Below are 72,089 nucleotides of genomic sequence, written 5' to 3' on the forward strand. Positions count from 1 at the left end.
TAGACTCACACAGAGACCCATAGACTCACAGATATCCATAGACTCACGCAAAGACCGATAGACTCATACAGAGACCCATAGACTCATACAGAGACCCATAGACTCACACAGAGACCCATAGACTCATACAGAGACCCATAGACTCACACAGAGACCCATAGACTCACACAGAGACCCATAGACTCACACAGAGATCCATAGACTCACACAGAGACCCATAGACTCACAGAGAGACCCATAGACTCACACAGAGACCCATAGACTCACACAGAGACCCATAGACTCATACAGAGACCCATAGACTCACACAGAGACTCATAGCCTCATACTGAGACCCATAGACTCATACAACGACCCATAGACTCATACAGAGACCCATAGACTCATACAGAGACCCATAGACTCACACAGAGACCCATAGACTCACATAGAGACCTATAGACTCATACAGAGACCCACAGACTCATACAGAGACCCATAGACTCATACAGAGACCCATAGACTCACACAGAGACCCTTAGACTCACACAGAGACCCATAGACTCACACAGAGGTCCATAGACTCACACAGAGACCCATAGGCTCACACAGAGACCCATAGACTCATACAGATACCCATAGACTCACACAGAGACCCTTAGACTCATACAGAGACCCATAGACTCATACAGAGACCCATGGACTCACACAGAGACCCATAGACTCATACAGAGACCCATAGTCTCACACAGAGACCCATAGACTCACACAGAGACCCATAGACTCACACAGATACTCATAGACTCATATAGAGACCCATAGACTCACACAGAGACCCATAGTCTCATACAGAGACCCTTAGACTCTTACAGAGACCCATAGACTCATACAGAGACCCATAGACTCATACAGAGACCCATAGACTCACACAGAGACCCATAGACTCATACAGAGACCCATAGACTCATACAGAGACCCATAGACTCATACAGAGACCCATAGACTCACACAGAGACCCATAGACTCACACAGAGACCCATAGACTCATACAGAGACCCATAGACTCACACAGAGACCCATAGACTCATACAGAGATCCATAGACTCACACAGAGACGCTTAGACTCATACAGAGACACATAAACTCATACAGAGACCCATAGACTCATACAGCGACCCATAGACTCATACAGAGACCCATAGACTCACACAGAGACGCATAGACTCACACAGAGACCCATAGACTCACACATAGACCCATAGACTCACACAAAGACCCATAGACTCACACAAAGACCCATAGACTCACACAGAGACCCATAGACTCACACAGAGACCCATAGACTGACACAGCGACCCATAGACTCATACAGAGACCCATAGACTCATACAGAGACCCATAAACTCATACAGAGACCTATAGACTCACACAAAGACCCATAGACTCATACACAAACCCATAGACTCATACAGAGACCCATAGACTCATACAAAGACCCATAGACTCACACAGAGACCCATAGACTCACACAGAGACCCCATAGACTCATACAGAGACCCATAGACTCACACAAAGACCCATAGACTCACAAATATCCATAGACTCATACAGAGACCCATAGACTCACAGATACCCATAGACTCGCACAAAGACCCATAGACTCATACAGAGACCCATAGACTCATACAGAGACCCATAGCCTCATACAGAGACCCATAGACTCATACAGAGACCCATAGACTCACACAAAGACCCATAGACTCACACAAAGACCCATAGACTCACAGATATCCATAGACTCACACAAAGACCCATAGACTCATACAGAGACCCATAAACACACAAAGACCCATAGACTCATACAGAGACCCATAGACTCATACAGAGACCCATAGACTCATACAGAGACCCATAGACTCATACAGAGACCCATAGACTCACACAAAGACCCATAGACTCACACAAAGACCCATAGACTCACACAGAGACCCATAGACTCACACAGAGACCCATAGACTCACAGATATCCATAGACGCAAAGTGACCCATGCACACAAATAGTGACCCATGGACTCACACAGATATCCATAGACTCACACAGATACCCATAGGTTCACACAGAGACCCATAGGTTAGCAGGGATATAGAGTTGCCTGCATTGCGGGGCAGAGGGAGTAAATGGAAATCCAAAGGTGCGATAGGATGATGTGCTGAAAATACATGCGAGGGCAGTGGATGCGACTGAGAGAAGAGGCACACGAAATATTTATATATGGAGAACGAAAATCCAAGCTGTCGAATCCACAAAATAACGGGACCTTTGGCTTCGAAGAAGAATACTTCTAAGAGGATGCCCTCATTACTTTAAACAGATAATTGCTTCAATTATTGCCTCTTTTCATGATTAACAAGATGGGCCAACAATGGCACTCAGATGGAAGATTTAGTATTCTATGAAGCTCGAGATGGGCATGTCCAGGAAGTGTGTCTGAGAGACACTCGGTGTCAACATGTTTATTCTAAGAATTGAATCAAAAATCCAGCAGCGTCATGTATTTATCCAGGAAAGCCTCATTAAGTATTACGTTTTTTTTAATAAGCTGCTTGTGATGTTTATTTGTTCATATCCAACAGCTGTATTAAAAACCTACTTGCTTTAGGTATCGTTACTGTATTCTTATCAGAGACATGCCGTACAATACTTAATTTTATTTAATTCAAATAAAGAAAACCCTTTTTCATATCAGCATTCACTTGCATTTAATTAGGGTGCTTTTATTTGTTTCTACAGTGCCTCGGCAAACGCAATCTGCAGCACCAATGCTGCTCATTTAAAGTACTGTACTATAAATAGTTACGGGTAATTATTCTCATTAATTAGAAGCTAGAGGGAAGTGTACCTTGGGTGTTGAAACTAAGGTTAAGCGTCTTACACATAATCAACAGTGACCTTCCAAAATTGCATGACAGTGAGGATAAGCTCTCGAAGGCGATGTTTTACTTTTGCCAGGAGGGGACACGCACTGGCAGCCAAGGCCACGCCTGATGTCACACCCAGCACCAACGGAGTCGTATGTTTACCAGCGTGTATGAAAATTGAACTTTCCGCGATGAAAACAGAAACTTTTTTTTTAATGGAAGTAAACTGCGAAGGAGCCGATCGTTCCGGAGAGGCCCAAATACACACAATACAAAAAACATTCTAATCAAACAAGCACATGAACCAAACTGTACAACTTTGTTTTTGCAGTATAATCTGATGATAAACGTGCCTTTATATAAGCACAGTTTTCAGGTATGCAACGTAAAACGCAGGTGGTGGTGGGGGGGGGGGAAGGGAGTGGGCGTTTTCTGATGAAAGCACACTTTGCATATAAGCACAGCTGACCTCGTTCCTCTGGGTTGTCCTTAAATCCAGCTTCCGCCATACCCAATATTATTTGTCTTGACTCCCCAGCTCCCGCAGGTAGCGATCATTAAAGTGGTCGACAAACATGGGTATTTTGTATGCATGTATGTTCAACTGTTTCCGCACCATACGTAACCAACCGTGCTAATCGGAGGTGCAGGATAAGGACAACAAACCTAAACACTAAAAGCAGTTTTAAAGAAACGAGCAATCAATGTAGACTTTTTTTTACACGCTTTCTTTTAACTCACTCTGTCTGTGGGTGTCTGTGGTTGTCGTTGTTGTATCCTCAAATCTTGTAACTCAATTTTAATCCACTTCCCAATGTGGTATCGACTGCAAACTTAGTATACTTATTTCATACTGTTGACAATACTATATTCTATCATAAAAATACAAATATATTTTTAAACATGATTTTTTTTATATGATATGTTTCGGCTTGGGTCTAATTGTCCACGGTCAACTGACGTTGGCTGTAAATCACCACGGTCCACTTACGTTGTGGCAAGCTTCGGGGTCACTTCCTGGAGTCGTGGAGTTCTGCCATTACTAGTACATTTCATAAAGACATGTTTAAAAAAAAGTTTAAAAAATATATTACTTATTTTTAAGTACACAAGCTCCGGTGGCTTCCTAATATGGGAAGGACGAGCGTTCCAGACGGCCGCAGAAGCGCATCTACATGTGTGTGTGTGTATACCGGCCTGGAGAGAGATTGAATTGCCCCAGCAATAAAGCATTTTCACGGACGCTTCGAAAGACAGTCTTTCAAACGCCCAATAATTCACGCCACTGTTTCTGATCTCTAAATCAGTCTGCACGTCCCTACAATGTATTTTGAGGGCCCTCGTGCACTTTTCCGTTCCCCCCCCCCCTCTGCCACTTCTCAGAGCCACTGAAACTCCCGGGTACCAATGAATCTGATGGCATCTGTCAGGGAATATGCCTTCTCTCAGAGGCCCAAAGTGCTATAAAAGGTGTGGGAGCAGTCCTGAAATGTCTTGCTCATGCACTGCTCACAGAAGCGTCTCCGCTCGAGGGGACTCTAGGTAGTCTCCACGCTAACAGAGCTCCAGAAAGCGCCTGCAGATGGTATTTGGCCTACGCTCCCACACTGGCCCGGTGTTCGAGAAAGAGACAGGAGTTACCCACGCCTTAACCTACCGCACGCAATCGACTAAAGTGTGGTGACCAGGCTCTAAAGAAAGCTGTCTCTGGTGTGGACCAATCAGTTTAAAAAGACAATGCACCACGAGTATCGTGGTGAGAATGCAAACATGGTTCCTTGTAAAAGGTTTCAGTTTGGTGTTTTAACATCTTAACACCTCGATTTAAAGCTTTCGTGACTGCAAGGATTCATCTTCTTTGGTTCTTTCGGTAAAGTCACGTAGAATGAGAATAAAATAATAAATTGATAAAATAAAATAACATAATAAAATTCTCACGACGTTTCCGCCACAACACAAGCGGCCTTCATCAGGTGAAGGGACGAGACAGCACTGTCCTCCAGACAGTCTCGTCCCTTCACCTGATGAAGGCCGCTTGTATTGTGGCCGACGAAACGTCGTGAGAATATTATTGTGTTATTTTATTTTATCAATTTATTATTTTACTGTCATTCTGCGTGACTTTACCGAAAGAACCAAAGAAGATCTTAACACCTGTTTTGTTGCCAGAAAAAGGGGAAAACCTATGATCATATTTTGGCACTGGCAAAGGAGGTCCCATGGTGATGTGGTGTACCCCTTCGACAGTACTGTATACTGATGGATATTGCAAAGGTGGGGGCATTTAACAAAAAAAAACGTGCTCATTGTTTGAACTGCCGTGATGGGAGCTCAAACCGGCGACCTTTGGATGAGGAAGGAGCGCTATTGATTGGCGCAAGTATAGCAATTTTAGTCTGTGTGGCATGAGGCTGGGAAAGGGAGGTGGGGCATGGTATCACACTGCAGATGCTACTTCTGGGACCTTTTAATATGAGACTGGACATCATTCCTTTGTACTGGGTAGTTTTTTTTATTTAGCAGAGGAGCAGTGGTGATTCTTTTTTTTTGTATGACCCAGCCCTGTATTTTTTTCCCACCGAAAATAACAGCCAACCTTGTACAAAAAAAACACAACAATGAGCTCTGTAAACAGGGACGTGCATGGCCTGTAAGGCCGAGCGGTGTATTTATTGTTGGAATGTACCATGCGTTGGAAATGTGAATACAATCTTAAACATGTTTTGTTGTGATGTAGACCTTCCCAGGCTCAAGTATACACCCAGCTGCCAGTGGTGTTTGTGTGTGTGTGCACATTTTAGTTTCTCACAATCTTTCCAGTTGCCACAACAATCCTGCGGTTGCCATCAACTTGCGCAGGAGCGTTGTCGGATTTGTCAACAGCGTCTGTAAAAAAGGGCGCCCCTGTGATAGGTCTTGTGCGTGTCCTCTCTCTCTCTCACTCTCTCACGCTGTCAAACCATTCACTCCTGATTTGATGACGACATTCTTGCATACACCTCTCCCACTGACCGCTCACTCATATGAGAGCAAGACGTGTTCTAGAGATGGGCAATTCAAAGCTGCTCGTTGTCATTGTCTTGTATACAAATCGCAAATCTGTGAGAGATGGCGTCCAGCAGTGACCTCGCCTGATATGAAGGAGGCCATGGGTTATATCCCGACCCTGACACTGGGATCACATATGGACGCTAAATGCTACTTCTACAACTAGAATAATGGAGTGAACGCTTTACAATCAAGACAAATTATATTTTTTATATATATACATAAACAATGCAAACACGACATGAAAATGAGGCGAAAAATATTTGACTCTTGAATTGAACGACGACCTTGACATATGATGATTGAATCGCTAGGATGGAGGTGAGCATTACATACCTACTGTATACAGTCAATTAATGGCACACACTAATTTAGTTTAACTTTACTTATGCACCAGGAGTTTTCCTTAAGGCATTTGTTGCAATGGCGTATTTCACTTTTCCATTAAATATTACAGGCTGAGCCAAGCATAGACATCCCACTGATGATCCTCTTACTTCTCTACAGCTGGTTGAAAGTTGTGAAAGCAATTACTGTATACCTTTGCAGAGCAGCAGAGGAGGGAGGTGGTGGCATTGGATGGAGATTCACCAACATGAGGCCCACACACCAGCAGCTGCATGTCACTAAGTTGCGGTGACGTCACCACAGCGCTTGTGCCAGGCACTTTGAGGCCACGTGAAGTACTAAAGGCTTGTTTACAGGAGGTCAAGGGACACATTCAGGTGTTATGGATTGACTGACTAAGTTGACTGGTAGATGCAGTATATATGCTCCTGACTGTATCAATTTGCTGCGTTTCATCCGCCCCAGGCTCCATTCGTTGTTGTGGGCATCGCTGCTCTGCCCTCCATTGTTTGGTGGGCGACTGCCTCTAACTGCCCAGAATTTTCCTTCATGAGCCTTCTCTATAAAGGCTGATCTTTACACCACTGGTACCAGTCTTCAGGACGTCCACTCACCTCTGCAACTTCCTGCACAACATCAGCCTATCTCTTTTCGAGCCCGTACCACACCCAATTAGCGCTCTCTATCTGCTTGGGCTGCGGTGGCATGGCATGTAGGCTACATGATGCCCACACGCACAGATATGTAAACTTCAGAATAAAAATGAAAAACGATTTGCAAATGTTAACGCAAAAAAATTCGCAGCTTTGATTAGAAATGGAAATAAGAACAGGTAATTTTTAGGAACCGATATATATTTTTTTATTGTGAGTACAGGATAACATGCTTAAGCAGCCCTCGCTCACAATTAATGCCATGTAATTGCTCGACGTTATTTTAACATCAAGGCTCATTTATTAGGCTGCATTGCGCAGTTTTCTGTGTCTCGGCACCGTTTTGTTTGGCCACTCATGGATTGCCAAAGCAAAGAGTTTGGATCCCACATGCCCAAACTCGGTCTTTTGCTTTTTTTCCTTAGTCCCAAAATAGCTGAACATTCCGTCTAAAATCTCGGGTATTGGCCTCTGTTATTTTCCACACAAAAGAAACTAAAATCTATAAGGAGTCGCATGTGCAGTTTCAATTTCGCGTCTGGGTCGGCTGAAAATTTGCGCTTTTATGTTGCATTGTGGACAAAATTTCGGGCACTTCTGGACACGTGAACGTATTATATGCTGCATTCAAAACCAAGCCGCATCATATGATGAGGAAATGATTCTGGTGTGGGTTAAACATATGTTCTTGTGATATCGTGTCGCAAGTGGTATATAGGCACGAATAAGAAGAACTCAAAACATTTGTCAATGATTTTGATGTTCTAAATGGAGAAAAATGAAAAGGTGACATTTCAAACAATGACCATTCTCAAATTAGTGCCGAAATAATGTTACATATTACGCGTTAAAACATCTAGTTAAAATATATATTTTTATTTATTCATTGTAAACAATTGTTCATCTAATATTTTATCTATACGGCACCTTACGATGATATTTGTAAATGCAAAATTCATATTGTTATTAAAGAGCTCACTCAAATCATGCATTTCTACTTGAACTGTGTATTTGTGTCATCATTGTGAGCTCATGATCATGCCATGGACATTATTTATAGCCCATATTTCAATCTGTGTATGCATCTTACACTTTATAACCAAAGCAGAATGCAAGCGCTCGTAACCGGCTATGCCATAGAAACTCTACCCCCCCCCCATTAATTTCACAAAGTCAACAGCTGCACGCATTTGTTAGATGCACAGTAGTAGTGGTAATAATAGTAATTTATTTATCCAGGAAAACCACACTGGGTCCAACTACTTTTTTTTACAGGAGGTTCCGCATTGTTTTAAACCAACTTATGAGTGTTTATATGTTTCAGAAGGAAACCCGGAGCAAACCCACACCTGTTAGGGGGCAACGGTAAGATTTCTAGACGAGTTCGCGGCCTGCTACGCGAGACGTCAGCAGCGAGCGTGAGAAAAGGTTGTGCCAAGAGAGAGCAGAGGGAAGCTATAAAGCGCCACCGTTATTGGTGGCACAATGCCAGCGGTACCGAGTGAGTTCCACCTATTTGGTGAGTGTGCCTTCTGCTGGTGATGCATTTATTGATTTTCGTGTCGGGGTGTTTATAACAAAACCCAAAAAAAACCGCAAGGGCCATTTGTATTGGCCATCTGTATGAGTCTGCGCGCAGTGCCGTCTCGCTCTGAAGACGAAGTTTGAAAGGGGCTCTTGCAAGATCATTTCGCTCACAAAAATGCGGCCGTGCCATCTCGGTGGCGCCGAACTCGCAGTGTCTCTGCATCGCGATGGCAGCGTCCATTTCAATGTAGCCAATAAAATGTTGTTAGACAATGAACATTTTCTACAACATGACTGCTCCTGGTACATTTTCAACCCTGTAGCTGCCACGGAGAGGACATCCGCAATGCTTGTGGCTTTACTGGTTGAAAAATACCATGGCCAAAAATACATCTGCACCGCGCTGCACATTGGCCAGATATCCCTATCGGCTACAGATAGCAATAATACAAGCACGTGCCTCTATGCAAGCGCGCGCTTTGTGATGTGAGTTTGGAATGCGGCTAGTTATGCTTATATCCATGCTGCTTGCAAGCGTGGTCACGGACACAAATTGCATATCTTTAGGGGGTTTTCTTTCTTCTTCTTCTTCTTTGTGCATACGGAAGCTTAAAAGCACTTTGCGTGTGTAACCCAACACGGGAAACGAGGATGAGCCAGACTGGATTTTGAGAGGAGGTAGTAGGTGAGACATTCCTGCTCTGATTGCCTGTCAACATATGGCAGCGCCATCCATTGTCACTCTCTTCCACCTGCCAAGCTATCCGACCGTGAGCCTATGTAATTGAAAAAAAAACATTTAAAAGCATTCTAAACCTTGGAAGAGTGCGGGCTCCATAGTTATAAACAGAAACACCTCAAGATAACCTCACACTTGGTGTGTGTGTGTGTGTACGTGTGTTTCTTTCTCTCCCTCTTTTCAATAAGTTAAGCATAGCTCTACCTTTTTTTATTGCAGGTAATTCGATATACTTTAACGCAACCGCACGGCGAATCCTGCTTTACCGATACGAGCGTGAGCAAGGATGAAATATCATATCGTTTTATTGTTCGCTTTGAATATGAAAATTGAAATGCCAAAAAAAAGAGGAAACTTTCAGAAATTGAACAAAAAAAAATACTGCAGCTAGGTGGATTACAGCGAAGCAATGGGGCATTTTTTTAAAAAAAAAAAGTTATCATCCCCAAGAAACTTGTCTGGTTTTTGCCCGGGAGGATTAATGTTAAACTAAACTTTGACAGCATGCAGATTACACTATATTAAATACCTTCTTCACACAGCAAAACTCGAGGCAGTATTTCACACGCTGAATGGTATCAAGTCTAAAAACGCAACTCGCGCGGGTAATGTACCGTACAGCAGTTCATTTGCACGTACGTAATTCATACCATGAAATACTTATTGAAGCATAATTTTTGACTTTAAAGCTTTCAAATATGGAATAATAAAAAAATACATTTATACTCACAATTTAAATATATTGCGCTCAGCTAGAGTAAAACATTTAATTGAAACGTGACTAGGAGATGATGATGATAATGATGAGTTTGATCATTTTAGATCATCAATATGAGATGAAAGCCTGTGATCAAATCAATTGGAGTGTGCTTATTTTTTTCAGATCTCAGAAGCTAAGCAGGTTGGATACTGGATAGCTCTTGGATGGGTGACCACTGTGCATAAAACAGAGAGTTGAAGACTGTCGCGCGACTACATCGTCAGCAAAGGGCAATGTAAGAAAATCCACTGTTGCGCTGCACTGAGCTCCAACATCTATGCTCCCCATCTTCTCCAAACTACGCGTAGGCCAGAGTGATGAAGTATAGTCAAATAACCCCACAAGGTCAAATAACCCCACAAGGTCAAATAATCCCACAAGGGATTATAACCCCACAAGGGATTACTTGCCCATGTTTGACCTCATTCAGCATGTATTTGACAAAACATTTTGAATATTAAAATATCAAATAGATCCTCTGTGATGTCATTTACAGGAGGTGCATAGCTCCACTAAGCGAAGGCTTTCTTCACAAATTGCGAGCTGCGAGCAACAGTGTGGCCTTCTATACAAATAACGTCATTAAGTGGCCTGTGGTGACTTTTGATACATATCCACTGGTGGGATATATATATGTGTATGTTGGTGTATAATCATTCAAGTCTTGTGGACCTTTCAATATTAGCACAGCCAATAGGAAAAATTACAGAGACATTGGCTTAAATGGTCATAGGAAAATTGTGAGTCAAAGCCTATGGATTTATTGGTTGAATGTGCAATTAAACTGTCAACCCTGTCAAGACTGCAACATCGGTCGGATGTTGGTCAATACTCTTTTTACAAATATTGTATCTATTTAGCACAACATGACTACACACATTTACACATGGGGCCGGAGTCACCTCTTGGCCAAAGGTGAAATTTCCATTAATTTCCAAAAATAACGACTTTTGCCTCACCTCATGCCGAATTTTGATGCCAACAGATGTAAAATTATGATTTTGAAAGATGCAGGCGCCTCGTGTTAAACGAGCAGTAATACAAGGAGCAGACACGTGATAGGCCCGGTGGCATTTGGGCAGAATACGTGATTCACAATTGGAAGGTCACGAGTTGAAATAAGAGAAAGAGCTTGACTCAGCCCATCGTCCATCCAGGGTTATTAACATTGCAGCAATTTGTCAGACATCAGCACAAGAATGTGGCTTTTCTACCACTGGCTCAGGATTTGCCAGCAGAGATGAATACCATCCAACCCTCATTTATGGGGACACTTTGAATTTATTCTCGTTGCGTCAGCAAAAAGGGTCTCAACATAAGCATTTTTCTAACAGTGTCACAGGAAATGTGTTATGATTTTGGAAAGTGAACGAGTCAGGGGGTATTGGATGAGGCACAGTTATACTCTTTGGGTCTTTCGGTAAAAGTCACGTAGGTAGAAAAATAATAATAAAAATCACGACGTTTCGATCGCAACACAATAGCAATCGTCTTCAGGTGAAAGAAATTACAGCAGGTGGACTGCTGAGGCAGGAAGAAATATAGCGAGAGAGCTACTGCAGCCAAAGGTTACGTAGGTTTGAGGCAGATTTAGTTCCACGCAAAGACGTGTGAGGCGCAGAGCTGTTTTCAAGCTGCATCGTGTTTTGTTCGGCGCGACGATGCACGTTTCAGTTCTTGAAGAGGCTCCCAGCATTCGCTACACAAGCCGAGAGCTTATTGGAGAGCAGTACAGCACAACCGGTTAAACCTACCGCAGTTTAACGCGGAGCGCAGATTCAAAAACATTCGGTATTTCTTCGAAGCGTAAGTTCACAGGAGTATTTTTTTGCCAATCAACTGCTCGTAATAATTTTCTAAAGCCTCGCAATGCCTCACGATGTATGCTGTGACGTTAAAAGTAGTTATTTGGTGACGCTGCATTGGCAGTGGTACACTGGCACAATTAACAAAAAAACACTCTATTCACGTCAACAAACACTGACTTAAAAATATATAAAATCGGTGACGTGTCAGGCAATGTTCCTTCTTCAGAGCACTTTGGTTTATTTGCTATAAAGAGCGGTGGTGGTGTTGTTGACGAGAATGTTGTTTTTTATTTTATATATATTAGCCGTATATGTAAAATAAATGTTAATTGTCAGCAGCCCAACAATGGCGATTCCACAACAAGACAAGGATAGCATTCGTGACAATAACAAAAATCAACAACAGTGGGAAATTATTACTCCCGAAAACGTTAGTGTTTTCATTTTATTTAAATGGATCACGATTATCGATAGCTGGAACCACGAAGAGGGAGAAAAACGACAATGTCAAGGATCGAGCAAGAGACAATTACTACCGTGCAGTGTAGTCCATGCAGAAGTTTAGGCGCAAATTCGCCCAGTGAAGGTCACGAGACGCGGATAGCCGGGGACATCATTATGACAAACGTGGATGAGAAAACAGTTTAAACAGAACACTGGTAGCCAGTGAGCCAGTGTAGACGTATGGTGCGAGTGTCTATTCATCCAAAATTACCTTTTTTTTATGCCACTAAAAGTAAGACCACGCAGCTCAGCAGATTTGAGCCTGGATAGTGCTTTGATCGGTGACCACCACCACCTTGCGTGCCAGGATGTAATTGCCAAATTTTGGGTTGTGCTATGTTGCGGGCAGCAGGAGGCAGTGCAGCAAAATGGGCTGTTGTACTGTACATCTATGCAGCCACGTCCACAACCACTGATGAGCATGGTGAAGTATGGTCAAAATAACCCCCCCCCCCCCATGAATGGCAAGGTGTGGGGGAGGTTCTCATCCAGCGATGGATTAAGAAAATGGCTGCGCAAGTGGTGAGCATGTAATGTATTACGTAAACATGTACCCGTGAAAATCGGGCCAGTGAAGGTCATGAGATGGATAATAGTTTTGCGAAATATCACACAGGTAGCCAGGGGCATCATCATGCCACACATTATGTGAGAAAACATTCTCAGCAAAGTAAACAAAAACAGAGTTCAAGATTTTCACTTTTAGCCAGAGGGACAGTAGAGAGATTTAGTGGCAATTGTCTATTTATCTTAAATAATGTATGAGTACCACTAACTATTGAAGTGTTTTCATTATAATAAAAAAAAAAACTAAGTGAATAATTAAACTATTTTGTCAACAGACAAAAGCATCTCACTCTCTGCATACAAATATATATATCATTATAATCATTAGTCATGGGCAGTCTACTTCTGGATGGGGGAGGGATAACTCTTCATTTTATAGTCCATCTGCCTATGTTATTTTGTACCAATGCTTCATAACTGCTAAACAAATGCTGTTATGTTGTTAAGAATCCATTCATTCAGTACGATGCAATTAGCACGGCTGGCTACGTATGGTGCGAAATAAGTTCAATATACATACATATAGGTACATTCTATGAAAATGAAAGGGCCATTTGGTAAATAAATGGCTCTTCCCAATCACATCTGTCGACAAAACATTCGTTGGTTTAACAAATATGGTTGTCGCCTGATGAAGCTAGTTGTAATTACTGGCAAAACGTGGTACACAGATTGTAAATGTTGAAGCTTGGCTCTCCAACACACCGGTGTGCTATACTAGTGACGAATTACCATGTTCTGCTTTGGTGACAACCCTTACTAGTTGGCTGTGTCGGGTGGTGGCGGGTTTAACGACACATTCATATATTTACGCGATCTAACCCAAAAAAAACCTCTTTTATGGATAGCATTCGTTGGTTTAACTGACTCTGCTGGTGAGATCTTGAAGGTCCAAACTAGAGCTGGGACAATTAATTGATCAGATCAATAAAGTGACTATGGATTGGAATTTATTTCTGTACTTTATTAATGTGTGGTCAATTACGGCAGCCTCCCCAACATCCCGCCTCCCGAAGGCAGGGAGCTCCCTATAAGCTACACCCAGCATGCCGTGGCTGACTATTCCAATGATGTTACTAAGGCCAGCTCACTCCCGTCCAAAATGCGCATGTTGGGACAGAGGTGATACGTGTTCTCCCAACCCTTTTCGTGTTATTTGATTCGCTAAGTAATCAAGCTGATCATTGTTAGAGCGCAGTTATCGATGTATTAAACAATCGAATATCCCCAGTGCAGAATTTCCTGCTTACGCAAATGCCGTTGTGAAACACTGGTCCGGAATGTCCATGGGCTAGTGGACTCAATACAATTATTATGTTTTATGTGTAGATGCAGACTTTCGTTTCTTGTTATCGAAGATGTCCTGCGACAGGACAGCGTGGGTTTTTGCGTCAGTCAAATGTACCATGAATAAAATAGACAAAAAATAAAATGTCACCACTTTAGTCATCATTGACAAAGTAGACTAACAAATTGAAAATTGCTTACATTTGATTTATGAAGAAATGGCATTCTGCAAAATAACCCTCTCCACCGACTGGTACATAATGTGTAAGTGCAGCCCAGCGCTTGCTTGTTCACGACCTTGCCGTTTGAAGTGCCTCTACTAGTGGGAGCTCTAGAGAGCCCCTCTGGAGGATACTTTGTTAACGGTAGCCACTTGTTGCAGAAGTTCACGGTTTTAATGCAGAGGTTGCGCTGGTTATTACTGCGGGTTTACCATAATAACCCCCCCCCCCCCCATATATTTTAACCGCCCTGCTGGAAGATGGAAGAGAACCAGCAACCCCATTATTGCAAGCCCAGTTTGTGCTAACCATTGCACCATGGCGGCTCCATACATACATATACACTGTATGTATTAAATGTGTAAGGAAGCATTTCATGGTATCATTCAAAATTACAGTTGCCTCGGCCTATTGGCTCATCTGCAGGCCCACACATCCATGCCTTGCATCTTGACTGGACGTGCCTGGTGTATAATACCCAATTTGCATTTCAATGCAGAATCACATTAGACGAGAGAAGATGGACTATGATGAGGCAAACGGGGTGACATTGGAGAGACTACACCCTACAGAACCTTATCCGCCGTTCAGTCTCATGAGCTAAAGCGTGTCATGCCTTTAAAAAAAAAAAACATGAATTATGACTGATTCTGTATTTTGAGCCCTAAGGCAGCCATGTGCATATTACACATATTTTTAACATTAGGTCTGGCTCACAGAATATATTTAAATGCATACTGCGCTACGATGAAGAATTATGTTGTGTCCCTCTTTCTGCCACGTCCTGGCTGTCGTGTTGGTGGTTTACGTGATTATTATCAGCTCATGCGCTGGTTATATTCCATAGCTTTCGATTAGTTAATTGGCAAATGAGCTCAATGCCACACCTGATACTTTAATACATATATCTCACGAGCTCCTTTGCTGGAGGCATTGCCGCAGGCCACCTACACATGTGCATTGGTTAAGTAGATATTTTTTTTGTTGGAACACGGGGAATAGCAAATGGCACGTTGCTTGCGTGTTTGGTGAATAGCCAAATTATCACACGTGACATCTGTTGACTCGGCTGAAAGCCACATGACCCGGTAGTGCAGACGGTAGTCCAGATGTCTTGTGACCGCCAATTAATTGACTCCTAACATTTATTTCTCCTTTCGCATATTAATTTCGGTTCGAAATTAACTTCACTTAAATATATATCGTTATTTTCGGAAATGTAATGGGGCTCACAAGACATCTGGACCATCACGTACATGTGCACAGCAAGCCCTCTTGGTTTTAATGAAACGAGGGGGGCTGCCAGAAGGTTTGCAGGGCCGATGACGGCTTGCAGAAAGAGCGACTGAGCGAGCCAGAGAGAGAGAGAGACGTGTGACACTTTGATGAAAGGTTGAGCCGGGCTTTGTTTTCCTCCAGTGAAGATGTAACCTTCGACAGTTTATGAACCCGCGTGAGGCTGTGTGCTGTGTAGCTGCCACCACGTAAAAAAAAATGGCCTTGACAGAGTTTCCCCCTAGTTTTATTGCTTTTTTCATGATTAAGTGTTAACATCCACCTGATGTAAAAGAATGAACTGTGCCCTTCCCGCTACTTGGTCTGCTGAATACCGGCTCGCAAGAAAAGAAAAATAGCGTGGCGTTACGAATTCTCACCGGTAAAGTAAAAAAAAAGTAAGTTTATTTAACATCACCTGTGGTGTGTCAGGCCTCGCTGTTTTCCAAAGGTCTCCAGAATTGCCAAAGTCAACCCTCGTTGCATAATGGTGATATCACTTAAATAATCAAAGTGTGCGCCTTCTTATGACCACTGAGTGGCAGTGCCTCAATTACCGTACGGACACATCTTATTATCAGTGACCTTGCAACCGGGCGGCACTGACAGAGAACTTGACGCTAATTGAGAAAGTGTTCGTGTTGAATGCCCCCCGTGTGCGAAACGAAGCAGCGGTTTTGTGCGAGGCGGTCCAGTCCCTGCCAATGCAATGCAAAATGTAACACCCCCTTGCGTAGCAACATCCATCAGTTGTAAATGCTTACCGGCTCAGTTCTTGGCTTCGCCTTTTCGGTGTGTGCGTCCCCTTGCCCCAAATGTTGTGCCGCGTGCACACCTCGTGTCACGCCAAGAGGCTGAAGTATCTCACAGAGCGGGGCAGCGGTTTGAAAGCCTGTGGCAATGTCCCGGGGGGGGAAGGGGGGCACTGTGAGGTGCTTTATAAACGTGTGCAATTAGATCGTACATGAGAGTCATCGGTGAATAATCACGTATTGACGAATATAAAATGACTAGGGTGACATTTAAACCCACATGGTGACATAGAATGATGTAAAAGACCTTCTATGAACTCACTGATCGTTAAAATGTGGGTTTCCAAGAGTGAACAGTGAGTGCGAACGAACTACGTCACGCACGCAGAGCATCCGCCGTTGATTTGTTTTAATCGCTTGCAGTTACTAGCCAGTTAGAATGCCTCGCGAAATGGACAAATGGTTAAAATATTGACGTTCATTGTTCGTACACTTTGTTTTCTCAGAACCATGTTGGGTCAGGCAAAGGGGGTTTACTCGGTGGAAACAAAATTCAAGAAGGGGTACAGTAGCCAACAAAACATGTTTTAGAACCACTCGGGTAGGGCATCTCTTTGTGTTAGAATTAGGTCCGCGAAAGTGGATGTCACAGAGCTACCTCCGAGATCTTTTCAAGTGACCTCTGGTCCACACAGTAGAGGGTCGCACTTTCACAGCCACTCTGCACGTGACAGTAATCTTCACCACACGATAGTCAAACCGATCTTTTTTTAAAAATTCTCCGATCTGGAATTTAACCGAATTAAAGTACAGATGTTGTTCTGTTTCTTTTCATCAATGTCCCTCTTTGTAAACCATATGTTATGGCAGGCAATATGATACTGGTTAACAAAAGGCACGTTGGTGCATTTATTTTCGCTATCAAGTTCAATTATCCAAAAGCACTCCAACCTGCTCTCGTGAATATCTTCATTCCGTAATTTTCAACCCCGATCTGTCTTGAATAACTGGCAGATAATCTCAATTGTTTTGATTTCTTGGTCTCTCGATGTTTTCAAGAAAGTGTTTTCATTGACATCCGTCATTTATTTTACATATGTGACGATACAATTAATTGCGTAATTGTAAAAAAAAGCATTCATATTTTTTTCAGAATTACCTTTTATCGCGTGATACGTCTGCCATACCGAAAACAAAACACATCTGGAGCAATGAAGATTGCACAGATGGATGCCTGCTGTTCTTCACCGGTCTTTTTTTAGTTTCGCCGAAGTTACACGAACATTGGTTGCAGACAAATTAAACGCCTCTTTGCTTTTTTGACGCAGGTTCGCATTAAAATAACAACGCATGTTTCTCCTTTATAGTAGTGAAACCTTTCCTAATGGTTTAGATTGCTCGCATTCCACTAATACGTGAACCTTGCCGCTATAGTTATAGACCTCCACCGCTTGTCAGCCTCTGCACCTTGCATTTTTGAATTGGGAAAGTGCAGTCAGATAATTGCTCGGTTTGCTCGCCTCTTAAAGCACAGCAGACACACCACCACTTAAACGCTCCTTCAAACCCCCATGTCTTGTCAGAACACTGATCCAGCATTGAAAGCAGCGGTGACCCAACAACAGAGGTTATTTTTTGCCCCACACTCTGCCGGTGACCTTGCCCTCTGTACACAGTAATGAAATGGGCCGAGGCTGGTTATTTTCTCCAAGTACCACCTTTCATACCTCTGAACACCGCCGCATGCATCGCAGGATTGACCTCTTGAAAATGCATTACGTACAAAAAATGAGGTCACCGCGGGCCGTATGCAACGTGTACGTTTGTGCAACCGTATCGCAACATTGTTATAAAACCCATGCTCAAAAAGCTACGTGGAATCTATATGCCCATTTTGTTTTTTTTTTGCCGTTTAGCAACGTCTGAAATGGATTTTGACACCAGAAACAAAGAGTCGGCTTGCATTTCAATTCTACATCATAGCACGGCTACCATTTGAACGACGGGTGACTTCGTGACAAAAACCCACGAATGTTATTCAAGTTGTAGAACTGGAAAACAAACATGAAAGTTGCGTATATATTTTTTGGACTCTTTCATGCCTCTGCAACTGTCCCTGTGTGGAGGAAAACAGCGGCGTGATTAAAAATAAGTAAAATCTAGTCACGTGCACTATCAATGTCTTCATGTCTGGCACCTCCCTCTTGTTCTATGCAGTTCTAGTTTGCATATGAGTGAGACATCAACGAGCATTGGTTGTGTAATTTGCCCGATATGGGTATGCATATACAGCATGGCAGTACACGTTTGATACTGGTAGGAACGAAGTTGGAAACTGAGTGTACCAGCCTGCAATAGATTAATGTGTCCGTCCGTCCGTCCGTTCGTTCGTCCCCTTTCAATACTTTAACGACGTGAAATCTCGTGCTGTTGGGGTGTAAAATCAGCAATAGACAGCGCAGAGACTTGATATGTCTTATTGCACCCAACATTTGGAAGTAACAATGTCATAAAATTGCGCAAAATTCCAATGTTCCTACCAGCCCACCCTGCAGGGACCTGTTATTCTTTGGGTCTTTCGGTAAAGTCACGTAGATAGGTTAAAAGAAAATAACAACACAACTACGACGTTTCGATCGCAACACAAGCGATGATGGCGAACGCTTTTTGTTGCCATCGAAACGTCGAAGTTTTGTTTTGTTATTAAAAAAATATATATTTTAAACTATTTACGTGACTTTACCAAAAGACCCCAAAAATATGAATTCCTGAAGTCTCGAAAGCTTTAAGTCAAGTACAGTGTGATTTATTATTATTCAGTATTTAAAAAAAGCTACTGTAGAAGCGGTTTACTTAAAGGAAACTTTTATTTTCTAGGTCAACCCCACTGAGCTATTGCTTAATTTTTAAGAAGTGACCTGGCCACAAATGATAGCTCAACGAAGTGGTTTATCACGTGGCCATTTAAAGCGGCCGAATACTCTAAACGCGTGATGTTTCTAAACGTGGAGTGAAAAACAAGATGACTCAGAGAAGGAGCCACGCGATCGTGGGGAGAACACGCAAACTCTAAATATACAGGCGTCAGCGTCAGGGTCAAACTCACAACCTCCTGCATAGCAGGCGAGGGAGATAACATCTCTCCACCTCGGCGCTGTGTAACTTAACTTAACAAGATTGAAATAGTAATCTCAGTGTGGCTGGCTAATTCCATAAGTAAAGCCTCCTATGTATGCGGCGAGATGTTAAATACATCACCTGGTAAGGATTCGTAAATTAGTCCTTTGTTTTTTTTTAAGGCCAATTCAATGTACAATATGAGAACTTAAATAAACTAGTTTCGATTTAAAGCTTTCGTGACTGCAAGGATTCATCTTCTTTGGTTCCTTCGGTAAAGTCACGTAGGATGACAATAAAATAATAAAATAAAACAATAAAATTATCACGACGTTTCGGCTACTTGTGTTGTGGCCGAAACGTCGTGAGAATTTTATTGTTTTATTTTATTATTTTATTCTCATTCTACGTGACTTCACCGAAAGAACCAAAGAAGTTAAATAAACTAGTTGCTGATGTACGTTCACTTCATGCTCTAGCATCATAATGCGAATTTCGCCATGGTAGTGGCATGCCATACGACATGCTATTTTCTGTCTGTATGCGAAGCATAATAAAGCTCCGGGAGAAGCAGCAGAGAAGTGAGCAGGGGGAAATCCCCCAAAGAAGCGCAGAGCAGCAGTTTTAACAATAATTTAAGCGATAGCTAACAGACAATCTGGTGCAAAGATCCCCACTGATACACGTTTTCCCGTGTTTCACCTTGCCTTCCTTCGCCACGTTGCTTCACAGCAAATGGATTTAGAAACGGCAAGGCCGCATTAATGTCTGCCAAGTTACAGCTACAGGTTGAAAAAAAAAACTTTCTTGCGTTATGGAAACATTCTTTACTCGGTTTTTTTAAATAAAAATTCCAATTAATCATTTTGTTTCGCTACTGCCTGTCAAACGGATGCAAACGTCGGAACACTCTCGAGGGTAAGGTTTTATATTTTTCAGACATCGCATCATTATTTCTCCAGCTGATAGAGCGTGGATCAATATGCCACTATAGAGCACCTACACGCTTTCAGAATTGATCTGTGTGTACGAATTCGGGCCTTTACAAAGCCTCGCCGCTGACCTCCCGTCTTCCTGTTGCCTAAGCAGTTTTGGGTTTAGCAACGCAATAAAATATAAACGGCATCGATCGCCGCACTGCAGATTGGTTTCATACTGCGTCGACAGCCACGGAGTTGATGTGCATTGTCAGACGTTTGCACGTTGGAAGGCGCCTTAACCCCCGCCGAGATGAGACATTGGTCGTGATTGATCGGCTCATTTCATAATTGTAAGGAACCTGTTTTTTTTTCCTTCAATTGTCACACGCAGCGTTTAACGATGTGCTGATGAAATATATACATGGGTGATAAATAGTGGATTGTTTTTAAAATGCTCTACACATCGCTATGAGAGTGGACAATATTGTTATATTAACTATATTAAATTGCCAGAACAACAACTGTGCAAATCTAATGCCGGCATGTATGTTTTTGACCTTTTGGGTCTCATCAGCAGTCAGGCTTGTTAAAGAAATACTGCTGAGTTGCCAGATGTTCTTGGCAAGAGCACTCCATCTAAGGTTGTTGGGTAATTTAGGTCTGGAAAGCCCACGGGCTGACTGATTGCATTATTATGATTTTTATGTGAATATATGAAAGGAGGTCACTTTATTTCATTGCCAATTATGCTCCAAAATAGGTTGAGTTTATTAATGTTCAATACATGAAAGTGTTTGGAGCCAACAGTGGAAAAGCTTAATCATGGATGAGAAGAGTATATGTAAGTGGAAGTTACCTGTGATAAATTACGACTAACTGGAGGCATTTATCATATAACTCATCTAATCCACAGTGGGGGGAAAAACAAATCAATGATTGGAAGACCTTTATGCCATCTGCTTCCTTCATTGAAATCCACAATCGGGAGGGATGCACAATGTTGCTATTGACCATGCTCTTGATCAGAATATATTTAAAAGTGTTGATGTTGACATTTTTTCAATTGTTTATTAAAATGAATGTACCGCATCCTGCTCCTCCTTGCTGTGTGAACGAGAGTGCAGTGAGTATTCTTTTTTAAACGCCACCCTCTAATATGTACACGCATAATGTGCTCTTATACATTGTTTAATCAGTGGCTTGATTTTTTTTTATTTTGCTTAACTTTTCTGACAGCACGTGGCATTTAAATACGGATGCACATTTTGAAATGCATTTGAAATGTAGTTCATGACAAAAAGATGAAAGCTGCTTTATTCAGTAGAAATAATGATTAATAAATAATAATAATAGGGAAAGCGATGAGCGGATTAAAGGCGAGCACAGCCTGAAAATTCATCAAATGTGTTAAACGGGCACTCAATCATTGAATAAAACTACCGATTTAACAAATTAATACTCGTGTTTAATTGAGGTTACTACCAAACTGGTACAATTAAATTGACAGATCTAGACAGTGGAATTATATAAGCTAGAACTTTGGAATGTTCACGTCATTCTCTTTTCGTAAAAAAAACAATAATACAATTTATTACGCGTACCTATTTTTGCGAATCGGACTCAATGTCCCATCGAAAACTCGGAGGTGCAAGATATACGCTGTGAATAAACTGACGAGTTGAACGCGGAGGAGCGGCTGTGCGTGGGTCATGAACCCAGCCACTTGGGTACTCTTTTCGATCACCAATATGCGGGTATGCATGTACGTATGTTGAACTTATTTTGCACGCCACGTAGCCAACCGTGCTAATCGGAGGTGCGACACACGTCATAGGACCTGGAGAAAAAAAATCCACGCGACCACGGGGAGAATATTCAATCTCCAAATATACAGGAGGCGTCAGGCTTGAGATCGAACCCACGACCTCCTTAAAGTATCGCAGTCTTTTAAGTGTTTTTGTTTTTTCAACCGCATTACCCTGCAGTGCGCTTAAATTGACGTGCATTAAAATAACTCATCAAATGTGCTTTATTGTCTTTCAGAAACAGCACCGTGCACATATTGACATGAGCTCTGTAAAAAAAATTGGAATGGCCTATTATACAGATGCAAAAGAAATGTGCATATATTTACAATAAGTAATTAATTAGCCGCATAAATGCATCATTTGTCTAATTGCAAAATGTATGTGTACATAACCATTCTATAATTTATGCAGAGAGAGACGTGCAAACTCAAAATATACAGGCGTCAGGGACAGGATAGAATCCACGACCTCCTGTATACTAGGCAAGGGAATTAACATCAACCGCTGCACCCTAACATTGGCAGACTGGGTGGGAGAGGTGAAGCAATAGACTTCAGGCTGCACTAAAATAATTTTCATCATCATAATAGTGTTGAAATTATATCTAGAGCACATTCAAAATGTACTGTGGTTCCAGTAAAAGTGTTGTTTGGTGGGTACGGCGCTATTGTCGTGGGGGGTGTAATTAATATAATTTGTGCGTTAAGCTAAGCTTATTCGTTTCCCATCCCCTTGGCTACAACACCTCCAAAGGGAAGGTCCTGCGTTTCTTCTAATAAATATCTGCGACATTGCAATATCCCTAGCCCCTGGACCCCACTCCTCGGCCCCTTCATGCCCCCACCCACAGCCATTCGCTCAGAGTCGGTGAGCTCTCCAAACTCGTAAACCGTGTCACTGTCCCATCCATGTGCATGCGCACAGAGCAGTAAGCGCGATTTTGTTAACGTACAGCTTGCCGTCCGTGGCCACAGGGAGGGACAGGGATGAAGGCATTTATGATTTCCTATGAGTATATTGAAACTCGGTGTGGAAGAGTAGGCCCAAAATGAACTCGAGAAGGGCTCACACGAGAGAGAGAGAGAGCTCTATCTCTTTGGAGTTATATCTAACTCTCTCTCTCTCGAGCTCTCCATCGTGCAAGCCCTTCTGTCAACAGCGGCATGACTAAGCACTTGCAGGGCTGCACCTTTACCTCTGCAAGGAAACTCCTATTGTCAGCATCGACGTAGGGGAGTGGCAGCACTTTTCGTGGATGATCAGAATCACGGATAAAAATATTCATTACGCTGTGTTTGTGTGCAGTGTGTGCAGCGTGTGTATGTTGAACCTCTTTTACACTGCACGTAGCCAACCGTGCTAATCGTCGGAGGTGCGGGAAATATTGACACTCTATAATTTACTCGAATTGCGAAATAGACCATTGCCTCCGCGAATTTTGCATATCATTGCCATTTTATGGTAAATGTAATAATAAAAGTAGTATAGTGTACCCCACAGAAATGTTGCTTTATCTATAGGCCTATTATTGCATAAACTGTGTACTCAGTTTATGTATTCCGCTGACAGTGAAAAATAGCATCTTATCATTCGCCTAGCCCGTGCTAAAAATGAATTACGCTTTGCGATGTTGCTAATGGAAATTATTATTCTCCTAAAAAAAATTTTGTTCATAGGCTCAGCGAATCAGATCTGGGAGGACGTAAAAAAATCAGCGTGTCTACATCAATTTGTCAATTTATTTAACATCCTTTGCTTAAAGTGCATTCGCTTTTGTTGAAATTAAAGATTAATCCCTGGGGCAGAGAAGTGAGGAGATACAGATGTAGGCACTGCTGCCACATGCTTCTTCATTTTCACAAGCCTACAACGAGCGACTGTCACATGGTGAAAAGTGGGCTAGGTTTTTTGGCCCAGTCCTGGCCAGCCACCTCAAAAGCTTAATATGCACGCTTCGGGCATGTGACAATTCACACCATTGATTTGTCAAGATTAGAATGAAGTTAAAGGTAAAGGTGCAGTCCCTTGCAATTGGGAGAATGCTGCGACTGGTCAAAATACCTTCACTTTGAAGAGGTGGGAGCACCCACGCTTGATCCCACCACCCTTGACCTGCCGATTTAACAAGGCACTAAGGTGTGCATTGCCCGAACACAAGATGTGCAAATGCTCTCCGCCTTATCCAGACCACCAGCTCAAAACTGAACGTGTGGTCATTTGTTTGTCAATTAGACCACAAGCTCAATGATTTGAGAATGAAACAAATTGTCGAAGGGTATTTTTGTTTTATGACCTGCACTAATTATTCTGTTGTGATGGGAGATTGTCATCATTTAGAGTTTCGACTAACTGAAATTTACCGCATTATTCGCTGCTCTGTGGACAGAAGTGGAAGGAATTGAGAAACCTGCACCATTGTTTCAATTGCCACGCCAGGGAATTGAACGTGTAAACCTGGATCACAGGTGCCATGTGCGAACCATGCTGTCACAGCAACATCCCCATTTTTTTGTTCAAGATACCGGGTCGCAAATTGACTCAAGCATTGATTTTGTGTTTTGTTTATTATTCTGTCTCATTTGTGCTGTTGCGATTTTTTTTTGTATGCGTGTCTGTGTCACGTCTAAAATGGCTTCGTCCACATGTCACATTTAATATGGCTCGTCCACTCCGCTGGCCAAAAATGTAACATACTGTAATGTCTCTCTCTCTATCTCTCTCATCGCGAATATTCAATACTGGCACAGGGAACCAGACAGCCTCCCCAATGCTGTAAGAGCACAACACCTTGTTGTGCTCTTAGTCGCCCCCCCCCCCCCTGTTTTGTTGTTGTTCTATGACTCTCTTGGTCATCCTTTTGTATCTTAGTGCATAAATGGCATGTATCATCGATTCTTAAATGTTCGGTGCTGCGGTGGTGTAATGGTTAGCGCACTGAACTTACAATGCAGAGGTTCGCCAGTTCGATTCGGTGTCCCGCAACAAGGGGCAGTCTTCTTAACCCCCCACTCACCCCGCCTCTGTCCACCCAACAATATCCGATGGGGACACCAAAGTCAATCGGCAGATCACGTCATTTTAGCACGCAAATATCGCCTGATGAAGCTGGACGCAATGACAAGCGAAGCGGCATTACTTGCGTTGTAAATGCCCACGCCGGTGGCCTGAAGTATGAACCAATTGTCACGTTTCTGTTCACGTGGCAAACCTTGCTAAATTACTGTGTCGGGTGGTGGTGGGTTGACGACGCATTTTCTTTTTTTATTACGCGACTCTAACCCAAAATGTGTTGTATTATTAATATTATTATGGGCAGATCGTGTGTGGTGGGGTAAAATGCGGGAACTCTCGCTTCTTCCAGAATATCTGGCCAGCTTGGAAGACGAACTCAAGATGGGCCCTCAATGTTTAGATCTCGTGGAGCCATTGCTGGCAGCAGCATAGCAATCAAACTGTTGCAGGTCTGCAACTGTACCTATTTTTCACATTTAAAAGTGTCATTGTCGTTTGTTCCCAAATGCGCATGTGTCAACTCAGGGACAAGTGGTGACAACCGCATAGAGAGGGTTCGAGAAGGGAAGGAGGCGGGTGGGGACGTGGTTCGATGCTGTTTTGGCAGGGGATTCGGGTCGTGGCTGGTTTCTGTCTCATCGTCGTCGTTGCTGTATCGTGACGCCGGGGTCCTAAGCCGCGTCAGAGGCTAAATAAAAGAACCCTCTACAGTCTGAGTCCGGAGTCATTACACATGGATGTATGTATGTATGTTGAACTTCTTTCACACCGTACGCGGCCAACCGAGCTAATAAGAGGTGCGAATGTGTTTAATGATAGGTTACGGGTTCATCCCTAGCCGAACCGATGTCCTAATAAATGTAACATTATTTTGTAGGGAATTATAACATTCACCGTCTTTGTCCAACAGATGTTACGCTGGACTTGATAAATGCACATGAGGTGCAGCCAGTCTTGGCTGATACACCACGAGGCATACTCAAATAAGGGAGAAAGGAAGACGATTACACAGTTCGTGAACAAGGTGAGTGACTTATCAAGACAGTTGCCCATTGTGTTGCCTGACAGGTAATTTGCTCCATCGTGTTTCATGAGAATAAGCCAGGTCTCAGCAAACCACACACACACACAAACGAAGCTAATCTGTAACAATACGATAGCGGGGGCAATGCAAAGAGAGAACCAAGCCGCTAATTAATACGAGACATCTGTAAAGTCAAACGAAGTACAATTACATTCTGTGCAATCTCAATTTGCGCAATTAAGAATTTGGCATGGGATTGATGTAGAGTTCTTTATTCCATTGTATTAAAACATTTTAAAGGAACACTTTTCATTAATTTTGTCAGTGTGCAAACTGAATCGTAAATCCGTGATTTTTTTTTTTTACAATTTAAGATCTTTTTTAATACATCAATTTGACAATTAAGAAAAGTAAGTGGGCCATGGGCAGGACATGTCACGAGATGAGATGATGGCGCATGGACAGAACCTGGCAATGGGATGGAGGAGTGTGGAAAGGAGGGGGTAGTGTCAGCACTTAGTCATCTTTTGAATGAGCAGGGAAATGTTGTTATGTTTTTTTTTTCTATCGCTAGTGGGGCCCAGCCCCAACAGCTCATAATGAGGAGCCACCGCTTCCATGGATTCACATCCATGACTTCCAGCAGTGCTGACTTGGTGTTCTTACATGGGCATCGCGTTATCCCCACGTGTTACCCAGTCACCTCCAATTGTCCCTTTTTGAAAGGATTATAATTTCCCGAATGCTTGGCATTCGAGCACAGGGGAAGCTATGTCTATTAATAAAACATGCAAGGGACCGTCGGTCCACAGACTAAAGTAGTACACAAAGATAAAGGTGCAGCCCTGCGATTTCTTTCTCATGCCACTACTTGCGGAATAGTTTTTGCTATGGGGGCTCTAGAGAACCCACCTCGAGGGTATTTGTGTCCTACCCTTCCACAACTTAGTTGGTTAGACGTAAGGAAAGAGTAGCAGTACCGAAACTTTACGCCACTTCGCTCGACCTGCCAATCAACCATCGGTGCTGTACCCTTTCATACTGCTGGGTCAACAGAGAAAGAAGACTATAACAAGATATTGTTTCGACTTAAATCTTTCGTGACTGCAAGAGTTCATATTCTTGGTTCTTTCGGTGAAGTCACGTAGATAGAAAATAAAAATAAAATAAATATACGAAATAAAAATTATAGAGTAAAATAACATTTTAAAAAAATATATTTAATTGAAAATAATAATTATAATTAAATGTATTAGTTTAATTTAACATTTTAATTTAACTTTACTTCATTCTATTTTTTTTCCATCTACATGACTTTACCGAAAGAACCAAGAATAAGATATTGTATCAACTGCCGTGCTAGGAGATCGAACTAGTCAGTGACCATTCGACTGGCAAGTTTGCATCCGATAATGCAGTATAAACTGAACAAAAAATAAGATATGTATCATGAAAACTGGAATCCCAAAGTTGGCCCAAACTGCAGCAAAGCTTTATGCGCACTGTGAATATGATGTATACACTTTGATACGGGTTTATTCCTGCAAGATGATGTAAAATTGTTATAATGGACTTTTTCAAATCTCACCGTTAAATTGAAAATTACCCCGCGAAATTCAATAATAAGAAACGCTTGATGTTTGGCAATTTCCTGTAACTGTGACCTTTAAAATTGCACAAACACATTTCGCTAAATTATAATCGCCTTAGCAAAAAAACACATCAGTAAAAAAAAAAAATCCCTAACCTTTTAATAATCATGCCTCTCTTACCTGCTTCTGTTTGCAATGCAATCATGAACACGACCAGTGGCCTTGGCTTCGTCCTTAACGCTACTCCGCGGCACTAACCGAAAAGTTAAGCCAACACCTCACTTGTCGACTTTCAGAGGACCTGATTTATTTCTCATTTTATGCGAACATCTCTTTTTTTTTCTTACCGGCGGCATTGTTTTGCACATATATATAAATGCCACGACCTGGGAAAGCACACGAGGCAATGTAAATCAAAGGCAAACATTTTGGTAACCGTTTATTGATATTTGGGTAAGGCCACTTAATGATCCGGCCAAATATTCTGTTGTGCAACGATTCACAACCCCAACACAGGCAACACAAATAAATGGCCAGGTGGTTGGGGTGCAAGCGTTTTGTCTCACAGGTAAATTTGTGGCAATTTTCTCTACCAAATTTAGCAATGATGGTATGCCTGGATTCTCCTTCACTACTTATGGGAGAGAGTGGGGAGGGTTCAGCCACTCGTCAAGATGAATGGTTGGTGTGAAGGGTCAAGGGAGAAAAGTCATGGCACAGTGGCGGTGGCCTTGATGTCTCTTCCGTGGCTCAGCGGCCAGGTGGAGTTGATTATCAACACCTAGGATCGCAAATCGGCCATTGGGAGTGAGTTTGTCTGCGGCTCGGTGACAAACTATAGCCGTTTAGAGGGAGGGATCAGGGTAACTTTCGATGCTCTCCGAACAAATAACGTCTTCAACGTGTATTTCCTATCGCTGCTTAACGACTCAATCGTTGAACCAATTACCGTCGCTAAGAGGGATTCTACTGCATTGTCTTAACATACACGTGGTTCTACTGCATTGTCTTAACATACACGTGGTTCTACTGCATTGTCTTAACATACACGTGGTTCTACTGCATTGTCTTAACCAACACGTGGTTCTACTGCATTATCTTCACCTACATGTGGTTCTACTGCATTGTCTTAAACTACACGTGGTTCTACTGCATTGTCTTAACATACACGTGGTTCTACTGAATTGTCTTCACCTACACGTGGTTCTACTGCATTGTCTTAACCATCGCGTGGTTCTACTGCATTGTTTTAGCCTACACGTGGTTCTACTGCATTGTTTTAGCCTACACGTGGTTCTACTGCATTGTCTTAAACTACGCGTGGTTCTACTGCATTGTCTTAACCTACACGTGGTTCTACTGCATTGTCTTAACATACACGTGGTTCTACTGCATTGTCTTAACATACACGTGGTTCTACTGCATTGTCTTAACATACACGTGGTTCTACTGCATTGTCTTAACCAACACGTGGTTCTACTGCATTATCTTCACCTACATGTGGTTCTACTGCATTGTCTTAACATACATGTGGTTCTACTGCATTGTCTTAACATACACGTGGTTCTACTGCATTGTCTTCACCTACACGTGGTTCTACTGCATTGTCTTAACCATCGCGTGGTTCTACTGCATTGTCTTAACCAACGCGTGGTTCTACTGCATTGTCTTAACCTACACGTGGTTCTACTGCATTGTCTTCACCTACACGTGGTTCTACTGCATTGTCTTAACCATCGCGTGGTTCTACTGCATTGTCTTAACCAACGCGTGGTTCTACTGCATTGTCTTCACCTACACGTGGTTCTACTGCATTGTCTTCACCTACACGTGGTTCTACTGCATTGTCGTAACCAACGCGTGGTTCTACTGCATTGTCTTAAACTACGCGTGGTTCTACTCCATTGTCTTAACCTACACGTGGTTCTACTGCATTGTCTTAATATACACGTGGTTCTACTGCATTGTCTTAACCTACACGTAGTTCTACTGCATTGTCTTAACATACACGTGGTTCTACTGCATTGTATTCACCTACACGTGGTTCTACTGCATTGTCTTAATGTACACGTGGTTCTACTGCATTGTCTTAACCTACACGTGGTTCTACTGCATTGTCTTAACATACACATGGTTCTACTGCATTGTTTTAGCCTACACGTGGTTCTACTGCATTGTTTTAGCCTACACGTGGTTCTACTGCATTGTCTTAAACTACGCGTGGTTCTACTGCATTGTCTTAACCTACACGTGGTTCTACTGCATTGTCTTAACATACACGTGGTTCTACTGCATTGTCTTAACATACACGTGGTTCTACTGCATTGTCTTAACATACACGTGGTTCTACTGCATTGTCTTAACCAACACGTGGTTCTACTGCATTATCTTCACCTACATGTGGTTCTACTGCATTGTCTTAAACTACACGTGGTTCTACTGCATTGTCTTAACATACACGTGGTTCTACTGCATTGTCTTCACCTACACGTGGTTCTACTGCATTGTCTTCACCTACATGTGGTTCTACTGCATTGTCTTCACCTACACGTGGTTCTACTGCATTGTCTTCACCTACACGTGGTTCTACTGCATTGTCTTAATCTACACGTGGTTCTACTGCATTGTCTTAAACTACGCGTGGTTCTACTGCATTGTCTTCACCTACACGTGGTTCTACTGCATTGTCTTAACCTACACGTGGTTCTACTGCATTGTCTTAACCTACACGTGGTTAATTCTAGATTTGAAGTGTTCGTGACTGCAATAATCCATACTCTTTGGTTCTTTCGGTAAAGTCACGTAGATAAAAATAAAAATAAAGTCAATCAAATCACGACGTTTCGGAGGCAACACAAGCTTCCGTCATCAGGTGTAACTATGCACAGCAAAATAACTGTAACAAGTTTTTTTTCCCCCCACTGCATTGTCTTAATCTACACGTGGTTTTCCAATGCACGTGCTCTTCTTTCAGTCCCTCAGTGTAATTGCAAGCGTGCACCTCTACGTGCTTCTTTGTTCACTCCTCGCGAACCATTCGATATGTTTCATTACACAACTATGTTTCTGAACGATATGTCGCAACAGGTAATACGCACTGATTAAAACGAATCTTCTTACGGCACACTGAGCACAATTTAAACATTGACGTATATAGCGCCACACACACGTAGCATTAGGCTCCCTCGTTCACTTGTAGCCATGGGGTGATCAATCTATGCAACACGCCTGCCAATGTGTACAAAGTTAAATCATTTCTAACGAGGTTTTATTTGTTTTTAATTAACTTATGTATTTGCTTTGAGTCAAAATGCTCGAAGCATGTGGTTTGAAACTTCATTAAAGCAATAATCGAGTAACACGAGTCACCTTAATAAGATTTTACAAAAATGGAACGAGGTGATTTTTAAAGCACTCACATACCCCTGCTCATGCATTATCACACGTGCCCACATAGCATAATGTTTTTGTTTTACACCGATAGCAAGGCATCATTCAGAGCAACACTTCATGGGAAGCACACTTTGGCCATTGCAATGCATTGCGCAGCTGTTGCATGAAAGAGAACGGCGGAGTTTAAATGGTTTTCTTTTCAAGGTGAGATTTCACAACAAGCACTGATAAGTCAAGGTGAGCGATGATCAAAAGGAACTGTGTTCTCGAGCGCTCCAGCCGGCGATTGCGCTGGAGCACCTTTGCGTTTGCATTATTGTAACGTCATCGGTGGATATATATACATACACGAGGCAACCAAATAACACCGAGCAAACCAGGCAAAAAAAATATCTACATTCTGAAAAGTCATGAATGCTATTTCATGCCTGGCAGTAAATATATATACTCTTTGGTTCTTTCAGTAAAGCAACCATCTTCAGGTGGCACCTGCGATCAAAAGTTCGTGATCTATTATTGGTATTTTATTTTAATTTTCCACCTACGTGACTTTACCAAAAGAACCAAAGAGTATGAATTCCTGCAGTCACGAAATCCTCAAAAATCAAGAGTGAATACACACACACACACATAGATTTACCTTTTGGCATTTGGCAACAGCTCCTCTGACATTCTAAATGACTTTACAGAAGTAAAACGTTTCAAGCGCCAATCAATGTGGAAGCACTTGGGCATCCTGCAAATAATGCTGATATTGGCGCAGCAGCCATCTCCTTAAGCTAAGGCAGACGCGACAGCTGTCCTCATTGTGACAGCGTCCCATCGACGCGAGGCGGTGATCCCTGCAGGAGATGAACATGGCTTCTGCCCAGTGTTGTGCATACAGATAAGCCCCACGGCAAGCGGTGTCTAGCCCAGTCAGTCTATCATTGTCAATAATAATTACGGACGCCGTATTAAATATATATATATTAAAAAAAAAACATTCGCGGCGCGACGATTCGAGCAACAGAATGTGGACCGTTATTCCGATGCGCGGCACCCAAGTGGGAAGTAAACTGTGCACTTGTGAATTATCCTCTCAATCTCAAGGTTGCAGAAGATTTCTGCTCTTCATTCAACTCCCCCCCCACCCCCCCCCCCCCCCACCGTTACGATATTGTTCATTGTCCCTTTAAGAGCATTCGTGTCCCTTAATAGAATATGCATTTTAATTATCTGTAAAGATTGCCACGTACAGTGCAATGCCACGCATTTTATCTGTTATATGTGCATTTTCTTAATCTTCAATTAGCGGTTAGTTAGGGCGGCATGGTAAGTATGGAAAGCATAAAGTGCACGGCTGTTCCATTACATTAAGTAACTAATGATGTATTTCCACGCAAAAAAAAGTCTCCGCGCCCATAACCCTTGAAGGTGACACGGGAAAAAGACCACGGGCTAGACTTTCTGCAGCGGAGGGTGAGTTTGTGTGGGTGGACAAATTACTCATATGGGTTATCGCTGAACATTCATTGTGGTCCCACACTCACCATTACACTCAATTACGAAGCTCAACTCATAGGGCTCATGGGTAGGGCCACTGAAAAAAAATCGGTATCCATAATATGAAGCTAAATATTGTTTTCGCAAGCATGCGTTATTGTCATTAAAGAACCCAGACTACGGTGGGAATTCCAACAGGAGGGAAAAAAAAGCAATGTAAGGCACCCTCGAAATGCGCGAATGAACGAGGGCGTCCCGGGCTCGCTGCCCTACCGCGGTCGGGAAACGATCTGGAGCGGTCTATATACGTATAGGGGGGGGGGGGGGGTTAATGTAACCAAATAGAACCCAAAAATACAATTACATGAACGCGATATCGAAGTTTGTGAATCTTGCTATCTCCCAAGAGCAATGGTTACTATGTGCTCAGGGTGGTGGTGTAAGTACCCAGTGTGCGTCCATTCATATAAATTCTTAAGCTCAGGGAATCATATCCGTATGCAACAATGCTACTGCATAGGTTTCGCGGCCGTGCTGTACCTATCTACGTGATATATTTTGAAGTTATTTTGCACCGTACGTAGTCAACCTTGCTAATCGGAGGTGCACGGAGGCAGGACAACAAAGTAAACCCGAAAAAAATGCAGTTTTAAAGACACAAGTTTTTCAAGTCTAGAAATGTGCGAGCTCACCGATGCGTCATCGGCTCTCGCTGCGTGCCGTTTCCAGCACGGTCTCCGACGGTTTGGCTCAGCACGGCATGCCGGGAGCTTCTCCACGAACTGAATTCAATTCACGACCAGAAAAAAAAAGGGCTTTGGAGAGCTCTACCAAACAATTCTGCTGCTTAATCGGTGCCTTGCGGCTCAAAGTACTCCTGCGGTCTGCTTGAGGCACCGACGCTGACATTCACCGCTGTCACAAAAAGTATTGACTCTTGAGTCTACTTATTACCATGTGTAGCGACAATTCATTGAATGGGTGGCTGATGGTTGCTGTAGGGGGCCTAAATAATTCTGGAGGGTCGAATCTTGTCCAATGTACCGGAGACACACACAGATGCAGAGGAGATACGGAGCAATCAACAGTTCATCTGAGTTGCAAATAAATTAACAGATGATGTGAAAGTTACGTAACTATATCGAGCTAAACGAGCAGGGCATTGGTCGATCTGGCATCGTCGTCCAAGTTTTGCCAAATACGAAAATAATGAATCGCAAATGACACAATTGACACAATTGCAAATTATGTGAAGTATAATACCGTCATTGTTTCCACTGCGCCAAATAATGGCGCAAATTCCAAATGTACTAATTTATTACGATTGTTAAGTATCACTACATATATTCTGTACATCCTCGTCTTGTTTCTTTCGGTAAAGTCACGTAGAATGGAGATAAAATAATAAAAATAATAATAACAGAATAACATTCTCATGACGTTTCGGCCACAACACAAGTAGCCTTGTTATTATTTTATCTCCATGCTACGTGACTTTACCGAAAGAACCCAGAAGATGAATCCCTGCAGTCACGAAAGCTTTGAATCGAAATTCTGTACATCCGTTGCAGTTACCGTTAGGATGAGGGCTTTTGGTGTGAGAATGTTCTCGCAAAGTTTTGGCACAAGTGTACAGACCTCTGGGAGGTCACGTGCATTCTGCGGCGTGTGCAATATCAGGAGCACACACAGCTATTTGACAGGGCACCCTAATGCAAGCTAAGCCTGCTTTGCAAAGCTTAGCTTGTTCGTTTGAGTTAAGTGGGCATCTAAGATTTGCAGCAATAGTGCTGCAAAACAAAACATAATCTTCCTTCTATCCATTTTTTTTCAGGGAGAAGATAAGTTTAGGTGGCAAATTAATTCGAAAAATCTACATTTGTTTCCATAGAAAAGGGTTCGAATTCGGGACAGGATCTCAAATATGTCATATTGGCTCCCTTAAATTTACACAGCCAGTACGTACACGGAGAGGCTGTGCGTGCAGTGACATGATTTCACACACACACACAACTGCACCTTCTGGAAACCTTGCTGTTAGATTGGTGTGAGAACAAGTCCAGTGCAACATTGTTCGATCCTGCACGATACGACATTTTGAATGCCCATAACTGCCGTTGCAGATTATCCATGGCGTACATGAAGACAAATGTCACCTAATATACGGGTGAATGTTAAGAGGAGGAATATTTGTGGCGATTCGGGTGGCAGCTCCACCTCTTCGGAAAACTCACATGGCGTTGCTTCACTTCACCACAGAGAATACGTCCCACTGCAGGTGATTGAACCATAACAATGTCACATAGTGGGGGAGGGGGGGGGGTCTACGCTTGAGAATAATCTCAGAGACTCTGAACGATTACAGAGCATTTGATAATATTTGCAACGCTGACCTGTTTTTTGCAACACACATTGCCGATTGCGGAGACTGTGTGAGAGCGATTGATAACCATCACATCGTCATGGTCAATAATTTGGGCATACAATTGTACACAGTACTCTAACTCTTCTGGGGGTTAAAGCATCAACACAATGCCACCGTGTATTGACAACACAATTCCACACCTGTTGTTCCACTGCTGAACACTTCAACATCAAATGATAAATATTGGGGTTGAGTGTAACGCTACATTTGATCTTTCCTGATAACAAATGAAGGGCAAAACAATTCTGGGTCTCGGGTCAACTTCATGAAAATAAATGGCAAGCACGGACACCGATGTATTGTTCATTATTGGCATCGTGCTCAACACTTTATCTCGCCAATGCAACATTTGTTCCGTAGACCTGAGACAATTATCAACGTGGGGGTGAACGAGCGAGAAGGTGGTGAGTGCAGCATCATATCGACTGGATTGACTCAATTATCGAGAGACCGCAGAACAAAATGGTTCAATTAATATTCAAACCACAAGGTTTCGCGCTTATTTTTTTTTTTAGCTCCGTTGCTACTTAAGAAACAGGAGACAACGTCTGAAGAAACCACATTAAGCCAATGTTGTGTTATTGCATTGGCGGTGGTGTGCCAAGCACGTGTTAGCAAAGACTCAACGCGCTCGTCAATCGGATGTATTTCTTTTTTACTTGAAACATTGGCCGTTCTATAATTTTGTCGTTTTGAGGACAGTTTTGTTTTGGTTTGATTGTTTTGTTATTTAAGTCAATGACTGTTGCAATGTGTACATTGTTCGTGAGAATGTACAAATATGTTAATACGCGTGGTATTGTGAAGAGGTGTACTATAATCATGTAACAAGTAAAATGGTCAAAACGTACATAATACAATTAGGATATTTATACTCTCTTGGTCGAGAAATGGACTTGGTGGGAAATGCATCCAAATAGTATGGTGTGTTTTTGCAGGACATTTTTGCAGGTCACTTTGGACACCACCAACGTTTCCACACATGAGCAAAGCATTGGCAAAAGGTGAACCTGCAAGACTTGCAACTTGGATGTTTGTCGCGCGCTACAATACACCGTGTGGCGGGGATGTGATTCTGTTTAACGCACGTTCGACATTAGCACCGCAGACAGATATCTCTTTCAGGAAAAAACAAACAAACATAAAGATGCCTTGTTGAGCTCCCACTTAATTTGGGTGCAAATTGTTGCATGCAAGCTCAATATATATGTATACAAATAAAAACAAATTCTACAAAATTTAAAGATGCCTTGTTTTCGTCCTATAAACGTCAACATTTCTTTAAGTTTCAAACTGAAATGGTGAGATCAATGCTGGTCAGATCAAAAAACAAAAATCCATACTGACGATGTTGTGTACGGCTCGCCAACTCAGTTGCCATGACCGGGGGATTCAGGTGTCCATTCCACCCAGCTTACTGTCGTGCTGATAGCGACGTATTAAAAAATGATGAGACCAAGTGGGTGGGTGGCAATACATTCACTAATTACAGACGGTAACGGGGAGGGACATCGGCCATCACTCTCCCTCCGGGGCGTGTCATCCTGCCCGACACTTTCATTTTTCTCGCTTAATTCAATAACACCCCAGTGTTATTAAGTATGGCAGAATGATATCCCACTGTGAAAGCGGAAATTAATGCGATTTGAGCATAATAAACAGTTTCCGTGAATTTTCCACCCGCCGAGCTATTTCCCAAAAAAATATAAAAGCCACGCTCTCCTCCGTTCGGTTTAAATGTTTTAAGTTGAAATGCACTCTGGGCTGTGACTGCAATTAACGAGGAAATAAATACGTAAATAAACAAACCTTATTTCTAAATAATGATGGCGCTGCCAGTGCGTTGCTACTGTAAATGCACGCGTTGAGCAATGGTTATTATCTCGATTTCCTTTCATTTGGCTTTATTTGCTGGTTTGAGGAAGAATGCAAATGTTAATAATTTATAAAATTGAATGACAATGGCAGTTTCAATGAAATGTAGATGCCCGGGCATTGCATTTTTTTTTAATACTGTGATGTGTATAGACAACTTACCTCTTTCCCCCCCCAGCGAATTTGATTGTGCAAAAATGCATGACATTCAAACATTTTCGGTAAATAGTGTAGATTTATTCATACACAACTTTTCTCGTGTATCTGCTATGCATACGAGCTGATGTCAATGCGAGTGTTTTAAGGAATTACGTCACCAAAAAACGTAATATACATACATCAAATCCACCAATTTAATATGGAAAATATTATTTAAATTTACGTGCGAAATATTATTGGGTGCCACGGTCGTGAGATGTTAACTACCTCGCCTGGTATTCAGAAGGTTGTGGGTTCGATCCCGACCCTGACGCCTGCTGTATATTTTAAGTTTGCATGTTCTTTCCGTGATCATGTGGATTTTTCTCCGGGTACTCCGGGTCATCCCTCCACATTTAGAAACATGCGTTCACAGTATTTGGCTGCTAAAAATTTCGCTGGGCTATCATTTGTGCCCAAGTTTTCTTCCGATAAATAGCTGCATTGCACAGTGCGCCTTACGTGGTAAATGCAAAAAAATTAGTTTAATACTTTACGAATGTGTTTATAATGGTAACAAGGCCTTGCGGGAGCATGTTCGCCTATTTCTGCAGAGCCTCACGGTTCTAATCAAAGTGGCCAACCTAATTAATACTCTGGGTGTATTAACCATCTGTTTCACAGTGGCCTTAAACGATTAGTGAGGACATTTTCAAGAGTAGGCCATTGTCTGCTGGCGGCATCGTCGACATTTTCTACATTTAGAAGAAAAAAAAATCAAGATTAGAAAAAAAAGTATCCACAAACTGCTCAATTGGAATATGCATAGCAATGATCACCCCCCCCCACACACTGTGAAAACTTGGTAGGACCCTCGTGAGGAAGAGTCATGCGACTCACTGAGGCTTTCCTGGGAAAAGAAGCGTGACATTGGACTTGCAATACGAAGGTTTGCGGGTCGATCTCTTGGCACGTAATTTAAAACAATGGGAATTTGTTTCAACACACACACACACACACCTCCAGTATACATGGGTATACCGCAGGTGATCAGCAGTAGGTCGTGCATGTATGGATAAGTCAAATGTGGGTACTTCCACCTATTCAAATGGCTTCTTGCTAGCTTTGAGGAGTAGGCCAAAATGCCCTCTAAATTGTCTCTCTAGAGCTCCCCCTTAGTGGAGGCCCTTCCACCAGGAGTGGGGAATCTGAAGTGTGTCGCAGAAACCCACTGAAGTGGGAACCCTCGGGGACATTTGAAGGATTTTACCGAACCTGCTTTGCATGGTGAAGTGTTGCATGAAACAACTCAACGGGAAATTTAAATAAAGCACTAAAGAGTCCCATTGAGCTCCCTTGAGTAGAAAACAACGCTGGTAGATTTGCTTTAGACCAGAGCGCGTTGAGGCATGCGGAACACAAATGAAGAAGAGTCCGTTTAAACACGCCGTGCACATGAAGCCAAAGTGAGTGTTTGCTGCAATGATGATTGAGGTGGTGCTCAACTTCAGTTTGATCCAGTGGTGGAAATTATACATTCCTATGGATGGGGGCGAGTCCATCCGAAGGACAATCGCTGTTGACTTACCCACGAAGTGGTAACTATTTTATCGACATCGGAGAGATGATGGGCCAAGTCAAACACCAACCAGGATTTTAACTCGCAACTCTCATTTTGAGTCAATCGCCCTTCCGCTGAGCCACATGGTTCGTTGATACACATAAAGGGGAATCCAAGCATAAAATAGAAAACAATTATTCCAAGTGTGTTAAACCTTTCACGATGTTAAAATAATTGGAAATAAGATATTCGAGAAAAGTTATTTCAAAGAGTGACGAAGAGTTATTGCAGTACTTACGTATTAAATATTAAACACCCTGTGTTATTATTGCTACATTATGAAACATTCCGCAGGAGTAAATAAGCAAGTATGCTTGCGTTTTAATATTAACTTCTTAACATGTTGTCGTATACATTACATTACCGTGTGACTTGTGTGCAACTGTTATTCCTCGTGTTTTGGTTTTACTGCAGGACGTTTCATTATTTCTGTAACTATCATAGAGGAAAGGCAAAGTTGTTTAAGTAAAAAATAAAATTCTGTCTAACACATTAGAGCTTTTGGCCACAGCACTTACAATGCACGTGATCTCAGCAGATTTCGCTTAGCTAAGCAGGTCTGAGCCTGCACTGTGCTTGGATTGGTAAACAGCATGCATAACAGGTGTTACAGACTGTGGCTATATTATTTTGGGCTGCAGAGGGCAGTGTGGTAAAATACATTGCTGTGTACTTCTATGCTGGCACATACGAAACGAAACTCTTCTTTATTGTACTACGTAAGGCCCACTGAGCTACAGTGAGGGAAAAAAGTATTTGATCCCCTGCTGATTTTGAACGTTTGCCCACTGACAAAGAAATTATCAGTCTATAATTTTAATGGTAGGTTTATTTGAACAGTGAGAGACGGAATAACAACAACAAAAATCCAGAAAAACGCATGTCAAAAATTTTATAAATTGATTTGCATTTTAATGAGGGAAATAAGTATCTGACCCCTCTGTAAAACATGACTTAGTACTTGGTGGCAAAACCCTTGTTGGCAATCACAGAGGACAGACGTTTCTTGTAGTTGGCCACCAGGTTTGCACACATCTCAGGAGGGATTTTGTCCCACTCCTCTTTGCAGATCTTCTCCAAGTCATTAAGGTTTCGAGGCTGACGTTTGGCAACTCGAACCTTCAGCTCCCTCCACAGATTTTCTATGGGATTCAGGTCTGGAGACTGGCTAGGCCACTCCAGGACCTTAATGTGCTTCTTCTTGAGCCACTCCTTTGTTGCCTTGGCCGTGTGTTTTTGGTCATTGTCATGCTGGAATGCCCATCCACGACCCATTTTCAATGCCCTGGCTGAGGGAAGAAGGTTCTCACCCAAGATTTTACGGTACATGGCCCCGTCCATCGTCCCTTTGATGTGGTGAAGTTGTCCTGTCCCCTTAGCAGAAAAACACCCCCAAAGCATAATGTTTCCACCTCCATGTTTGACGGTGGGGATGGTGTTCTTGGGCTCATAGGCAGCATTCCTCCTCCTCCTCCAAACACGGCGAGTTGAGTTGATGCCAAAGAGCTCCATTTTGGTCTCATCTGACCACAACACTTTCACCCAGTTGTCCTCTGAATCATTCAGATGTTCATTAGCAAACTTCAGACGGGCATGTATATGTGCTTTCTTGAGCAGTGGGACCTTGCGGGCGCTGCAGGATTTCAGTCCTTCACGGCGTAGTGTGTTACGAATTGTTTTCTTGGTGACTATGGTCCCAGCTGCCTTGAGATCATTGACAAGATCCTCCCGTGTAGTTCTGGGCTGATTCCTCACTGTTCTCATGATCATTGCAACTGCACGAGGTGAGATCTTGCATGGAGCCCCAGGCCGAGGGTGATTGACAGTTCTTTTGCGTTTCTTCCATTTGCGAATAACCGCACCAACTGTTGTCACCTTCTCACCAAGCTGCTTGGCAATGGTCTTGTAGCCCATTCCAGCCTTGTGCAGGTCTACAATCTTGTCCCTGACATCCTTGGAGAGCTCTTTGGTCTTGGCCATGGTGGAGAGTTTGGAATCTGATTGATTGATTGCTTCTGTGGACAGGTGTCTTTTATACAGGTGACAAGCTGAGATTAGGGGCACTCCCTTTAAGAGTGTGCTCCTAATCTCAGCTCGTTACCTGTATAAAAGACACCTGAGAGCCAGAAATCTTTCTGATTGAGAGGGGGTCAAATACCTATTTCGCTCATTAAAATGCAAATCAATTTATACCATTTGTGACATGCGTTTTTCTAGATTTTTGTTGTTGTAATTCTGTCTCTCACTGTTCAAATAAACCTACCATTAAAATTATAGACTGATCATTTCTTTGTCAGTGGGCAAACGTACAAAATCAGCAGGGGATCATATACTTTTTTCCCTCACTGTATATAGCTCTTGTTCAGAAGTGACCTGGCCACAAATGATAGCTGAACGAAGTGTTGAAGCGTGGGCAGACAAATTACTCTAAAGGCACGTTTCTTATCGTGGAGGTAAAAACCAGACGACCCGGAAAACAATCCACGCGACCACGGGAGAAAAGGAAAAAAACATGCTGACTACAAATATACAGCAGGCGTCAGGGTCAGGATCGAACCCACGTCCTCCTGTATACCATGCGAGTAAGTTAACATCTCCTAGCCACCGTCACGTAAATGCTCCCCGCCATTGCCAATCTGCACGGACCCACATGCTAAAGTATGGCAAAAAAACAAACTCTGTGAGCCATTCTGCATGGGGAGGCCCTTATCTAGCTGGGCTCTACGTGTGTACACATTTCTATTTTCGGTCGTACCACAGTAATCGTCCATTTGCCGCTATCAGCGGATGACGTATATATGTTAAACTTATTTCACACCCTACATAGCCAAGCGTGCTAATCGGAGGTGCTTTTCGTGATGCGTGAATAGTGCGTAGCCCCCACTCCCCCCCCCACCCCATTTGCCTCGTTTAAGCGTGCACTGTTGCGCGCACCGATATTCACTCAACGCCCATGGCTTCGCGACTTGCAGATGGCAGTGAGGCGGCGCTCGTCAAGCTGTTAGTTCTCGCTGTTCAACGTTTTTTTCGTCCACTGATTTAATTTTGTTTTGTCACAGGTCAGGTCACATTGCCATGAAGCACAAACACAGAGATTTTGAAAAGAGGGATTTTGTTTGCTTACTTTATGTAAAACAAACACACGTGCAATATGCGTATAGTTTAGTAATGTGTATTTGCTTTTTGTAAACAGACGTATATTGATCTCTCCAGGACTCTCCAAACGCTGTAATGCGCTCCCTGCCATATAAGTATTTGACATTGTTAAAGATGCATGCTTGTTAGAATTGAATATGTTTGCGTTTTGTGTGCAACTTCACACCCCTCCTTGCAAATGTGATGTTTAATCTCAAGGGATTTTCCAGGTCAAAGATATGTATATATTAATACAGATATAAAGTACTGTATGAATAGAATTATAGCTAATGGCATCACCATATCTTTACGGTACATATCTTTATTGTGGTAAAACCCACAATAGTAAAATTTTACCCAATCATAGCTCGTAAACACATTTACCTTTATTCCAAAACAAGTCACGGAACTTTCTATTCCTACACGACATTTAAAGATATCTCCCAGTTTTAGTCTAACCCTACGTGTGTTTGTGGGTTCTTTTTTTTGACTGTTGCAAATGTTGACAATGTTATTCGTCACTAACTTGTTTTTTAGAAGCATCCTTAGCTAGGCACAATCCCTTTGTGGGGAGATGGGTAATTTGTGAGAGTGGTCAGCTGGGTGGCATGAGTATGACAGTTGAGACCAGCGTTGTCTGGGGCTGCTGTGTAAAGAGCTATGTTGTGTCTATGTCGATTGCTGGTTACGTGACAACAGCTGGCGGGAGGGGAAGATGGGAGGTCACGGGTCATTGTTAAGTCGTCTTTTACAAAAGCACCTAGTGTGCTTAAATTCATTTTCAAATTAACACTATCCTCATTGCAGTGCCGGATAAAGCTAGTGCTGTGCCTCTAGCATATGTTATAAAGGGGCCCTAAATACAAAAAAACACACGTAAATATATGAAAACACAATTTTTTACTTGTTTTGTGAAGTAATTGTATTTTTCAATTTGCTAAACAGCCAGATAATAAGACAAATTGCTAACATTAAACACGCAGTCGTTCATAAAAGTTGAAGGCAGTATAGGACTATAGTAATAGTGCAAGTGCAGAATCACTGAACCGGAATTGATAGCTTGAAAACATTTAGCGCGGGGCCCTTGAAAGTGCGGGGCCCGTAGCATTTGCTACTTTTGCTACTAGGATAATCCGGCACCGCCTCATTGATGTGTTGGGGTTCTATTGCCAGAACATATTATCGGTGACAGTTATTTGCCTTACCTGTTAAATTTATCGCAAATAAAAATAAAACGAATAATAGACATTCAGTCAGTCGATCGGCAGGTCGTGTCCGTGGCTGCGTTCAGTGGTAGATAAACCCACTTTTCAAAAACGCCTCGCCAGCGGGGAAGAGTAGGCCAAATATGCCGCGCCTTTAAACTGTTATTGAGACTAACGATGGAGTCGCAGCCAGAGGACAGACTATGCCGCGAGATGAAGCAATGGTGAGCAAACTTCCACAGGGCTAGGTTCTAAAATGAAAATGTTCAACATTTATGCCACCTAATTATTGCAAAATGTGTATTTTCTTTTATATTTGTCTTGTTATGAGCATACGTGTGCCAACTGCTCTCTAGACATGTTAGAAATTGGCATGAGTCACTCACTGGGTTAACTATGATCTTCTCCACAATATACATTTCATAAAGCACAGTTTTATGATTACAGTACATGCAAGCTATTATTTACAATTGTACGGTTTCAATCTGTTTTGCACTATAAATAACCTCATACAAATCCTTTGTCAACATAAAATGTTAATTCACTACAGGTCTTACGTGTTGTGAAATTGTTATGCATAATTGCAGATCCAATAAGAATTTCAGACAAGCAAGCATTGAGGAGAGGTTTTTTATATATATATAAGTAGAGAGAATTAACTTGTATGCATGCACGTTTTCTGACAGAAAATCCAATATAACATGCCAGCATTACTTTAGACACTATCACAACTCATTTCAAGTCATTTAATTATTTTTGTCAGCATGAAGCATTGCTACCTGCAGGTTTCCCTTCAATGAGTTACAGAGGTGGAAAGAATTGAGAATATGATTTGAACTCTAAAGGGGTCCACGGGAAACCTTTCCACCATACGTCATTTGGGAAAGCAGTTGGAGATTGTGGCTTTTACAATATCACTGCTGAAGCCAAGTCAAAGTGTCTCCGAGTTTAAATGAGTTTTTGACAGTCATTGGCAACCATTAGTCATTGCTGGAAATATTTTACTTCGGTAGTGGGGACCATTCTCCATAACCATTGACTTCCTACAAAGCAATGAGGCTCAGTCAACCTTCAATGCAAATTTAAACTTGTTACCATCTGATTTTAAATTGAGCCTTCCGCCAGAGTGCTACCTGGCCAGATATAATTTGCAAAACTTTGATATTTATAAGTGGCAGTGTTTGGTTTCGTTTTGGTTTTGTTGGAATGACAAAAATCATCATGCCACCTTATTTTGGCAGGACGATGGCGTATTTTTTTGCGTGATGTCAGCTTCAATCAATTTTTTTTGACATGCTTCATCCGGTGCTGCTGCAATTCTATGAAGTTGGTAGAGGCTGGTATGGAGCTCGCAGAGCTAGCGGGGAACCACACCATTACTTTTAGTCGTCAGAGGAATTGGCAAGGCACTTAACTTACAACCCTTCTGAAAATGTTGAGACTTTGCAGAGGCTTTGGGAAACAAAGGCTGTAATAATCATGTCTAACGGGATGTTTAAACAAATGTTTTGAATCAAAACTTTTTTTAAGGCTGAGGTAATACAAGTATATTTATAATAATGTCCATCCCTTTGCCAATCCACGACTGGATAAAGGCCTCTCGGTGCCGTGCCTGTCATGGGGGTTGTTAACCATACGGGTTCGTGCAGACATTATTGTTATATTTTATTTAAAAAAAACACGACATAGCATGCATGCAAAATACTGGAGTCACTTCTGTCTCTGTAAGAGGCGTTGTACCATGGACGCTGAGGCTATACATTACCATGATGCGCACACGTGGTTTGTGATGATACACCACAGGAATGCGAGAGAATGAGGCTGACCGGAGGCTTCATGATGATGAATAGGCGAGAGATAAAAGCCAAAGGCACACACACATCCTCATCATTCCCAAACAGGGTACAGGCACGGAAACGTGCGGGATGAAGAAACGTGTACGTACCGCCTTGACTTTAGGAACTTCTTTCGTGTGCATTTTCAACCTCATATAACCTTACTCAATTGAAGAGGCTTGTCAACATGCATCTATTTTACTTACTAGAGCTCTCTTTGTTGCTCGCTGCTGTGTGCTACAGGCCTCGGGCATCTGCTTTAGCAAATGCAATATGAAGCACAATACTCCGCGCATGAAGAGATGTCAAAACGTTCTGAGATAAAGACGCAGGCTCACATTTAACGTGCTACTTTTTTTAAATATATCAGTTGTGTAACCAGTCCCACATATTCCACACACAATTTTCATAAAATGTTGTATGAACAGTGGATTATTGCCTCTTTTGTTCGGTATGTAAATGGGATCAACATGAGTGGCTGAATTGAAAATCAAATAAAGTGTTTGCAGAAATGTATTTCTTCAGTATCTTCAAAGAGATTCGTACATTTATAAAGGCAGCCTGTGTGGAATTTTACGATTCACTTCTCTGCGCCAACTGGATACGAACCACAATTTCCCATTACAAGTAATTCTGCACGACACGTAGCATCACCAATGTACACAACATTTGCGCGGGGATTTGTGTTACGTATTATTAGTAAAGCAGAAAATTACCTGGCATCCGCTAAGGCAGGGAAAGTGCTGCATGTGTTCCTGCATGCACGATTGGATATAATTAGACAGACTTCGCTTGGGAGCAGTATCTACCATAAGCCACCTAATCTGCCATGCGCAAGGTGTAGTTCACCCATCACAAGTCACGTTTTTTTCCTGTTAATCTCCAACTTCACATCATTTATTCATAGAGTAGCCAGACAATTAAGGCGATATCCCAGGATCATCTGAATATTTTGGTATTTATTTGCTCAGGAGGGAACATTACGGGCAATAAACATTTCGGCACCACGTGACGGCAGCGCTAACGGTTTTAATTATGAGCTTGACGATGGTCTAAACGCAGTGCGATAATAACTTTAAACAGTGCAGTTTTTTTGCGTGTCAATGATCCCGTGTTGAACCTGTCAAAATTAGAGACAAAAATGCAGTCAACTATCTATTCTCCAGGTTAATGGGTGGCCTAAAAAAAACTACGGATAGTGATTTTTTTTTAACCAAAGACTCATGAATATTATAACTTATATATGTAGAAGTAAAATTGGAGTTAAGGCGTAGAATATCTCTTAAAGTAATTGTTTACATGCTGACATGCGTGCACGTGGCCACTGCATCACTGACCCTTGATGAGCGAGGAGCACTTTAATGCCACGACCCCTCGAATCAGTCCATTGATAAACGAAGAGTTCACAACATTGTTTATACTTTGGGTGAAGTACATACGGATCAAATGGCTGGCAAAGCGGTCAGAGTGCTTAACCCACAATCGGAATACTTAGCTATCGTCCTCATGGAGGGTGATGAAATTAATACTGCTTTTCTCTAAAGCCAACAGTGAATGTCTCTGACTCCGGTCATCCTCGCAAGCAGCTTGTGGCTAACCATCGAACAAAAATGTCTCACTGCATCGCGCGCTTTCAGATGAACTTCTGCGGCCGTCTGGAACGTTCTTCCTTCCTATGTTAGGAAGCCACTGCAACTTTGCATTTTTAAATCTAGATTGAACTTATTTTTGCGTTTAGTTTGTTGGCCTCCGATGAGCACGGTTGACTATGAGCGATGCGAAAGAAGTTCAACATACGTACATACAAAAGGCTGCACTCAATCTAACAGAGATGTGCATTGCTCTCATGGTTAAACGTGAACTGACCAGCATGTCGAGTGGCCACACAATCACCATGACCAACCAGACCTCGGGAGGCCTTTCTTACAACTGTGGATTGCGAAAAGCTATGTACTTTATTATAATTAATTACATCACATGTAAAAGAAAACCATATTAAACATCAGCGCTATGTTAGGTTTTATAGGCAAAAATATATATAAATATAAGGCACGTTTAATACCTACACACACTCTGTGTGTGCAGCGCGTATATCTAACATGTATCAACAGACAAACTCTCTTGTGGTGACCTCCCACGTCCCGTGCCCTCTAAAGTAGAGAGAAATGTGTTTCGGCGCAGCTTGGGAAGAAGGAATGCTGGCCCTCGAGAATTAGGCGGTGGTCAGCTGCAGTGCTTTAGGAATTTAGCGATATAATTTTGGCCAATGAATGAAGGATACTGTGTGTCTGTCATCTCAGACACATTTCCTGGAATATTCTCATTCATCTTAGGTTGCTTAAATGGTGCCCTCAACGTCTACCGCATTGCTATTATTAGCGGCAATACGAAATGTAATGTTTACCTTGGGATGCGAAATGTAGCATCCTCGTATATATCTGCTGAGGTCGCGTAGGTGAAAGGTATTGTGGATATCTTTTGCTTTTCGTTTCAAATCACGGGAAACCTTCACGCACATTTCCATGCACGTCGTGCAACCTTTGGGGAATGCATACAGTACCCCCCCCACCTCCATTCCGTTATTTATAGTGCATTGCTTATTTGTTATTTATGATGTAATTTAGCACCTACAGGATAATGATTGTGACATAGGTTAAAGCTACACTTGAGGTCATGTGCCTTTGACTTAGTCTTATTTTTTAAATCCACCATCACAGCGTTGGGGGGGGGGGGGGTGGGGGGGACGCGTTATTTGACGTGAACACATTTTTCAATATGTTCTTGCGAACAGAACGAGTTTTAGTTTCCCCTCACAACTTAATTGAACCCGGTGCACGGTAGACAGTAGGACAGAGGCCATGATTGACGCTTGTGCCACGTTCACAGGAGGAATGCCGTACACACGATCCTTGATCACAGCAGAGGTGGTACGGGCAAAGGCGCAGCCCTGCAGTGGCTTTCTTCACGGCACTGCTGCCGGACAGGGTATTTGGTCTACTCTTCCAGGCTAGCCATACGTCTTCGAAGAGATGACAGTTGCCACATTGCACCCCATCACACGCAACCTGCAGTGTTGGAATGGCTGCAGTGTGTCCATTTATATTGCTCGGTGGACAGAGGTGGAGGGATTTTAATGCAGTGCTGGGAGATCGAACCGGTCATCTCTGGATTGCAAGCCCAGTGTGCAGACCATTAGAGCAAGGCAGCTCCCTCATGATAGTTGAGAGTGAACAAAAGCATTGTTTCAGACCAAGCCATGATAATTATTGGTCAAGAGCATTTCCCTAATGCCAAAATTTAGGTTTTTCCTTAGGTGCTTGTGTTCTACGCAGTCCCGTCATACATTTGTGAGTGAAAACGACTCAAACAATTTAGAAATCGGATTATTATTTTCTATTACATGATAATCTCACATGCGGTATTGAAATTGCATCAATTAAGGCTATATTCCTTATCATAGCTTGCAGCATACATGAGGCGCATAAAGATGTACACATGTATATTCTGCAAGTTTACAATGGGAATATTTAGAAAGCAAGCAATCTGTCAGCATAAGGCGTCGTGCGCTTTTGTTATAGCCATACACCTAAATGAAGCCGTAGATCTGTGCAGTTACAAAATATCCTATTATTTTCAGGTTACTCAATGACGCCTCATAGCTGAAATTGAAAAGAGATAAAGACACTATTCTGTCTGAATAATAAATAATATTCCATTGAAATTATAATACGGATTGGATATATTTCTTAATAAAATCCAGGCAGACTTTCACATCTGATATATTTTAAAGGTCAGATTGAACACCATAACCCACCACGAGTGGTTCCTAAATTCTGTTCCTGTGAAAATCCCCAAATTAAAATCTAAAACATGTCATATATATATAAAAACGTGAAGGTCTCTCCACACCGTGAAAGTCATGAGGGTTTGTTTGACCATACTTCCCTCTGTTTGTCATCGAGGGGCTGTTGTGAAGGGGGAAGTGGCAGCTCAGCACCGGTTCAGCTGACGTTCCCCACCAACGTGAATCGTGGCCCAGAATCAAACCTCAGGTCACGAGATTTAAACATCACGAGATTGAAATCTCACGAAATGTTAACCTCACGAGATTTAAACCTCGCGAGATTTAAACCTCGGGTCACGAGATTTGAACCTCACGAGATTTAAACCTCACGAGATTTAAACTCTTCTTTGGTTCTTTCGGTAAAGTCACGTAGAATGAGAATAAAATAATAAATTGATAAAATAAAATAACGCAATAATATTCTCACGACGTTTTGGCCACAACACAAGCGGCCTTCATCAGGTGAAGGGACGAGACTGTCTGGAGGACAGCGCTGGAGTGAAAAAGCCGCGCTCAGATCATGACCTTTAAGCTGTGTGAGAAGAAACAAAGCGCCTTGACAAGGGGTGCCTTTACCTTTAACATAGCCATTTCTGTGACCAGTCACAAGCTAATCACTCAGCCATTTCAATGCTAAATTCTATGCTAATTCCTTTGTCAAGGCGCTTTGTTTCTTCCCACACAGCTTAAAGGTCGCGATCTGAGCGTGGCTTTTTCACTCCAGCGCTGTCCTCCAGACAGTCTCGTCCCTTCACCTGATGAAGGCCGCTTGTGTTGTGGCCGAAACGTCGTGAGAATATTATTGTGTTATTTTATTTTATCAATTTATTATTTTATTCTCATTCTACGTGACTTTACCAAAAGAACCAAAGAGGATGAATCCTTGCAGTCACGAAAGCTTTAAATCGAGATTTAAACTCACGAGATTTAAACATCAGGTCACGAGATTTAAACCTCAGGTCACGAGATTTAAACTTTGTACGTCGGATCACGATATGTAATCTAGATTTAAACCTCACGAGATTTAAACCTCACGAGATTTAAACCTCACGAGCTTTAAAACTCACGATATTTAAACCTCACGAGATTTAAATCTCAGGTCACGAGATTTAAACTTCGAACCTCACGAGATGTAATCGAGATTTTAAACCTCACGAGATTAAAAACCTCGCGAGATTTAAACTTCCCGAGATTAAACCTCACGAAGTTTAAACCTTGCGAGCTTTAAACCTCAGGTCACGAGATTAAAATTAGATGATCTGAACCACTGCACCTTCTGATCATTCAAATGGCCCCTGACAATTTACCGTTGGTTTCACTTCTGATTTTTTTTTCTCTCGTGGCAGCAGGCAGTGAGTGTAATGTGGATTGAATATGCAAATTGAATGTGTCTGCCATTGTGGGGGGGGAGGGGAGATAAATAATTTGATTTGAATCAAGTCTTAGATTAATATAAAACGAAACACCCACTTTGTACATTACATCAAAAATTTCCATTATATATATAAAAAAAAACTGCTCTGAAGTCTTATATCATTTGCCTTAACGTGCCAATTACGCTGGTGTGAAACATATTGAGCTCTATTCAAATGAAACTCGTGTGCAACTTTGTTTAATTGTGTGGCAAAAGCAAAAGCGTCTTCATGCTCAAACTTTACGTGCAAAAGTCACGGGCGAAGGGGGAGCTCCTTGCAATTACTTGCCCACACCACTGCTGAAAGAAATGGTTTTCACTAGAGGGAGCTCTAGAGAATCATCTCTAGTTGTCATTTGGCCTAATCTTCCACGCTGACCAGGCATGTTGGAACAGGTGCTCGCATTTTACCCCACTGCACGCGACATGGCAATCGACGAGCTATGGTGTATTCATTAACACTTGCCAGGTGAGCAGAGACACGCGGAATTTTAAGAAACTTCCCCAATTGTCACAGCTGCCGTACGCAGATATCATATTTGTCTGGAGACCTCCAGACTGCAGGTCCAAGGTGCTTATCCATTTCACCGCTCCCGCATTCAATTCAATTCAGGGGTTGGAAATCTATGCATCGGATGAATATGGTTGACTTCTCACAAAATTGTGGATCATATTTTCAGCCCTGGAGGGATTGTGGGCCGAGTTGACCTCTGACTAAAGGTTTTCGCCGAAATCTCAAATTCGTGAGCTTTGAGTGCTCTGCCACTGTGCCGCTCACAAGCACCAACCGTTCTCAATCCACTGCTATGTTTGCGCTCTTCCACACGAATGCTGTCTCTCACAATAGGTGTCTGAAATATTAACGGATAATGAAAGTGCATGCTTAATTTACGGTATTTATTTGTCCTGTCATATTTCAGTTTTCGTTATTCGCATCATGTCACGGCACCAAGTGATGTCTACATAGTACTCTGCAGCTAACGGTTTTTCATCGCCCTGTGGTAGAGAAGGGCCTGGAAGAGGACGATACAGAAGTATCGATTTAAAGCTGAAGTGACTGCAAGGATTCATCTTCTTTGGTTCTTTCGGTAAAGTCACGTAGAATGAGAATAAAATAATAAAATAAAACAACAAAATTCTCACGACGTTTCGGCAAACAGCACAAGTAGCCGTCCTCAGGTGAAGAAACAGGACTGTCCAGAAGACAGAAGACAGTCCTGTATCTTCACCTGAGGACGGCTACTTGTGTTGTGGCCGAAGCGTCGTGAGAATTACATTGTTTTATTTTATTATTTTATTCTCATTCTACGTGACTTTACCATATGAACCAAAGAAGATACAGAAGTACTTCTGAAGTCGCTTCATTCGAACACTTTATCCATTACTGCAGGCACACCTTTTCACGCCTTGTAAAGATTGTTCATCACATGCCAATGTCGAAGTCTCAACGATCAAATGAGCTAAATTAAATTAAAAATTATATTTATTTTATTTATTTTCTTGGTTCTTTCGGTAAAGTCATGTTGAAGGGAAACAATACAATAATTTTAAAAATATATATAAAACAATAACATTCTCACGACGTTTCGACTGCAACACAAGCAGTCACCATCAGGTGTGGTTTGATGACTGCTTGTGCTGCAGTCGAAACGTCGTGATAATTTTATTGTTTTATATACATTTTTTATTATTTTATTGTTTCCCTTCAACGTGTCATTACCGAAAGAACCAAGAATATGAATCGCTGCAGTCACGAAAGCTTTAAATCAAAATGTATTTGATTTGTCATATATATACTTTTTACGTGCCATCATTGGTGACTGGGCTGAGACTATAACCTCAATGCACTTGAGAAACTGGTTTAATCACGGGTGGCTGCCCAGCTGTGAACTCAGGGTCTTAGTGCTCTGACCCCTGAGCCACCCGGCACCTCGCAATTAAAAAATGTAAATGCTCAACATCTCATTTAGCTCTACGAGCTCTGAATAAATTTCTTCGCTTGGCTATCTTGCCTTGTCACCGCTGGGACATTTTCCAAAGGCTGCGTCTGCAGTGGTGGCACTAAGTCCTGATCAGCGGTGGAAATTCCTGATGGCTATAGCCGAGGGTCAATCGTGGCATATACGACGATGACTGTTGATTTCCAACAAAGTAGTGCTCGTCTTATTATCTGCAGATGGATGATTGGCTGAGCTTTCCCTAAACAGTGAATGGAACTCTCGACCTCCTAGCACAGCATCATCATAGTTTTGTGACTTTTATATATTTTTTAAATTATATTTCATAACGAAATTACTTTCCTTTAACACTTCAAAGTAATGTTCGTAAACAAGTAATGAAAATCTTACGACACCGGGAATTTCACGTCTAGTCGTTTGAGGTTACATTTTTGTGGAATCTAGAAACAAGGGATTATGGGATATTGAGCAGCGAGCACAAGCGGCCGCTAAACCACACCACAGCCAAGAAAACGGTCTGGGGATCACCATTTTTATTACATACTTGTCAGCTCGCTCCACTCCATTGCTAGCCATTATTTCTGCATTAATTGCCAGGGAATAGACCACATAATGAATGCGTGTGTTTGTGGGGAGCGGTAGTGTAGCGGTTAGCGCTACGCTGCGCTACGAACCCGGCGACCCGAGTGTGCGATTCCCACTCACGGCCAACACCAGTGACAATTATCTGAACCGGTCCTAGGCCACCCCTAGGTCGACTCAGCCTCAAAATGAGTACCTGGTGTAGTGTGTAAACGTTGCCACTAGGGAGACAAAGGCTGCCGGGCGTGCTGTTAGCCACCCACCCCCTCGCGTGCTGTGCCGGCCTTCATAGGTGCTCGCTAACAGCACTTGCCCCAACAGTCTATTAAAGGCTATACGGGGGATCTTTGTCTTTGTTTGTTTTCTTTTTCAAGCGTACCAAGGTGTAGTATTGGTTCACGCACTGCGCTATGAACCTAGCGATTCGAGGTTGATTCCCGCTCACATTTAATGTCAGTGCTTGGCGAATATCAGAACCAGCCCTGGGCGTCTCCGATGTTGACTGAACCCAGGCGATTCCGAGTTCTGGGCACGCTGAGGCGGTTCCTGCCACATCACCCCTCGAGCGTTGGTCCGGCCTTCATAGGTGCTCGCAAATAGCATTTGCCCCCAACAGCATATCTAGATTATATGGGGCAACTTTGTACGTGGGTGTGTGCGTGCTCTCTTGCAAATTCTGCCTTGGTCGAGAAGAGGGGAGGTGAATGGAAGAGAACAGGTGATGGTATATTTACAATGCATACAAAGAGAATTGACCTCTTGGGGAAAAAAACTTGGCCCGGTATATGGGCATATAGTGCGCGGTTTACTATTTTAGGTGCAAATGTAGCATTGAAACCCAGTTAATCCAGCAGCCCTAAATAGCTCTCCCTCTCTCTCTCTAGTTAAGGCTGCTTTTGGAAAATATTACACATTTTTTTCCGATGAAAGTGTGCCACAAAATTATATTATCCTACTAGTTATTCGGATGATATCAAGGAGTAGTGGCACAGTAATTTGCACACTGCTGTAGGAGCCTGGTGACCTAAATTTGATTCCAAGCCATGGATAACTGAACCTGTCCTGTCCCCCTCCCTCCGTCGCCCCCTACACGACCAGCATGGTAAAGTAAAGTCAAATAACCCCGTTGGCTTCCATGGTGTGCAGGCCTCTTTACAGCAATGGATAGACAGAGAGCTATAAACGAAAACAGCTCAACTTCACGAACAGATGATAGTTTCAATATTTCATGGTAAACATGATATTCACTAGGGATGAGATATGGGTTATGAAACATGCATCAAATTGCATGCGTAAGAATGCACTTACTTATTTATTCATATATGTTGTAAGTAATGGGTTCAAGTGACATCTGTAGCCACGAGAGAGCACTACAATTGCCAAAGTGGTAAACAAAAAAAATGGATTGTTGAATAGAATCACGACAACTAATTGAATCGATAGACCAATCATTATTATTTAAAATTCACCATTGTAGACATGGGTTGAACATATTCATATTTATTTTCGAATAATAATCATGGCGCATTGCTGTGCCTGGTCAAGTATTTAGCATATTTTTTTCCGTTTTTTTATAATACACGTCTTTGGAAGTTTTCATTTAAAGATAGTGATAAATCAAGAAAAGTTCCAAGGAAAATGGCATTTTGTTGCAGGATGTTCTGTTAATGTCACGCAGTATTCACCATTACACGTGGCCATGCCGTTTGTTATAATGCCGAATGTCAATATTGCCTCGCACATGAGAGAAGCTTTGAATGATGAGTCCAAACTTTCTCCAGAATATTCTACCCACAAACACGCTGGGTTATTGTTTTTCTCTTCCTCCACCCTATTCCTATAATTCAGGGTTTTGTTTGGATTCTGACTTCTTATGTTCTCAAAATAGTTACGGATATGTGAGAAAATATAGGCATGTTAGCAGAAAATTGCATGAGCTGGCCTGGCCACACAAACATTTACATTACCTGAGGGTAAAAAACAATGATATTGTATACGTCATATCGCTTGTTGCAAAAATATTAAGGTTGGTAGGTCATGGCTAAAAATGATTTTTATTTTTTATTTTTATTATTTTACTGCACCTCTGCATTAGTTACAACAATAAAAAATATAATTCGGTCACAATTGGTAATACAATGCAGGTATTAGAAATAAAATAGTCAACAATAATTTACAGATTTTTTTTGTCAATCCATCGCTTGGGGGTGGAACTTCTTTCGCACTGTACGTAGCCAACCGTGCTAATCGGCGGGGGTTATTTGACCATACTTCACCAAGTTGGTGAGCGTGGGTTGGTGAAGGGTGGGGGAATAAGGAGAGCTTCAGATATCACTCAACACTCATGTTAGTTATGGTCAATATTTGAATTCAGCTTGTCAGGTTCATGGCGGAGTGCACCACCACTCTCGTGTTCAATAAAAATGGAGCAAACATTTCAATAATGACCAAGGGGAAACATTTTGAGAGAGCGCACGCTATCATTGTGATGACGGACATGCTTGCCGTCTTTCATACAATAAAAATGTAAATTGTGCATGTGTGTGGGTATTCCATTGCTTGGGCAATCTCTCGATCTTAGAAGCCAGCACACTCACCACACAGACTGTTGGGAAGCGAGTCGGCTTGGTTTGTGGACTGTGCTGGTGGTGGGCACAGTCCTACTGCCCAATAGCAGCCCTACCGGGCAACCAAACACCTCAAGGGCTCCTTACAATGGCCCGAGTGCTTCCCTAAATCGTTGGGATCAGCATTCTCCCAAGCCACTATTAGGAGAAATTGTTCCTGTCTGGGTGTCAATGCCTAAGTGAAGGGGTCTGGTCATTTGTCCTATCTCTCCAAGTTCAGCTTCAGGTCAATGTTGTTCTACGAAAAAAACCCCAGTAATTCTAGATTTTAAGCTTTCGTGACTGCAAGGATTCATACTCTTTGGTTTTATTCGGTAAAGTCACGTAGGTAAAATAAAATAAAATAAACAATTAAATCACGACGTTTCGGAGGCGGCACGAGCTTCCGTCTTCAGGTGGAACAATCACAGTAGAAAATCTGTGTCAGATTTTCTACTGTGTAACGTGACAGATTTTCTACTGTGATTCTTCCACCTGAAGACGGAAGCTTGTGTTGCCTCAAAAAAAACAGTGCTTAGAAAATATAACAATAGCACATTTTAGCTTGGGATAATCGAACTCAACCCAAGCTGACGTTACGCATCAAGTAAAACACATATATTTTTTTGAATGACAGCTGATTGGCCGGTCACCTATGGTGGAGTGAGGTGTGAATACTCCCCCACCTCTCCCAAGACACCCGGCTAGCGGGGCAGTGTTGGCCTAAAGAGACCACAAACAGGGGGCTCTGTAGTGCTTCACCGTTTTTGATGACTGCTTCCCTCTGAAGATATATGGAGGGGATGGCGAAGAGATGGGGGGGAGGGGGGGTAGGGAGGTGGGTGGGTGGTGATGGGCAAAATCGTAGGAGAGGACGATATTCGAGCATTGCTGGAACGACCCAAGGACCCTTCCTGTGCAGCTGAGCATCATTTCTCACGGTCGTGGACACGTAGCACATGAGGTTGGCTTTTTGGCTTTCATTAACAGCAGAGAGTTACAGGAGAGTTTCATGTATATATATATAAAAACTCGTTGATGTCAAACACAATTCGACATCATTTATAAGATGGCGCTGTTATATGCTAATGCTCTAAATTTTCGATCTGCTCAAATCAGAAATACGTATAATATCCCCTTGCTAAACTGTGAAAAAAAAAAGAATTCATGTCCATTTATGACCATCAACATCGTTATCATAATCCCTATTCATGAGCAGCTTTTACAATAAACCCGGCCACAAATTGCATCTCCATAATCTGCAAAGGAAACTGATAATGCTGGTAATGCAAAGGGGATAATGCATATTAATGCTAATGCGTTGGGTTCTCACCAGGTTAAATAAGGGACACTGCATGTAATTGAAGTTCAATACGGTTCAGCACAATAATTGCTGTGTGCAGTAACACTTCTCGTATATGGATACACAATTTACATTAATGGTCAGATTCACATCTGGATAAAATGGTTCAAACACACTACCAAGACAATTCCTACCATTCTTCGTAATGGAAACTTTGACGTAAAGAAAAGTAGCATTCAGAAACACATACGCTGCGCGTGGTAATGATAATGCAAGTAATCATGTTCAGCTATTTGTAAATCCACTGTTGGATGATGGCTTCCCCATGCTGTGTCAGTCATGAAAGACTGTTGTGGCAAATTATGTTAGTGAGCACCTATGAAGGCCGGCACAGCACATGAAGGTGTGGTTGGCCATTACCACACCCGGCCACCTTTGTCTCCCCAGGGGCGATGTTTACACAACGCACGAGGTACTGATTTCAGGCTGAGTCGACCTAGGGGAGGAGGCCCAGGACCGGTTCAGATAATCGTCACTGGTGTTGGCCGTGAGCGGGAATCGAACTCTAGTCGTCTGGCTCGTGGCGTAGCGCTAACCACTGGGCCACCGCTCCCCTACAGCCATGGTGTTGTTTGGCAACCATTGCACCACGCTGATCAGCAGTGCGCGTTGGTAAAGTGTGTTAGTGCAGAAGGAGGTCCAGGACTGGTTCAGATATCATTCAACACTGACGTCCACTGTGGACTGGAATCACACTCAGGGTCCCAAGGTTAATAGCATCGTATTGTATGTTACACTCATAAAATGAGATCACGCTATGCGAATCACCTCGACTCATGGCGTTTTACATAGTTTAAAAACGGTCACAGAAATAGAGTGATTGAGATGGTAAGGGCATGCAAAGGACGAGGAATAAGTGACCAGAATAGAGGGGCACATATGTGTCACAAAAGGGCAGGCAAGAGACGTGGAGGGTTGAAGGAGCGAGGGGAGGGAAGAGAAGTGAAATGGGCAATGGTGAAGCAGAGTGAACTACCCACCGGCGTCACTGCCTAACCCCATTAATATGCAGCATACGTTAATGATATGTAAACAACATTCCCTCGTTATTCGCGATGGATACATCCCGGAGATGCTCGTGCATAGCAAAATTCGCCGACGATGATATTGGCCTACGAAGACCTGATGCTGCGCATGATCACTTTCTTGTGTCACTTTCTTGCACCAAATTCTCTCTCATCACTTTCTCTCTTTCTCTCTCTCTCAATGCAGTCGTGTAGAGTTCAAGATGCCATTCGCGGAAGGCCATACTCGTGGATAGCAAGGTCGTGAATAACAAGGGAATACTGAATTAATATTTTTCCAAGTTAACATGTGTGAAAAGTATACATATATTTTGATCTACTACTACACTAGTAATATTTCTTATTTCACCAGGTAAGGCTTATCACTTGGAAATGTATCGCAGCCAAATACCCAAAGCATGTTCATTCGAAATGTGGAGGGGAAAACCAGATGACGCGGAAAATATTCCACGCGACGATGGACAAAAAAAACAGGTCCCTGCAGGGTGGGCTGGTAGGAACATTGGCATTTTTCACTTCGTTAAAGTATTGAAAGGGGACGGACGGACGGACACATTAATCTATTGCAGGCTGGTACACTCAGTTTACAACTTCGTTCCTACCAGTAAAATGCTGACTACAAATATACAGCAACAGGTGTCAGGGTCGGGATCAAACTCACGCCCTCCTGTACACCTGGCGAGGTAGTTAACATCTCCTAGCCACCGTGGTACTGTCCACCAGCAGATAGTGAACGATTGAGCATGTGGAAACAAAGTATGTACGAGGCACTGCAAGTTCGTAAACATAACCAGTGCAACCAGTCCAATGCCTCATCATTAATATTCAAGCTGTTGCCACCCGTGAAAAAGACAACAAATGCACGATGCATTTTATTTCCGTCAGGTCTGGAGTATAAACAGTCAATAGGCAAAGTTGCAGTCCTGCAAGAGTATTGCTCACGCCACTGCTAGGCGAAGAGCTTGCACTCGAGGGAGCTCTAGAAACCCCCCTCTCTAGAGGTTATTTAGCCGAAATACCCACACTAGCTAGATGTCTTGGAAGATGTGGGAGTAGACACACTTTACCATATCATCTGCAACCCACCAATCAACCAACGGTGCTCACCTTTCCTAGACTTTGCACTCCTATCGTATTTTTTTTTACTGTTTGTTATGTACAGGGACTCCTCTACTCACGAACATTCGACTTACGAACTTTCAGAAACACAACAAAACCTTCTATATGTCCAGGTGCCTGTTTTGATCGAGAATCGTAAGCTCAACCGCCACACAATCGATGGCGGTGGTGGCATCCACATCTGCATAACGTGACGAACTAGTGGCATCTACATCTATCGGAGATTATACAACTTTTAAAAAAACATTCCTCGTGTTTAACGTACATCCCGTACAACATGTTTGGAATCGACAGGAGTAAAGTTGGACTTACGAACAGACCTCTGTAACTTAACTCGATCGTCAGTGGAGCAGTTCCTGTAACATTTTGACCCGCCCCTACTGAACATATGTGAAAAAGAGCTTTGTAGCTCATCGGATTTCCTCCAGTGTGAATAAATATTATGATTCTGATCATTCCGAGTGGACAAAGGAGGTGGAGGGGGGGGGGGGGCGGGGTGTTATAAAAGAAACCTACACCGTTGTTCAACTGCTGCACGGGAAGATCAAATGGAACTAGCGGCGTCTCTGCATTGCAAGTCCGGTGGGCTGGCCATTACACCATGGCAGACGTCAAATTGCCATCAGTAGACTTGAAGACGACATTGCATTGATTGGCAGGGTCATTCACATCGCTGCAATTGGCGCGTTCGAAGATAGAACCGTGAAAGTCAACAGAATGTGCTGTGGTGTTGCTCTTGTGATGTTATGTAAATAGGAGTTACTTTGATACATTGCCCCACTATATTCAGCATTTTTACGAACAAAGATTGATATATGAATACAAAAATGTGTAATCCACAGTATTGCTTAAATTCTGCATTTCCCCCCCAAAAAAACGTAATTGACAATTTAGCTTAATCCACTCGGGCAAGTACAAATGCAAAGTGAACAGGAGAAAGCGCCCAATAATTAGTTCAAGCAATAAAGTAAGGTCAGCTCTGCTAAATTACTCCACTTTCAGTTTCCTCCTTTCATGATTATTTTGCCTCTATGCAAATGACACAATTGCAAGTCGCCAAAACCTAATGGGTTATTGATCTACAGGAGACCGCCACTGAGCATTTATCCACTTTAATTATCGGTGAATGCTTGTGCAGACACCTTTACATCTTGCATGAGCATGGACCCTGATTACCCTTTAGCCTGTAGGGCCATTCATAGTGGAGTTGAACTGAATTGAATATGTTGATGGGGCAAAAAGATGGATAGTATTTTGTTGTTGTTTAAGGTCACATACAAGGATATATATATACTATATATATATTTTACCACAGTTGATGACCACATGCCGAGAGGTCCAAAACACACAGCATCCAGCAACAAACAGCACTCTTGAAGGCACAATAGATACTAGTTAATGCGTGTGTAGTGATGCACTCAGAGACACTAGGAGTAGGAGGCACTCTACTTATTATAGCCTTCACATGGTACAAGCGGTAACTACACTACAGTCAAGACAGCTGACAGAATGCCTGACTGACAATGCTGAGAAGGTGAAGACAGTGATGGTGACGAATTCTCCAGCACCATGACAGGATCCAACTCCAAGCAACAGCCCCAAACCTTCGCTCGGGGTCCCCTTTTATTCTCCTAGCGTGGCCTTGCTCCGTCCCCGGCCACGCCCCCCTTCTAGAACCTACTAGTGAGTTCCCGGGCTCACCTCATGTGCCCCCTCTATCACCTTTGCCCTACATCGGTCTCTCTGCTTATCACGTGACCTGCTGACAGACAGGGCTGCCTGAGGCGCGCGCGCTCCCGGGGAGCTCCCGGGGCGCTCCCGGGGCGCTCCCGGGGCGCTCCCGGGGCGCTCCCAGGGCGCTCCCGGGCCGTGCTCCCGGGGCGCTCCCGGGGTGCTCCCGGGGCGCTCCCGGGGTGCTCCCGGGGCGCTCCCGGGGCGCTCCCGGGGCGCTCCCGGGGCGCTCCCGGGGCGCTCCCAGGGCGCTCCCGGGCCGTGCTCCCGGGGCGCTCCCGGGGCGCTCCCGGGGCGCTCCCGGGGCGCTCCCAGGGCGCTCCCGGGCCGTGCTCCCGGGGCGCTCCCGGGGCGCTCCCGGGGCGCTCCCGGTGCGCTCCCGGGGCGCTCCCGGGTCGTGCTCCCAGCAGCGGCTGGAGGGGCCGTTTGTGAGGGGGCCGATGGAGCCGGAAGGGAGGGGGCGACGGAGCCAGAGGATCTGACGGAGCCGAGGGGGGGGGGCCGACGAAGCCGGCGGGGGCCAACGGAGCTGGGAGGGGGGGGGGCGACAGAGCCAGGGGGGCGACAGAGCGGGGGGGGGGGGGGCGTGCGACGGCGCGAGCAGAGGGGGACGACACTGACTCACTCACACATCATACACTGACTCACTCACACATCATACACTGACTCACTCACACATCATACACTGACTCACTCACACATCATACACTGACTCACTCACACATCATACACTGACTCACTCACACATCATACACTGACTCACTCACACATCATACACTGACTCACTCACACATCATACACTGACTCACTCACACATCATACACTGACTTTCTCACACATCATACACTGACTCACTCACACATCATACACTGACTTTCTCACACATCATACACTGACTCACTCACACATCATACACTGACTTTCTCACACATCATACACTGACTCACTCACACATCATACACTGACTCACTCACACATCATACACTGACTTTCTCACACATCATACACTGACTCACTCACACATCATACACTGACTTTCTCACACATCATGCACTGACTCACACATCATGCACTGACTCACTCACACATCATACACTGACTCACTCACACATCATACACTGACTCACTCACACATCATACACTGACTCACTCACACATCATGCACTGACTCACTCACACATCATACACTGACTCACTCACACATCATACACTGACTCACTCACACATCATGCACTGACTCACTCACACATCATGCACTGACTCACTCATCATGCGCTTACTCATTCACTCATCATACACAGGTTCACTCATCGTGTGCTGGCTCACTCGCACATTATACACTCACTCACACTGCCGCTGACTTGCTCACTCATCATACACTGACTCACTTATCATGCGCTGACTCACACATCGTGCGCTGACTCACACTACTGCTGACTCGCTCACACATCATACACTGACTCACTCATCATGCATTGTCTCACACATCATACACTCACTCACACTACCGCTGACTCGCTCACACATCATACACTGACTCACTCATCATGCGCTGACTAACACATCGTGCGCTGACTTACACATCATACACTGGAAGTGTCGTGCTGCCAGCTATGGCTGCAGTTTTTTGTCGTACGTGTAATGTATATCGTTTATTGTTAAATTTGAAATCACAGTTCCTATGATTACTGTTGTTACATTGTTTTTATAGCTTTATTTTGGTGATTCCAAAACATATGGTTAATCTAAATTGGCTTATGGTTGTTGTTGTTCGCTTGCACCACATTGATTTTTGCAGACAGCGTTTTAATAAGTTTTTTTGTGTGGAATATTTGCTGGTTTATTCCAGGATGTTTCTGTTACGCGCTGTCGCTTTAAGATGTTCTGTGTTCAAATTTTGTTTGTTGCGGTTGCACCCGACCTAAGAGCCGCATGGCTCAAAGGGCTATACCTAATAAATGAAACTTGAAAACTTGAACTGCAGATCCTCTTCTCTGCCAGCAACTTCATGTCACTATATCACGCTCCCCCCCCCCCCCCCCCATAAATAAAAAAATCATCCGTCCCATCTGACCTCCATACCCCGCATAGCGGAACAACAAGAACAACAACCTACATCCCCCGCGAAGTGGAATAACAAAGAACAACAATAACAACCGAGACAATTAATAATCGCGAACGCACAGCAATAAACCCCACCCCCCAGGGATACATCAATGCCCGACGACCGTCAGCGTGCCACAGCCCGCGAGCAACGGGAAGGATCTCAGATCAACCGACAACCACAGCTCAGTTCACTTCTGCGGCCACCCGCCAGACGGCGTCAGGACTAAATAGAGCAACAGGAAGGGGGCGGGCTATCTGAAACGAACAGTTTTGGAACGGGTCATCGTATCCGGGCCCCCCGCGAGGGTGCAAGTAGCAGCGAAACGGCGCTGAAAGGCTGTCCAGTCGCCCCCCGCAGCCACAAACTCCTTCACAAACAACAGCCGTTCTTCAGGGAAGGCGCCTCTGGATGAGACGCCGATGGCAGGTCGAATTTGCCGAGAAGCGATTCCCGCCCAATCGACAAAATGGCGTCCGAATTTGGCGCTCCGCTCTTGGCAGATAAAACGGCAGCCGCTTGCGCGGGCTGGGGCTCCGCCGATTCCTGCGCTTGGTCGAGGGCGATGGGAGAGCTGCCCGCTCGATGCACCGATGCTGCAACTTCTTCATCAGGCACCTCCAATCCAAGTTGGGCAACCATCTCCGCCGCAGCGGAGAGCAAGTCCGCGAGGCGGGCGTTGTGCCCGCAACATCCTTCTCCGTTCGGCGGCAGCGAGGAGTCGACGTTCTTCCTCAAGACCAATTTCCGGAGTCCTGGATTCCGGGGCTGTCGGGGAAATCACTTCTCCGGCGTCCTCTTCGCCCGAGTACACAATGGTAGGAGCCTTCTTCTTGGTCGACTTCGACAGATCCCTTTCTCTGCCAGCAACCAGCGCTATGCTCCATAGTGACCCATTCCATGTCACTACACATGTATTTATTTGGGCAAGGCAAGGTTATGTTAACTTGGGAACAGAGACAATGAGAGATAATTGCAAATTTGAGCAGCGACAGCAGAGAGGCAGAAATAGAAATGTCATGAGCTGCAGTGTGGTTGTTGAACACAGTTGAAATGAAACGACAACCATCAGTCTGGCAGACCGAGTCTTCAGCATGGCTGCAGACGATAATCAAGGAGGGAAGTTCAAGGGAACAGTAGCCATTGTAGTCATGTATGTATGTATGTTGAACTTCTTTTGCACTGAAAGCAGCCAACCGTGCTAATTGGAGGTGCTGGAAAGGACAACAAACTAAAATACAAAAGGCATTTCTAGATTTGAAGCTTTCGTGACTGCAAGGATCCATACTCTTTGGTTATTTCGGTAAAGTCACGTAGGTTCACGTAGGTTCACTCCAACGCTGTCCTCTGGACAGTCCGGTCCCTTCACCTGATGAAGGCCACTTGTGTTGTGGCCGAAATGTCGTGATTTTTTGTTGTTTTATTCTTTTTAACCTACGTGACTTTACCGAATAAAACCAAAGAGTATCCAAAAGGCGGTTCGAAATAAATTCGTTTTCTATCTAGATTTAAAAGTGCACAGCTGCAGTTGATTCCAAATATCGGGAGAGCAATGAGCAGGCAACTCCTCACCAGTGAGTGAGTGACTGGAAGGAATCGGTGAGCATCGGATAAACAATACACGTGAATGCTCTTTGGTGAACTCTGTCAAGTGCATTGAGATTGGAAATGGATGCTCCATCCCAGATTTCACGACAAAATTTTCCAACCTAAGCCGAAAAACACGACCTTGTTTGATCCAACAACTGACATAGCACCATTCCCCCCCCCCCCCCCCCCCCCCGCATGTAATGCATTAAGCATTGGAATCCACATGAAGGGCGATGGAATGACACACTGCACCATAAACCTGGTCGCCTGAGTTTAATTCCTGACCAAGGCTTAATATCAGTGGTGATTGCTTTATGAATTGGCCCTGGCTCAACCCCTTCACCACCCTACAACCTCACAACTATGTATGTATGTGAGTTGAACTTCTTTCGCTCTGTACATAGACAACCATACGAATGGGCTGGCAAAGCTCTGTGCGTTAATTCACTTTCTGGCTGGAATACCAACCATCAACAAAAAAAAACTTTTATTAAAGGCGACATATTAATCATTGTCTGGTTATGGTAAAGCATTCAAATCAATAGGAAGTCCATTGTCAGGGGTCAGCTTAGCCCATCATCCCTCTGTGGTTGTTAAAATAAGTTCGACTTCGTGACAGGCTTTTGTCCTCTGTAAATACTGGATTTTGACATAAGAATGCAGAATTTCCACTACTGGAGATATTCTCTGCCCAATTGTTATTTGACTTTTTGAACATGAAAGACAGTTTTTTTTCCCATAACAATTTGTATCAGTAGCTTTGAACTATGAGCCATCCAAATACAAATATCCCCTCTATAGCCTTCAACAGATTGTTGGGGTAAGTCCTGTTAGCGAGCATGTATGAAAGCCGGCACGGCACACGAGGGGGTGGGTGGCCAGCACCACACCCGACCGCCTTTGTCTCACTAGTAGCGATGTTGACACACCAGCCCAGGTACTCATTTGAGGCTGAGTCGACCTAGGGGAGGCCCAGGACCCGTTCAGATGACCGTCACTGGTGTTGGCCGTGAGCGGGAATCGAACTCGGGTCGCCGGGTCCGTAGCGCAGCGCGCTAACCGCTACACCACTTAAGGCAGAGAGAGCCATGCTTACACACACACAGTAAGAGATGGAATCACTCGCACAAACGTGTGTGTTCAACTTGTCGTTTGTTAATCAATGTTTATTTTTTTTAAAGCGACACTAATGCAAACATTTGTTGTAACCAACAAAATCTGTCTGGCGGGCTGGCAGATGTTGCATCATTCTACAGGGGGAACTCACATATACAAATATGAGATCTGTTTACTGATTGGCAGAGCTATATGCCCATGTGTGATATACAATCATGTTATATAAACAAAGCTGATGAAAGACACCTCATCCTTCTGGGAAAAAAACAACATTTTCAGACGAAGAAACATAACACCTAAGGTCTGTGTCCTTGTCACCATGCTTGTCGCTATTGTTGGCAGGCAGAATTTGCTATTTCAACTTTTAGTTGGCTTTTGCAGAGATATTTTCCTGAATCAAATTTAACGTAGCCGTTCTGGAAATCTCATAGCATTTCAATTCGAATTTTTTTCCATCCTCATTTGTGTTGCCCTATTTTTTATGTCTCGTTTGTAAAATTATGATTCACGGTGTTCAGCATAAATTACATCTTGATTTGAAGCTTTCGTGACTGCAGGAATCCATACTCTTTGGTTCTTTCGGTAAAGTCACGTAGGCATAAATTGCATATTTGCTTTTCCTTTCCACATCATTTCCATGAACCTGGACAATCGATATTCACACTTACTTTGATTCATGTCTCTTCAGCAAACACGGTTATTTTAATCGATTCATCAATTCAGCCTCACCTGCCTTTTTTACCTCACACTGCAAGCTACTCATTGCACGGTGCATGTTTATGTAGCCTCACAGGCAGGGAGTCTGTTTCTTCACGATAAATAACATGATTTGTTTGTCCATCAGCCTATATAGGGCCTTCTAGACCAATATTTTCCCACAGCATGTGTTTAAGCAGCAGGCGAACTCTGCTAGCAGGACCATCAGCAGTCACACACACCTGTTAAACAGCCGCACTTGGTGATTAAAAAAACAAATCTTTACGTAGACAAACTTACTCTAGAGCAGTGCTTTCTTAACCTTTACTTCAGAACGGCTACGTTTGTTCTCAATGGTAAAACGATGGATAATGTTAATAACTACATAGAGGGTTTGATGAAACAAAGTAGTTGTACTGACATGGCCGTACTTCATTTGTGTCTCGATGATTTACCTTCCAGCAAAGTCTGGCCATGTCTCGCACCCCCCAGAAAGGGCTTTTCGCACCCCCAATGGGTGCGTGCACCCCAGGTTTTAAGAAATCACTGCTCTTTAACCATCAAGCACCTCACTCTGCTTAAAATAGATTTCCTGTAAGTTAATTACATATCCATTGCTTAGGCAATTGGCATAAATGCAAATCAAGCAATACCTTAGGAGCCGAAGCAGTTCACGAGGTCCCGGATTCAAAAGGGGAGTGCATAAAATATCAGACTCAGTGTAAATCCTGAATAACATTGCACGCAAATTTACATAAAATAAACAATTAATTTCACCCATCTTGTTTGCGTGTATCTTCTTTCCTATACCCAGATCGATTATTTATTGTCTTTATTTCTCAAATCGCAATATATATTGCCCATATTCCTTCCATCAGCTAGTGAGGATTTTATGAATTGAAAGGGAAAGAGGTTAGTTGTCTCGAAGGTCAACGCACTGAGCTTGCACCTCTGAGAATATTGGTTCCAATCTAGGCAGCTGCCTGTGATTAAATAAGGTTCTCAAGTGTAGTGAGTTGATGGTCCCAGCCAGGTCACCAATGACTGCACAAACAACCATCACATTAAGTTTGGTCCTGTGCTTAATGTGGCTAAAATTCCAGCTCTATGTAATGAAAAAAAAAACAATAGGTGGACCATTCTGTGATGAACCTCACTCTGTTTTCTACTGTGTGGACCAGAGATCGCTTGAAAAAAAAATCTCACAGGTAAGCTCTGTGATATCTGCTTCCATGGCTCATTCTTTGACACAGAGTTCCGCACTGCACCGACAGAGATCCGGATGGATAGTTCGCTCGATGACATGATTCCGACAGCACAATTGGGATATATTTTCAGAGAAAATAAGAAAAAAAATGTAAAAACAGGAGACATTGTTTTGTTAATTATGGAAAAGACAACATGTTCTGCTAAGAGCCCCCCGATGGGCTCGCACCACCACTGATTGCAGGTGGCACTACACCGAGTGTCCTTAGCAGGTGAGTGGGAGGGCACCCACTCACAGGCACCACAGCTTGGCTTTGTTGCATCTGGCACGGGCACTCGGGTTGCCACCTCTGAGACGCAACGCATCAGGACATTGTCACGGGAAAGAAGAATATCTCAATGCTAGAAGAGGGGTGAACTGCACGTGAACTCATGTGTCTTGAGTTGGGTACTGGGAACAACAACTACACACAAATGTGGCTATTAGCGTCTTACGGATTTCCTAGGGCAGCTATCTCAACAAGATGGCGATCCTGGGGAAGCCAGGGCAGGGGAATACTTACAGGCTCCGATTTTTGGGGCAGCCAGTGAACTGACGTGCCCATCACCACGGCTGCTTTTGCACCAGCGTGATGGGTGTGTAATGACGACTTGACACACTTCTCTTGAGATGACACTTTATTGAAGACACGTTCACTTGACATCAGGACGAGATCCCACTGCAACAGCCCCGAATCTCGCGCAAAATCTCCCCCTTATATATCCAACACGAGGCCACGCCCCCCTTCTCGATCATTCCCACTGACTCTGGACGCTCGCTCCACCGGCAGACTCCACCATCCTCTTCCATCACCTGACCACGGCTGCCTTCTCGAACATTCCCGTAGCCACCAGTCCCTTCGCACTCACAATTGATACCCCCTGTCATTACCTCCTGTGGCCACTAGTGCATTCGTACTGTAAGCTGACTTCCCTGTAATTACCTCCCGTTGCCACTAGTCTCCTCACACCGCATGCAGGCTCTTTTGTCATTACAGATGTATGTTCAACTTATGTTGTGCCGTATGTAGCCGGCCGTCCTAATCGAAGGTGCGGGGGAAGGACAACAAACTAAAGACAAAAAAGCAATTCGAAAGAATTGAGTATTCAATGTGGATTTAAAAGTGTATAGCGCCAGTGGCTTCCTAACATCGGAAGGAAAAGCATTCCAAACGGCCGCAGAAGCGCATCTGAGAGCGTGCGATGCAGTGGACGATGCATGTTCCTTTGATTGTATATCATTTGATATGAGCCGAAAATTATTTTTCTTTTGGATTATTTTTGTCTCTGTCATACATTATAGTTTCATCTCGGCCCCTAGGAGCAAACCATTACTTATACACAGATTAATAAACTCCTTTTCTCCCCCCCCCCTCTTCTTTGCTTTCATGCTTTTCTTATTTTCCATGACTTCTTCATTACATATAATGTAAACAAAAAAAGAAATCAATATTTGTTGATTAGATTTGTAAAAAGCTTCAGTGATTTTTAAACATGAAACCCATTCTTGCAGGACCCTATAATGTTCCACTAGGTCACAGCACATAAACCCTTTGGCTGGACAATCAGTCATCCTGGCAGAATCAAAGAAAATATATGCACTTTAAAGGGCCATCTCAAGGCCAACCTGGGTTTCAAAATGGTTCAAATCAATATTGCCAGCCATTACCTGATGATTTCACATTTTGTCTTGTGATATGATTATTATTTCACTGCTTTGTGCAAAGGACATTATCTGTGCTCATGGCATATGTGGAAGGGGACAAATAGGTAAGTGATTTAGGGAGGGGGGCTTGTCTTGAATTTCTAAATGACAAGGGCAGGAAATGAGAGAGCTAGACCAACACATGGGAATGGTTCCTCAATGTAAACAGAAGTTAGTTACACTTTAACAGAAACGTTCACTCATGTGTAATGTATAAATATAGAGGCATGAAAGTTGATTTAATCTACATAATGTCACTTGAAACATCGGCTAACAGGGTTTCCTCGTTGTGTAGCAATTGCCAAGCCAACGGCACCCCTTAACGTATTTTAACCTTGATGATTGAAATGTAAAGAATTACATGGGAATGTTTAATCGTTGTTAATTAGACCAACGATATCAACAGAACCACGTTCTTTGGTACGTGGGTTTCCGGCTGATATGAATGCATTTTTATCAAAGTACAATGTGAGACCTGCTATGTGTGCCAAGTGTAAATGTTGAAACAAAGGCAAGGCATTCGTGCCAAGAATTGTGTTTGGTTTAAATTGTGCACGTGCAAACATAATTATGCAGCGCATACAGGAATTTGTATGCTGGGGTGTACTGTACGTGTACCTAAGACACACACAAACAATTACAGATTGACCCATTAACAATTGCATACATTCGAATTTTACTTTTGCAATATTTACATGGCTTGAAAACTTAATAAATGAATTATAAATGTGTTTTTACCTATCTACGTAATTTTACCGAAAGACCCAAAGAATATTAATTCCTGCAGTCACGAAAGCTTTAAGTCAAAATGAATTAATGTGGTACGCATCATTTCACGTACGCATATTTAGAGTGTACCGAAAAAAGTATTGAATAAAAATGTGTATCTATTCAAGAAAAACACACACAAAGTTAAATATGCACAGACTCCAGGAATAATTTGCTGAGCATATCTAGAAGCTAATTTAATGACTATTGTTTGATGTCTGTACAGAGACAACCCCCCCCCCACCCCCATATTATTTGGATATACTGTTGGGCCAAGTGCTGTTTTCCAAGTACCCGGTTATACGAGTGTAACATGTAAGATCCGGTTGTGGCAAGTACCATACACGACCACCTTCGTCTCACCTATATTGATCGTGTGTGTGTGTGTGACAAATCCATATCTAGATGAACGCTGTAATTCTCTCATACCCACAGAGGGAACATAGCAATGGACCATCACTCCTGAGATACTTGGTTCGATTCCAGAGGTAAATTTGTCAGTTGATCAACTACTCAGCCTGCTCACCAATGAATGCGCGCCAAACATAATCACGTTAAATGTATTTATGCACTGAATTTGTCCTAAACTCCAGCTCGTGATAATTAATATATCAGTCTGACTGTCATGTGATTAACATTCCTCGCAATGCTGCCCTCGATTACGTGAATGTGCCGCTCTCCATTGTGTGGACCAGAGGTCACGTGAAGGGCGTTTCAGCCCAGTCAGCAATGAATGCACGTGATTTTTTTTTTACATGTCATTCCAAATTTCATCAAAGTAGATATTTGTTTTACTGCCATTTGACGATATCTCCCAGTACTAGGGCTTGTGGCACAGTAATCCCTCATATTGTTCAGATAAACAAGGTCATATAAATGGATCTCAGAATTAGTTCTTTGATATACTGTATACCATATGCTTTGAGAATTTTGGGGTGGATGACATGGCCCAGCTGTAGCGTGTTCACTGCTCGTTGCAGAGGTCTGTGGTTATAATTCGGCAGGCCGCCCTGGTTAACACTGCAGGGGTATTAACCAAAAACAAAGAATATGCCTGCTTAACAGCAGATGTTAAAGTTCCCATCATGTCATTCGAAAAGAGTAGGCGATTCTGCGCTGGGTGTCATGGTCCAAATTTGCAAAATTTGAATGTGTTTACGTGAAAATGACTCAATTTGGTAACACAATGCAACATTCCCCCCCCCCCCCCCTACTGTGAACCTACCGTTGGCCGTGTCAATAAAACGCAGTGCCATCGCGATCGCCCTGCACCACAATAACGGTGCGAACACCAAATGCCTTAAATAATTATTAGTCATGATAGTTATTCAGTATTATAATGGACACTTTGTCTCGTTATGCGACACCGATATTACATTGGGAATAACACCCTCGAACACAGATGTGAACAGACGCACATCTGAAAACCAACACCGACGCCAGTAACTCAGCCTCATCTAAGCACTTCCAACGAAGCAAGCTCAGAAAATGCTACGGGCCGCAAGCGGCTGGAAGGGCCCTAGGTTCATGCAAAAATAGGGGCGCATGAAATATCAGCTCATGTGCAAATCTTAATGAACATAGCATGATAACAGTTAACTAATCTTTCTCTTGCGCGTTCTATCTTCTCTTCTCACTAAGTCTATATTTGTGTCAACATTTCTTTTCTCACTACTTTTATATCCGTTATCTGTAATCTCTTCTGTCATCTCATGAGTATTATTTTTTATTAAAAGGGGGCTCCATAAAAAAAAATATATTTTACGTCGGGACCCCAAAGGGCTACAACTGCCTCTGGCCAGAATATTGAACTTGCTCGTCCCAACCATTACAGGTATAATTTAATCTTTTGAAAGTCAATGTTCTACTTGGGGAATGTGCAGCACTGTAGGAGAGCTGCCATCGTAAAGTTAACCCATTTAATAGAGACCCTTTGCCATCAACTTTTCCCGTGTCAAAAAGCTACTGCCCCTCACAGAAGGAGACGGCACAATCATACAATGGGTGGGTGCGTTACTTTGTGTTTATATAAGCATATTGATTTTTTTATTATTGCGTTATTGCGAGATTCGTTATTGGGTCAAACTTACTGACCTCACAAATTTAATGGCTAACGCAACCTGTGCTCATTTCCGGAAACTTACTGGGTTTTTTTTTGCTTGTCGTTATGGGAGGCATTTCCTAATTACACAAATGCCATGACACTAATATTACGTCTTAGTGGCACGAATTATTACGTATACGGGACTAA

At 43.0% G+C, this 72,089-nt stretch overlaps 1 long non-coding RNA gene across 1 annotated transcript; it reads left to right on the forward strand.

Annotated features, from left to right (window-relative positions):
- Positions 1–9,113: 9,113 nt before the first annotated feature.
- LOC116950580 (uncharacterized) lies at positions 9,114–39,652 on the forward strand. Its single transcript, XR_004404044.2, has 4 exons — positions 9,114–10,208; positions 26,155–26,268; positions 34,862–35,016; positions 36,102–39,652. It is a non-coding gene; the product is annotated as an uncharacterized LOC116950580 (long non-coding RNA).
- The last annotated feature ends 32,437 nt before the right edge of the window (positions 39,653–72,089 follow it).

The sequence above is a fragment of the Petromyzon marinus genome, chromosome 39 (genome assembly GCF_048934315.1).
Source record: "Petromyzon marinus isolate PM22_M1 ecotype Great Lakes invasive population chromosome 39, UKy_Petmar_22M1.pri1.0, whole genome shotgun sequence".
NCBI classification, from domain to species: Eukaryota; Metazoa; Chordata; class Hyperoartia; order Petromyzontiformes; family Petromyzontidae; genus Petromyzon; species Petromyzon marinus.